Here is a 72,089-nt window from a genome sequence, read left to right as displayed (position 1 = left end):
GTATCAGGGTGATGTTGGCCTTATAAAATGTGTTTGGGAGTGTTCCTTCCTCTGCAATTTTTCAAAAGAGTTTGAGAACGATGGGTGTTAGCTATTCTTTAAATGTTTGATAGAATTCACCTGTGAAGCCATCTCCTCTGGAACTTTTGTTTGTTGGAACATTTTTAATCACAGTTTCAATTTCATTACATGTGATTGTTCTGTTCATATTTTCTATTTCTTCCTGGTTCACTGTTGGAGGGTTATACCTTTCTAAGAATTTGTCCATTTCTTCCAGGTTGTCAATTTTATTGGCATAGAGTTGCCTGTAGTAGTCACTTAGGTTGCTTTGTATTTCTGTGATGTCTGTTGTAACTTCTCCTTTTTCATTTCTAATTTTATTGATTTGAGTCCTCTCCCTCTTTTTCTTGATGAGTCTTGCTAATGGTTATTAAATTTTGTTTATTTTCTGAAAGAACCAGCTTTTAGTTTTATTTGTCTTTGCTATTGTTTTATTTGTTTCTATTTCATTTATTTCTGCTCTGATCTTTATGATCTCTTTCCTTCTGCTAACTTTAGATTTTGTTTGTTCTTCTTTCTCCAGTTCCTTTAAGTGTAAGGTTAGATTGTTTATTTGAGACTTTTCTTGTTTCTTGAGGTAGGCTTGTATAGCTATAAACTTCCCTCTTAGAACTACTTTTGCTGCATCCCATAGGTTTTGGATCATCATGTTTTCATTGTCATTTGCCTCTAGGTAATTTTTTGATTTCCTGTTTGATTTCTTCAGTGATTTCTTGGTTATTTAGTAACATATTGTTTAGCCTCCATGTGTTTGTGCTTTTTACATTTTTTCCCTGTAATTCATTTCTAATCTCATAGTGTTGTGGTCAGAAATGATGCTTGATATGATTTCCATTTTCTTAAATTTACTGTGGCTTGATTTGTGACCCAAGATGTGATCTATCCTGGAGAATGTTACATGCACACTTGAGAAGAAAGTGTACTCTGCTGGTTTTGGATGGAATGTCCTATAAATATCAATTACATCTATCTGGTCTATTGTGTCATTTAAAGCTTCTGTTTCCTTATTTATTTTCATTTTGCATGATCTCTCCATTGGTGTAAGTGAGGCATTAACGTCCACCACTATTATTGTGTTACTCTCAATTTCCTCTTTTATAGCTGTTAGGAGTTGACTTATGTATTGAGGTGCTCCTATGTTGGGTGCATATATATTTATAATTGTTATATCTTCTTCATGGATTGATCCCTTGATCATTATGTAGTGTTCTTCCTTGTCCCTTGTAATATTCTTTATTTTAATGTCTATTTTATTTGATATGAGTATTGCTACTCCAGCTTTCTTTTGATTTCCATTTGCATGGAATATCTGTTTTCATCCCCTCACTCTCAGTCTGTATGTGTCCCTAGGTTGGAATGGGTATCTTGTAGACAGCATACAGATGGGTCTTGTTTTGGGATCCATTCAGCAAGCCTGTGTCTTTTGGTTGGAGCATTTAATCCATTCATGTTTAAGGTAATTATTGATATGTATGTTCCTATGACCATTTTCTTAATTATTTTGGGTTTGTTTTTGTAGGTCCTTTTCTTCTCTTGTGTTTCCCACTTAGAGATGTTCCTTTAGCATTTGTTGTAGAGCTGGTTTGGTGGTGGTGAATTCTCTTAGCTTTTGCTTGTCTGTAAAGCTTTTGATTTCTCCATCGAATCTGAATGAGATCCTTGCCGGATAGAATAATCTTGGTTGTAGGTTCTTCCCTTTCATCACTTTAAGTATATCATGCCACTCCCTTCTGGCTTGTAGAGTTTCAGCTGAGAAATCTGCTGTTAACCTTATGGGAGTTGTCTTGTAAGTTATTTGTTTTTACCTTGCTGCATTCAATAATTTTCCTTTGTCTTTAATTTGTGCTTACTATGTGTCTCAGTGTGTTTCTCTTTGGGTTTATCCTGTATGGGACTCTCTGCTCTTCCTGGACTTGGGTGGCATTTCCTTTACCATGTTAGGGCAGTTTTTGACTATAATCTCTTCAAATAGTTTCTTGGGTCTTTTCTCTCTTTCTTCTTCTTCTGGGACCCCTATAATGCGAGTGTTGCTGTGTTTAATGTTGTCCCAGAGGTCTTTTAGGCTGTCTTAATTTCTTTTCATTCTTTTTACTTTATTCTGTTCCTCAGCAGTGAATTCCACCATTCTGTCTTCCAGGTCACTTATCCGTTCTTCTGCCTCATTTATTCTGCTATTGATTCCTTCTAGTGTAGTTTCCCTTTCAATTATTGTACTGTTCATCTCTGTTTGTTTGTTCTTTAGTTCTTCTAAGTCTTTGTTAAACATTTCTTGCATCTTCTCAATCTTTGCCTACCTTCTTTTTCTGAGGTCCTGGATCATCTTCATTATCATTATTCTGAATTCTTTTTATGGAAGGTTGCCTATCTCCACTTCATTTAGTTGTTTTTCTTGGGTTCTATCTTGTTCCTTCATCTGGTACATAATCCTCTGCCTTTACATCTTTCTGTGAATGTGTGAAAGGCTTTACATCTTTCTGTGTTACAGGCTGAAGGCTTGTAGTTCTTCTTGTTTCTGCTCTCTGCCCTCTGGTGGATAAGGCTATCTATGAGGCCTGTGCAAGTTTCCTAATGGGAGGGACTGGTGGCGTGTAGAGCTGACTGTATTACCTTTTTCTGATTTGTTTTGGCTTTGTTATTGTAGTTCTTTCCTTGTCTTGTGTTTCCTGCCTAGAGAAGTTCCTTTAGCACTTGTTTTAAAGCTGGCTTGGTGTGCTAAATTCTCTTAGCTCTTGCTTGTCTGTAAATGTTATATTTTCTCTGTCAAATCTGAATGAGATCCTTGCTGGGTTGAGTAATCCTTGTTGTAGGTTTTTCCCTTTCATCACTTTAAATATATCCTGCCACTCCCTTCTGGCTTGCAGAGTTTCTGCTTAACAATCAGCTGTTAACCTTATGGGGATTGCCTTGTATGTTATTTGTTGCTTTTTCCCTTGCTGTTTTTAATATTTTTTCTTTGTATTTAAATTTTGATAGTTTCATTAATATGTGTCTTTGTCTGTTTCTCCTTAAATTTATCCTGTATGGGACTCTCTGTGCTACCTAGACTTGACTGACTATTTCCTTTCTCATGTTAGGGAAGTTTTCAACTATAATCCCTTCAAATATATTCTCAGTCCCTTTCTTTCTCTTTTCTTCTTCTGGGACCCCTAAAATTAGAATGTTAGTGCATTTAATGTTGTCCCAAAAGTGTCTGAGACTGTCTTCAATTCTTTTCACTCTTTTTCTTTATTCTGCTCTGCAGTAGTTATTTCCACTATTTTACATTCCAGGTCACTTATCCATTCTTCTGTCTCAGTTATTCTGCTATTGATTCCTTCCAAAGAAATTTTAAGTTCATTTATTGTGTTGTTCATCATTGTTTGTTTGCTCTTTAGTTTCTTCTAGGTACTTGTTAAACGTTTCTTGTATTTTCTCCATTCTATTTCCAAGATTTTATATCATCTTTAGTATCATTACTCTCAATTCTTTTTCAGGAAGACTGACTCTTTCCTCTTCATTTTTTTGGTCCAGTGGGTTTTTACCTTGCTCTTTCATCTGCTGTGCTTTCTATGTCTTCCCATTTTGCTTAACTTACTGTTTTTGGGTCTCCTTTTCACAAGTTGTAGGTTTGTAGTTCCCATTGTTTTTGGTGTCCTCCGCCATTGGCTAAGGTTGGTTCAGTGGGTTGTGGAGGCTTCCTGGTGGAGGGGACCAGTGCCTGTGTGCTCTTGGATGAGGTTGATCTTGTCTTTCTGGTGGTCAGGATGGCGTCCTTTGGTGTGTTATGGGGTGTCTGTGAAGTTAGTATGATTTTAGGCAGCCTCTCTCCTAATTGGTGGGGTTGTATTCCTGACCTGCTAATTTTTTGGCATGGGGTGTCCAGCTCTGGAGCTTGCTGGTCGTTGAGTGGAGCTTGGTCTTAGCATTGAGACCAAGATCTCTGGATGTGCTCTCACTGATTGATATTATGAGGGGCCAGGAGGTTTCTGGTGGACCAATATCCTGAACTCAGCTCTCCTACCTCAGAGCTCAGGCCTGACACCTGGCTGGAACACCATGACCCTGTCAGGCACACGACTCTCTGCCCCATTTCAGGCACTTCCCATCACACTGCCAGGTCCCTCCCAATCACGTGGTGGGGTCCGCAAAGACAGCCCAACTGCCAGACAGACACACAGACCCAACAAGAAGGGAGGATGGGTGAACTCTGATAAATTAAAACATATGGACAGTGAGGGCATTGTCCAAACTCTAGGTATATTATATGTTTTAAAATATTTATATTAATAATATTTCAAATAATATTACCAATACACATTTGATGTAGGGGAGGCTAAGCATTTTTAAAGTTTGACAATACTGCCTAAGTAAGTCTATAATAATATTAAATAAGCCTAATTATTTTTAGTAGCTCTCTTTTTACAAAGTGAAAGAACGATTTTTTTGTGATTTTTCCAGAGGCCATCTGGGAAATACTAAAGTTAGTTTCATGTGCAAAAGATATCATTCAAGATTAGTTGTTGGGAAGGCAAAATATCATAAGTTGCCTGGAGGTTTGAACACTTGGTTAAATAGGATCACTGAGAAAAAAATACTTGGTTACCCATTTAATTACAGAGACAATAAAATGTTTTAAATGTAAATATATGAGGTAATCTGATTGTAAAAAAGCAAACAAAAACTTTTTTTTAATTGAGAAGACTTGTTTTTCTTAAATAATTAGGGACATAAAATCAACCTAAACATTGAAAATTATTCTGGTCAGACACACAATCTTTGCCTTCTAGGCAGGTTACTCAGAAGGTAAAGAAAATCTTTTACAACTTCTTAGAGCAGACCAATATCCAAAAATATGTTGTCATATTAACAGAGGGAAAGGCAAACTCTAGTTTTGCTTCAGTATACTCTTTGATAGGAAAGCCATGTTTTTTTAATCTTAAAAATGAACACATTCCATTTTGGGGGGCCACGACTAATAATTTTTTTGTGAAAATATTATAACAGTTCATAACATTCAGGTTTTTCTCATAGTCATGTATTTCCCCTTTTTTTCTGGAACAATCAGTTATTTTACTTTAGGATGATATTGGTCTTTTTTCTTAACAAACAAACAAAACACACACACACACACACACACATCCTATATAACTTGCATGCTTAATTTAACCTATGTTTAATGTTTTTAAGTAAACAAAAAGATCTTGGAATCTGTCCTTAAACTGATATAAAAAGTGCTGGTGTAAGCTTAGGAAGAACATATCCAAGTAGAATATCATTGTTTTATACTTAACATTGATAACTCAGAACACATAGCTCTTTTTATTAAACCAACAGTATTAAACCAGAGTTGTTTGCCAAAGTTTATGTAAATGCAAATTTTAATTTTTTAAAAAAATTTGGGTTTTTTTAATAATTCTTTTTTCACATTGGAAATATTAGAAATTCAATGTTTTTAAATTTAATTTCTAGGAGTTTAAGCCCTATTTAATTTAGATAAGCATTTAACTCTAGCTGATTAGAATAGAGCTACTTTAAAGGATTTTATAAGTTAATTTGGTAATATTATCTGAAAGTAAGAAAATATCACATTACATGACACAAATATATACAAACACATAGACATACAGATATGAATAAAAAGCTTACCACATTTATTCTAAAATTTTAGCCAGAAGTCAGACATAACCATAGAAAAACAGGTCTCATTTGTTTAATACAGAGTTGACTCTTCTTTGCCTCACTTTTGTATTTTTACCATGATTGAGGTTTTGGCAGGTAAAATAAGCTGCAGTGATTTGCTCAACATGAGGGCTAAAGCATACCCACCAGTATTTGTGGAGAAGATTTTAAAACTTTCTTTGCTCTAATGTTTGATCTTGTGGAGGGATGGACCAAATTTGGGTTGAGGGGTGGAGGAGGCACCATGTAGCCATCTGGATATTTCCAAAGTCATCTGTGTGATGACTGTTTCCAATTAGCTTTTTCAGCTTTGGGTGTCACTTTTGGGGTCTCTGGGCCCCTCAAGAGTCACCAGTGGGTCAGGAGACCTCAAATTCTAGTGATTGTAGTGTGTTGAGGAGCTGGAATGGGAATGGAAAGGTCTGGCAGGAGTAGAGGGTGTAGAAGTGGGGTGGAAGAAAAAAGGGTGGAAGAGCTAGGGATATTGAAGGGGGACAGGCCCAAGGATTCAAGGGAGATGAAAGTCAAAGGTGATAAAAAGGTGGAAGGAAGACAAGGGGTAATGGAAGGGAAATGTCTCACATAACCTAGTTTGGGAAGATTTCAAATTTCTCAAAGAGATCATTAGAGTTCCAAATTATCCGGTGTGAAATTTTCCCATTTTAAAAGATATTGGATGGAATTGGTGCCATAGAGGAAGAGCGTATAGTCAGTAAGGGAAGGTAGACTGCAAGTAGATTGAGAGTTACCCCTCAGAGGAGAAGGATAAAGCAGAAAAAGGAGCAAGGGAGGAAAAATTCTTGCTAGAAAGTCTCATGCACAATCCTTGTCTGGAAGAAAAAGGGGTTTCTCACACAATCCTTGTTGAGGAATTGAAGAACCGAGTCCACAAAAGGAGTCAGGAAATCAAAGAGACTTCATAAAAGAGCCAGGAATTTCCTGACCAGAGTCTGGTATAAGTCTTCATTAAGAAAAATTCAAGAAGACTTCCATCCAGGAAGATTATTGTTCAAATAGAAAAGAACCAGGAACAACCTACAGTTTCCAGGTATTATGGACAGAAGCAGAATGCAGGAGACAAGTAGGTATGGTTTTAAAAGGAAGAAAGTTTTTAGGGCTGGAAATATTCAGTATCTTGACTATGGTGGTGGATACAGAACCTACACAGGTGATAAAATTGTGTAAAAATACATACAAATAAGTACAAATAAAATTTGGGAGGGCTTCCCTGGTGGCGCAGTGGTTGAGAGTCCGCCTGCCAATGCAGGGGACACGGGTTCGTGCCCCGATCCCGGAAGATCCCACATGCCGCGGAGCGGCTGGGCCCGCGAGCCATGGCCGCGGAGCCTGTGTGTCCGGAGCCTGTGCTCCGCAACGGGAGAGGCCACAGCAGTGAGAGGCCCGCGTACAGCAAAAAAAAAAAAAAAAAAAAAAAAAAAAAAATTTGGGAAATCTGAATAAGGCTCCTAGATTGTATCAATGTCAATATCAGTTTGTGTTATTACACTATCAATTTGGAAAATATTACCATTGAGAGAAACTGGACAAAATGCACAAGGGATCTACCCATGTTACTTCTTACACTTGCAGGTGAATCTGCAATTATCTCAATAAAAATTTCAATTCATAAGGAAGGAAAAGCATGGTGAGTTTTGAGGAACCAGTATTATAAGAATGATGGAGATGGAGTCTAGGATGCCAGGAGTTTGAGATTATGAAAAGAGGTAAAGAGTTATGGTTTAGAGCTTTCTAATAATTATGGCTGTTGAGTTACTGGCAGTTTGAAGGGAAAACTCAGCTCAACATTTCTTAAAAAAGAGACTTGAATGTGTGTATATAGACCATGTAGTAGAAGACAACAAAGAGAGAGAGAAAGAAGGAAGAGAAAGAAGCACTGATGAAATAGATAACTCAAAGTGGAGATTTTAGTTTTGGAAAACAATAGGACCAGAATTTTTATAAGGGGCAGCAACATAATTTGAGAGGGATGCTTGCAACCATCTTTGAATAGTATTTTATGAAAGCCTGAAGGGACACAATTGTTTACAAGTCTACAAGGACTTCACTCCTCTGCTCCTCAACACTGGCACTGTTACAACTTGTAAATGAATCGAACTTTTTTCCTGAGGCAGAGACAAGAAAATTAGCTACGAAGAAATTATCTTGTCATTTAGGTGAGGAGAATAATATTCAAGAGCCTCAAATTTCATTGCCTCTGTTTTAATGCCAAGTGGAAGATAAAGCCATGGATTAAGAAATGAGGTGATTGGAATTCCTTGGTGGTACAGTGGTTAGGACTCTGCACTTCCACTGCAGTGGACACGGGTTCCATCCCTGGTTTGGGAACTAAGATCCTGAGTGCTGTGTGGCGTGGCCAAAAAAAAAGAAAAAAAGAAAAATAAATGGGGTGATTATGCTCAGCACCTCTAACAGTATTGTTGATTGCCTAAATTTGGTCTATACAGACAGAATACAATTACATGGAGAAAAATTAAAGATTGGAAGGAAGACATAGGGGAATATGAGTATGTTTGGCATAAAAAGTAGGAAAGATAAGAATATTGAATTGATTAATTCAAGAGTTTGAGATATCAAGTATGACATAATTCTGGGTGATAGCAGTGCCTACAGGGTACATATTTTAATGCATGACTGAAATAAAGAAGAAATAAAATACATTGATTTAAAGCTATTAACTGAACAGGAGAAAGAACTATGAATTTACAATATTGGAGTATTACAAATCTTAGGTTTAATTTCTCAAATACCATGTCAGTTAACCTCACGAAATATCCTTTATATATCTTTCACAATGTGTGAGTTTTAACACCCATTACAATAATATGAGCAAAGGAAAAAGAATAGTCTGCTAATGTTAGTGTGGAGAGGGAAAAAGTGGCATTGGTTAATTCATTTCTGGTAGTGTAGGCACAGCCTCACTCTGAAGGAATGGAATAACTTACTCAGGTTCTGGCTGACTGCCCCTGGCTCTTGACTGCCATGCTCTCAGGCACTTGATAGCAAGATCTTTTCTTTACAGATTCAGCCATGCCCATTATCTCCTTTTAGGAGACTCTTTCAAGACATGACCATAACATTTTCAAACTCTCTAGGGTCATTAGCACACTATCTCTCTTTCACCTCTCTCTTATCATTTCCCAGGCTTCAGAAATTCATTTCACTTTTCTGTAAGTTGTTAAAACTCAGAATGCAGTTCTCAGTATTTACCACACTAAGAATGTTTGTATAGCATGAAATAAATCTATCCATTACTTTCTAAATTTCCTCACACAATGAAGGCGTTCAACAGAATATTCATGATTCAGACATGAGGAATAAAAGGTTTATTATGTAACTATTCTGAGGAGGCATTTAGCCCATGACTAACCACAGCTGCATGGTTGTTTTACCTATTAAAACTTACAACATTCTAAAAATTGCACCTTTTTCTTTCATATAAAGTCCAAGCTAAAATTAGATAACTTTACTTTTCATACAGAATGTTTTAGTTATTTAACAAATGAGAAAATCATGATGGCTTGATTGTGATTGAGTTTTTTGAAAAACATCTTAACAATTTAAGAGATTAGTTTAGCATGAACAGGAAACAAATCTAAAACAGCAAATATTGTTCCTCCTCCTGCCATCATAGATGTCTACTTTTTTCCAACTATAATTTTCATAAAGTACATGTCCTCAAGGCAGAGAAATTTGCATGATAATTTTTAGCAGTTTCCTCCTTTTTTCCATAGGAGTAAAGTGTTACCTATGTGTAAAACTCAATCTAATGGAAAGAGAACCTAATCTATTGTTAATATTGTCATTTCTTAATAATCACTATCAGACTTTAATATGTAAAATATTCTCAGTGCTATGAATATTAAAATACAAAATTTTATAAGACTACATTTTATAAGATAAAAAGTCTACATAATGCTCTGGTCAATAGCTATTTAGAGCATTGTATTATCCATTAAAAAATTAGAAAAGAATCAAGAACAAAAAAAACTAAGTTAAATCTAGCTATAATTATTTTTGAGCTATATTTCTATGTCATTCCAGCCTAGAATCTTTAACTGTATCAGTTAGATTCCTATCAACAAATGGCCTTCCCAAACTGTGTAATTTGTGGAATCTTTAATAAATTGACTACCACATAAATGTGGTCAGGGTTTAAGGAAACCAGTAAGAAATTGAAGTACCCTGAAGCTAGGAATATGAAGGGGGCCACTCCCAAACCAAGGCCTGAGGATACAAAAGATCAGTTTCCAAAATATAAAGATGGTAAAGTGGAAAGATTCTGTAAATAGAACTATGACTTTTATAGAGGGAGACAGTCAACCCACTGCAAATCAGCAAGGAAAGCTGAGAAAATAAATATCCTGACCTCACTTACTTCCCTACTTTGATCTTTTACTGATAAAACACTGGATATTTTACTGGATATTTTGCAATTTCATTTACATATTTTGAATACACTGATATTTTGATAGATCTATGAAATGTAATCAGTCAATAAACAAAAACGTTATATTTTTCAGTTGTGATTTTGAATGTTTTGATAAAATTTGTTCTGGATTCTTCACCTTGCTGACATAGGTGTTTTGTTTTTTTAACTAATGTTGATATATTAAAGATTGTAACACTATGTTGTTAATTAGCTCTGTTAATATCAACTATTATACTCTATCAATATTCTGTTAGAAACCTGTATGTGTATATTTTTTAGAGACATAAAAATAGATAAGTGGGAAAAAGAAAAGCTAGAAGATCCTTTCAGGCTTACTTCAGTTTTTGTGAATAAATTGTTATTCTCTTTTTCATATAAAAAACTTTCCAAAATTTTTTTTTCTTTTTCCTTTAGTTTTGATTTTTCAATAGGAATGCCATTTAGAATCCACAGTAAATATCTGTTACTGAAATTAAAGACTAAGCCACCTGGTGGGACTTCAACACAACACACAGAACAACAAGAATGCTAAATAGGAAAAGGACAGAGTTTGTAGAATTTCATCTGTTTTCTTCCCTCTCTAATTGTGTTGTAAAGGAAATAAATCTTCAGAGTATGCACCTTGTATTAAAATTAATTTAACTTGGGACTTCCTTGGTGGCAAAGTGGTTAAGAATCTGCCTGCCAACGGAGGGGACACAGGTTCAAACCCTGCTCCCGGGAGATCCCACACACTGTGGAGCAACTAAGCCCATGTGCCACAACTACTGAGCCTGTGCTCTAGAGCCAGCAAGCCACAATTACTGAAGCCCTCACACCTAGAGCCTGTGCTCCACAACAGGAGAAGCCACCATGATGAGAAGTCCATGCACTGCAACAAAGAGTAGCCCTCACTCGCTGCAACTAGAAAAACCTGCATGTAGCAACGAAGACCCAATGCAGCCAAAACCAAAAAAATAAATAAAATTTAAAAACTTACTATAACTTAGTCAGGAATATTATATAAATACACACAGTTGAGTGAAATAAATCCAATGTAGCTTCAACAAATATTTGATAATAGTGATTATAGTGATGATAGATAATACAGCTACAATGCTTCCTATAATATTCAGCTGACTACTGACTAAGACCATTAAACACAAAAGAATATTTTGAGTCCTACCATATTAGGAGTCTCATGAAGAGATGGAAATTAAATAATGAATGATGAAATATTAACCCAAATATGTTAAGCCCTTTACTCTCCTTGAATACAGTTTATCCTAAAAAGAATGATTTTTGGCAAATAATAAAACCTTTCATGATGCTTATTTTGAAGACTGGATATATCCCCAATTTAAAAGTTACTTTGTAGACGTTATTGGTGCCTCACTCAAAGCCTCTTTACTGGGGATTTTTTTTAAGGCATAGAAAATATGAGACTCCTTGGGTAAGGCCAGCAGAAGTGAAGAGGATACATGTACTTTAAACTGAACTTTTAAATATACTGTTCCTAACAGTTATCAAGCTATTTTGAGGACATGAGTAAACCGAAAATCCTTTCAATATAGTATGCATTCCTCTGTGAATACAGATTTTATTAATACATCTCAATATATTTGCATGCTTATCTATTGTGCCTGGTTTTATCAACCAGTTTTCACTTAAAAGAAATACTACTTAGCAGATAGCTTTGTTTAAAAAAACTCATTTTGGTAATGCCAAACAGATAAAAATGATTATACCTTGTTATTAAGCTTACTAGATTTCTTCTAAATCTCTTCCCACTTTACCTAATCATAAAGTTGACTATGTATTATTCTTTATTAGAAATCTTAGTCTATCTGTGCCCAAACCTGTGCTTAAGTATGAGGATAATTATACCAGGTAGAAATCATTCTATAGAATATTAAAGTGAAATTGCTAATCAAAAGTTTGTACTCTGTGCAATTCTGTTCCAACAAGTTGCCGTCAATTCAGTCCCACAAATTAAACCAGAACATGAATTTCCCATATACCATGAGGGCACTAAATATTATCAATCTTTTAAATCTAAATATTTATCAATCTGATAGATGAAAATAGTTATCACATTGTTATTTTAACTGATATTTTTCCATACAACATTTCTGCTGTAATTTTTTTTTCTTTAATCCATACTGTCTAGTTCTTGGTGAATGATTTCAATCTATAGATGTGTATAGATACTGTTATTACTAAATGTTTCTATCTCCCTGTTTACTTATTTATTTTTGAACTTCTGTTATCATCAAATAAGGTCTCCAAAGGTTGTTTTTCCTTTTCTTTTAAATTTTCTTTCCTCTCTGTTCATATCATTGCTTTTTTTTTTTTAAGATCCTGTATTACTTATTTGTGAATACTATTTTTTCTTTAGACATTCCAGGCTAATAATGCATTACTCAACATGCTTATCTGCATTAATTAGAGGTAATAATTCAGAATTCATTTTTTTGAAATATTTCCTTGTAATTGACTCTTTTAATTTCTTTATATACTGGAGTGATCTTCCTTTTACAAGTCTTCTATTTCACCAGGAGTTGACTGTCCTAAGTATTCTGCTCAGTCTTTCTTATTCTCTTTGCTAAGTTCCTTTTTTGTTGAATTTGTCCTTTAATTATTAATTTTATTTATTTATTTTTTTGCGGTACGCGGGCCTCTCACTGTTGTGGCCTCTCCCGTTGTGGAGCACAGGCTCCAGACGCGCAGGCTCAGTGGCCATGGCTCATGGGCCCAGCTGCTCCGCGGCACGTGGGATCCTCCCGGACCGGGGCAGGAACCCGTGTCCCCTGCATCGACAGGCGGACTCCCAACCACTGCGCCACCAGGGAAGCCCGCTGTCCTTCAATTATTATGTACAGAACTTCTTTATGTCATAAATTCTGTCTGGTATTTTTGTTTGTTTGTTTGTTTTTATTTTTGGCAGTGCCGTGCAGCTTGTGGGGTCTTAGTTTCTCAACCAGGGATCAAACCCCAGCCTCCTGCAGTGGAAACACTAAGTCCTAACCACTGGACTGACAGGGAATTCCCTCTGTCTGGTTATTAATACTACAACAGCAGCTCTCTTTGTTTAATATTTGTTATATTCTTTACATCTCTTTATTTCTACCTTTCTTTCATATAAGTATGTTCGTGTATATTTGTTTGTGATTTTCTTGAAGAAACAATATATTTTTCATATTTTTTTCAAGTCACTGAAACGAACAATGGAAAATGTGGACACCTTGAAAGTCATCAATTTCCGGAATTCCATGGCTTAATTCTTATCAAAAGTCAACACTGATGTCTGCCTTTTACAGCTTCTCCTAGCAATGCTGAACAATTTTCACATTACTAATCGATTTTCACTTGGTCCAAAATGTCATCACTTATACTTCTTGAGAAGTGAAAACAGGTGTCATGTTTCTTCTCACTTACTCATATATTTTATAAATTTCTGCCACATCACAGGTTTTCATTTTTGATATCTGGTCTTACAAGAATTGTGGCCAGGAATTAATATGGGAACATATATCAGGTGTGGAGCATGGCATATAAAAATACATAGTGATTGAGAAGGAGAGAAGACAGATCCACTTCAGGAGTATGTGATGATCATGGAAGTGAAATAGGAAGAGTTATTATCCTTAGTCTGTGCTTGGTGTAATTCTGCCACACAACAGTAATATAACAATGAAAAAAATATTATCCACTGGAAGTTCCAATTTTCTAGTCTATACAATGGGAATAATTTCGTCTGGTAAAGGTGTTTATGTATACACTTACATTGGTACTTCAAGATTTAGGTTTTAGTGTTTAATTTCTATATATACAATTTTGGAGCTCTCATTATTCATTGAATGTACAGAAATTAATAAAAAACTAAAATACCATTGTTCTATAAAATAGTATATTTTACCACCTTGATTACACAAATATTGATAGTCAACTTAAAATACAGTAAGTGGAGACTTTAAGAATTAAAGTTGAGGGAGACCTTCAAGATGACGGAGGAGTGAGATGTGGAGATCACCTTCCTCCCAACAAATACATCAGAAATACATCTACTTGTGAAACAACGCCTACAGAACACCTACTGAACACTGACAGAAGACCTCAGACTTCCCAAAAGGCAAGAAACTCCCTACATACCTGGGGAGGGCAAAAGAAAAAGAAAAAACAGAGACAAAAGAATAGGGATGGAACATGAAACTCTGAGAGGGAGCTGTGAAGGAGGAAAAGTTTCCACACACTAGGGAGCCCCTTCACTTGTGGAGATGGGAGGTGGCGGGGATGAAGCTTTGGAGTCACAGAGGAGAGTGCAGCAACAGGGGTGTAGAGGGCAAATCAGAGAGATTTCCACACAGAGGATCCATGTGGACCAGCACTCACCAGCCCGAAAGGCTTGTCTGCTCACCCACCTGGGTGGGTGGGGGCTGGGTGTTGATGCTCCGCCTTCAGAGGTCAGAACCCAGGACTGGAGGTGGCTGCATGAACACAGTCTGAAGGGGGCTAATGTGCCACAGCTAGCAGTGAGGGAGTCCAGGAAATAGTCTGGACCTGCCTATGAGGCAAGAGACCATTATTTCAGAGTGTGAGAGGAGAGGGGATTTAGAGCACTGCCTAAATGAGCTCCAGAGATGGGCGAGCCACGGCTATCAGAGCGGACACCAGAGAAGGGCATGAAACACTAAGGTTGCTGCTGCAGACTCCAAGAAACCTGTGTGCAAGCACAGGTCATTATCCACGCCTCCCCTCCAAGGAGCCTGTGCAGCCTGCCACTGCCAGGGTCCCGGGATCCAGGGACAACTTCCCCAGGAGAACACACGGCATGCCTCAGGCTCTTGCAATGTCACAATGGCCTCTGCCCCCACAGGCTTGCCCCTCATTCTGTACCCCTCCTTCTTCCTGGCCTGAGTGAGCCAGAGCCCTCTAATCAGCTGCTCCTTTAACCTCTCCTGTGTGAGCACGAACAGACGCCCTCAGGTGACCTACATACTTCTAGCAGCAGCCTAAGGAGCAGCAGATTAAATCTCCACAAACAACTTGATGTACCCTGCATCTCTGGAATACCTAAATAGACAATGAATTGAGGTGGTGGACTTTGTGCGATTTTGTCTGTATAGCTTTGATTTTACCATTTGTCCTAGGGTCCTATCTGTATGTTTTTATTTGTTTGTTTAATTATTTATTTATTTAATCTATTTTAGTATAGTTTTAGCACTTGTTAACACTGGTGGATTTGGTGTTTGGTTTGGTTGCTATCTTCTTTCTTTCTTTCTTTCTTTCTTTTATTTTCTATTACTTAATTTTTTTTATAATTTAAAAATTTTTTATTTAATAACTTTATTTTCTTTTCTTTCTTTCTTTCTCTTTCTTTCTTTCTTTCTTTCTCTCTCTCTCTCTCTTCTTTCTTTCTTTCTTTCTTTCTCTCTCTTTCTTTCTTTCTTTCTTTCCTTTCTTTCTCCCTTATCTTCTGAGCCGTGTGGCTGACAGGGTCTTGGTGGTCCAGCCGGGTGTCAGTCCTGTGCCTCTGAAGTGGCAGAGCTGAGTTCAAGATGTTGGTCCACCAGAGACCTCCCAACTCCATGTAATATCAAACAGCAAAAGCTTTCCAAGAAATCTTGATCTCAACGCTAAGACCCATCTTCACTCAACTATCAGCAAGCTACAGTGCTGAACACCCTATGCCAAACAACTAGCAAAATAGGAACACAACCCCACCCATTAGAAGAGAGGCTGCCTAAAATCATAATAAGGTCACAGACACCCAAAAACACACCACCGGCCACAGTTCTGCCCAACAGAAAGACAAGATCCAGCCTCATCCACCAAAACACAGGCACCAGTCCCCTCCATCAGGAACCCTACACAACCTTCTGAACCAAACTGAGCCACTGGGGGCAGACACCAAAAACAATGAAAACTACGCACTTGCAGTCTGCAAAAAGGAGACACCAAACTGGGTAACTTAGGCAAAATGAGAAGACAGAGAAACAGAGCAGATGAAGGAGCAAGGCAAAAGACCACCAGACAAAACAAATGGAGAGGAAAGAGGAAGTCTATCTGAAAAAGAATTCAGAATAATGGTAATAAAGATGATCCAAAATCTTGGAAATAGAATGGAGAAAATGCAAGAAATAATTAACAAGTACCTAGAAGAACTAAAGATCAAACAAACAATGATGATCAACACAATAAATGAAATTAAAAGTTATCTAGAAGGAATCAATAGCAGAATAACTGAGGCAGAAGAATGGAGAAGTGACCTGGAAGATAAAATAGTGGAAATAAATACTGCAGAGCAGAATAAAGAAAAAAAAAATGAATGAAAAAAATTGTGGACAGTCTCAGAGACCTCTGGGACAACATTAAATGCACCAACATTTGAATTATATGGGTACCAGAAGAAGAAGAGAAAAAGAAACGAACTGAGAAAATATTTGAAGAGATTATAGTTGAAAACTTCCCTAATATGGAAAAGGAAATAATCAAGTCCAGGAAGCACAGAGAGTCCCATATAGGATAAATCCAAGGAGAAACACCCCAAGACACAAATTATCAAACTATCAAAAATTAAATACAAAGAAAAAATATTAAAAGCAGCAAGGGAAAAAGCAACAAATAAAATAGAAGGGAATCCCCATAAGGTTAAAAGCTGATCATTCAGCAAAAACTCTGCAATCCAGAAGGGAGTGGCAGGACATATTTAAAGTGATGAAAGGGAAAAACCTACAACCAAGATTACTCTACCTAGCAAGGATCTCATTCAGATTTGACAGAGAAATTAAAACCTTTACTGAGAAGCAAAACTAAGAAAATTCAGCACCACCAAACCAGTTTTGCAACAAATGCTAAGGGATAATCTCTAGGCAGGAAACACAAGAGGAGGAAAAGACTTACAATAACAAACCCAAAACAATTAAGAAAGTGGTAATAGGAACATACATATCAATAATTATCTTAAATGTAAATGGATTAAATGCTCCAACCAAAAGACATAGACTGGCTGAATGGATACAAAACAAGACCTGTATATATGCTGTCTAGAAGAGACCCAATTCAGACCTAGGAAGTAGGGACACATACAGACTGAAAGTGAAGTACATTACATAATGATCAAGGGATCAATCCAAAAAGAAAATATAACAATTGTGAATATCTATGCACCCAACATAGGATCACCTCAATACATAAGGCAAGTGCTAACAGCCATAAAAGGGGAAATCAGCAGTAACACAATTATAGTAGGGGACTTTAACCCCCTACTTTCACCAATGGACAGATCATCCAAAATGAAAATAAGTAAGGAAACACAAGCTTTAAATGAAACACTAAACAAGGTAGACTTAATTGATGTTGAAAGGACATTCCATCCAAAGACAACAGAATGCACTTTCTTCTAAAGTTCTCGTGGAACATCTTCCAAGATAGATCATACCTTGGGTCACAAATCAAGGCTCAGTAAATTTAAGAAAATTGAAATCGTATCAAGTACCTCTTCTGATCAAAATGCTATCAATTACAGGAGAAAATCTCTAAAAAATACAAACATGTGGAGGCTAAACAATACACTACTAAGTAACCAAGAGATCACTGAAGAAATCAAAAACTACATAGATGGCTTCCCTGGTGGCGCAGCGGTTGGGAGTCCACCTGCCAATGCAGGGGACACGAGTTCGTGCCCTGGTCCGGGAAGATACCGCATGCCGTGGAGCACCTGGGCCTGTGAGCCATGGCCACTGAGCCTGTGCATCGGGAGCCTGTGCTCCGCAACAGGAGAGGCCACAACAGTGAGAGGCCAGCGTACCACAAAACAAACAAACAAACAAACAAAAAACTATCTACAAAAAAATTAAAATGAAAACATGATGACCCAAAACTGATGGGATGCAGCAAAAGCAGTTCTAAGAAGAACTGCTTAAACAACCTAACCTTAAACCTAAAGCAATTAGAGAAGGAAGAACAACAAAAATCCCAAAGTTAGCAGAAGGAAATAAATCATAAAGATCAAATCAGAAATCAATGAAAAAGAAATGAAGGAAACAATAGCAAACATCAATAAAAATTAAGCTGGTTCTTTGAGAAGATAAACAACATTGAAAATCCATTAGCCAGGGCTTCCCTGGTGGCGCAGTGGTTGAGAGTCCGCCTGCCGATGCAGGGGACATGGGTTCGTGCCCCCATCCCGGAAGATCCCACATGCCGCGGAGCGGCTGGGCCCGCGAGCCATGGCCGCGGAGCCTGTGTGTCCGGAGCCTGTGCTCCGCAATGGGAGAGGCCACAGCAGTGAGAGGCCCACGTACAGCAAAAAAAAAAAAAAAAAAAAAAAAAAAGAAAATCCATTAGCCAGATACATAAGGAAAACAAGTAAGAAGACTCAAATCAAAAGAATTAGAAATGAAAAAGGAGAAGTAACAACTGACACTGCAGAAATACAAAAGATCATGAGAGATTACTACAAGCAACTATATGCCAATAAAATGGACAACCTGGAAGAAATGGACACATTCTAAGAGAAGCACAACCTTCTGAGACTGAACCAGGAAGAAATAGAAATATAAACACACCAATAACAAGCACTGAAATTGAGACTGTGATTAAAAATATTCCCACAAACAAAAGCCCTGGACCAGATGGCTTCACAGGCAATTCTATCAAACATTTAGAGAAGAGCTAACACCTATCCTTCTCATAAGCTTCCAAAATACTGCAGAGGGAGGAACACTCCCAAACTCATTCTAGGAGACCACCATCACCCTGATACCAAAACCAGACAGAGGTGGCACAAAGAAAGAAAACTACAGGCCAATATCCTGATGAACATGGATGCAAAAATCCTCAACAAAATACTAGCAAGGGGTTTCCCTGGTGGCACAGTGGTTAGGAATCCCCCTGACAATTCAGGGGACACGGGATCGAGTCCTGGTCTGGGAAGATCCCACATGCCGCGGAGCAACAAAGCCCATGCGGCACAACTACTGTGCCTGTGCCCTAGAGCCTGAGAGCCACGGCTACTGAGCCTGTGTGCCACAACTACTGAAGCCCGTGCACCTAGAGCCTGTGCTCCACAACAAGAGAAGCCACCGCAATGAGAAGCTCATGCACCACAATGAAGAGTAGCCCTGACTTGCTGCAACGAAGACCGAATGCAGCCAAAAATAAATTAAAAAAAAGAAATACTAGCAAACAGAATCCAACAACATATTACAATGATCATACACCATGATCAAGTGGGGTTTATCCCAGGAATGCTAGGATTCTTCAAAATCCACAAATCAATCAATGTAATAAGCCACATTAACAAATTGAAGGAGAAAAACCATATAATCATCTCAATAGATGCAGAAATAGCTTTCAACAAAATTCAACACTGATTTATGATAAAAACCCTCCAGAAACTAAGCAGAGAGGGAAGTTACCTCAACAAAATAAAGGCCATATATGACAAACCCATAGCCAACATCATTCTCAATGTTGAAATACTGAAAGCATTTCCCCTAATATCAGGAACAAGCCAAGGTTGTCCACTATCACCACTATTTTTCAACATAGTTTTGGAAGTTTTAGCCACAGCAACCAGAGAAGAAAAAGAAATAAAAGGAATCCAAATTGGAAAAGAAGAAGTAAAGCTGTCACTGTTTGCAGATGACATGATACTATACATAGAGAATCCTAAAGATGCTACCAGAAAACTACTAGAGCTAATCAATGAATTTGGTAAAGTAGCAAGATACAAAATTAATGCACAGAAATCTCTTGCATTCCTATACATTAATATTGAAAAATCTGAAAGAGAAATTAAGGGAACACCCCATTTACCATTTTAACAATAAGAATAAAATACCTAGGAATAAACCTACCTAAGGAGACAAAAGACCTGTGTGCAGAAAACTATAAGACACGGATGAAAAAAATTAAAGATGATACAAACAGATGGAGAGACATACCATGTCTTGGTCTGGAAGAATCAATATTGTGAAAATGACTCTACTACCCAAAGCAAACTACACATTCTTTGCAGTCCCTATCAAGCTACCAATGGCACTTTTCACAGAACTAGAACAAAAAATTTCACAATTTGTATGGAAACACAAAAGAGTCCGAAAAGCCACAGCAATCTCGAGAAAGAAAAACGGAGCTGGAGCAATCAGGCTCCCTGGATTCAGACTATACTACAAATCAACAGTAATCAAGTCAGTGTGGTACTGGCACAAAAACAGAATTATAGATCAACAGAACAGATTGAAAGCCCAGAGATAAACCCATGTACATATGGTCACCTTATCTTTGATAAAGGAGGCCAGAATATACAATGGAGAAGAGACAGCCTCTTCAATAAGTGGTGCTAGGAAACTGGACAGTGGCATGTAAAAGAATATAATTAGAACAATCCCGAGCAACATAAAACAAACATAAACTCAAAATGGATTAAAGATCTAAATGTAAGGCCAGACATTATAAAAGTCTTAGAGGAAAACCAGGCAGGACATTCTATGACATAAATCTCACAAAGATCCTTTTTGACCCACCTCCTAGAGAAATGGAAATAAGAACAAAAATAAACAAATGGGACCTAATGAAGCTTAAAAGCTTTCGCACATCAAAGGAAACCATAAAGAAGACGAAAAGACAATCTCAGAATGGGCGAAAATACTTGCCAATGAAGCAACTGACAAAGGATTAATCTACAAAATTTTCAAGCAGCTCATGCAGCTCAGTATGAAAAAAACAAACAACCCAATCCAAAAATGGGCAGAAAACCTAAATAGACATTTCTCCAAAGAAGATATACAGATTGCCAACAAACACATGAAAGGATGCTCAACATCACTAATCATTAGAGAAATGCAAATCAAGAGTACAATGAGGTGTCACCCTACACTGGTCAGAATGGCCATCATCAAAAAGTCTACAAACAATAAATGCTGGAGAGGGTGTGGAGAAAAGGGAACCCTCTTGCACTGTTGAAGGGAATGTAAATTGATACAGCCACTGTGGAAAACAGGATGGAGGTTCCTTAAAAAACTAAAAATAGAACAACCATAAGACCCAGCAATCCTACTACTGGGCATATACCCTGAGAAAACCATATTTCAAAAAGAGTAATGTACCACATTATTCATTGCAGCTCTATTTACAATAGCCAGGACTTGAAAGCAACCTAAGTGTCCATCGACAGATGAATGGATAAAGAATATGTAGCACATATATACAATGGAATATTACTCAGCCATAAAGCGAAATGAAAGTGAGTTATTTGTATGAGGTTGATGGACATAGAGTCTGTCATACAGAGTGAAGTAAGTCAGAAAGAGAAAAACAAATACCATATGCCAACACATATATATGGAATCTAAAAAACAAACAAACATGGTTTTGGAGAACCAAGGGGCAGGACATGAATAAAGACAGACATAGAGAATGGACTTGAGGACACGGGGAGGGAGAAGGGTAAGCTGGGACCAAGTGAGAGAGTGGGATGGACATATATACACTACCAAATGTAAAATAGATAGCTAATGGGAAGTGGCCACATAGCACAGCGAGATCAGCTAAGGTGGTTTTTGACCACCTAGAGGGGTGGGATAGGGAGGGTGGGAGGGAGATGCAAGAGGGAAGAGATATGGGGATATATGTATATGTATAGCTGATTCACTTTGTTATAAAGCAGAAACTAACACACCATTGTAAAGCAATTATACTCTAATAAAGATGTTAAAATAAAAAGAATTAAAGTTGATAGTGAAAATTAAATCCCATTTAAATTTATTTTTCTCTTTAACAACTTTAAATTAGTTAAAGTGTCTGTCTAGTAAATATCCTATATTTAAGAATTCTATAGAACTTATCATTTTCCAGGGAATCTTTGAGAAAGAGAGAGAGAAACTTATTTCCAAATTAATTCCATGAGTTCAGTGCTGTTTTCATCCGTATTTTATAGATGAGGTATCTGAGGCATAAAAATAGCAATGAATTTTCTAGGGTCATTTAATCAGTAAGTATGTAGCCTCATTGTATTTTTTTTACATGTAGAATTTTAAGTATTAAAGCCATATTTTGATTTTCTGAATTTCAAAGTTAATATTTAGTCATAGTTTTTCACTTTTCTATTTCAAAGGAAGTTTTTATCTTGTCCTAAATTTGTTTCAGTATCTGGAATATAGCACTGGAGAAAGTGATTTTTAATAGTTCTTTAGAATAAAATTGAATGGATGAATACTATTACCAAAACAAATCTTTTTAAAATGCAAATGATGTAGTCTTTTATTTAGAGAAAAAATTAGGATTTATTAATCTATATTTATTAATATATTCAGTTATAGTTTACTTCAAAATAAAAATCAGCATTTATAATATTGGGACTCATCCTTTTCTATAGAGGAAAAAACATGAAATTGTTATAATACAAGTAGTATATCATGTCCTTGTTTTCAACATGTTCTTCTCAAAGTAGAATCTCAGTCTATAGGTTCTTGAATAAAAGAAGAATGTTTGAAGATGTAGGACAGAAAAAACTTCTATATAATTTTTTTAAGTTTTTTTAAATTGAATTTGTTACAATATTGCTTCTGTTTTATGTTTTAGATCTTTGGCCCGGAGGCACGTGGGATCTTAGCCTCCTTACCAGGTATCGAACCTGCACCCCCCACATTGGAAGGTAAAGTCTTAACTGCTGGACTGCCTTGGAAGTCCCTAGAAGAACCTCTCTGGTTTTTTTTAACAATTAAAAAATTATTTATTTCATTTATTTTTGGCTTCATTCGGTCTTTGTTGCTGTACGCTGGCTTTCTCTAGTTGGGGCTACGCTTCATTGTGGTGCAAGGGCTCCTCATTGTGGTGGCTTCCTTGTTGTGGAGCACTGGCTCTAGGCGTGCAGGCTTCAGTAGCTGTGGCTCACGGGCTCTAGAGCACAGGCTCAGTAGTTGTGGTGCACAGGCTTAGTTGCTCCACGGCATGTGGGATCTTCCCAGACCAGGGCTCGAACCTGTGTCTCCTGCATTGGCAGGCAGATTCTTAACCACTGTGCCACCAGGGAAGTCCCAAGAGCCTTTTTTTAACTTTGTATTTGAATTGAGTTGGTTTAATATGAAAACATAATAGACTACAGCCCTCATTAAATAATCCAGATTTCTAATTTTATAAATGCCACCAGGGAAGTCCCTAAGGAGCAGTTTTATTACATGATTCCACCATTTAAAGGGTAATAATTATGTGACTCAAAATGGCTTAAGTCCTATCTGAATACTTGGCTTTGTTAAATTCTCTCTCACGCACATAATTTGGTATAGAAAGAATATGAAAATAAGACAAATGGAAATCTTTTCACTACAGAACCTCAAATAGCATGCTAAAATAACCCCTAACTTTTACATATTAGTTCTTTGTTTAGAATATAGATATGTTCAATCATTTCTGTCATTTAGAATCCAGTGATATCTCTCTCCTCTCCCTTCTCTTCTACCTGATCCTGCCCTTTTTATTGTTGTCTACTCCATATCCACATTTATTACTAAACTTCAGTGTAACTTCTCTTCTCACGACTCCAGTGCAATTGCTTTGCCAAAACCGCCAAAAACCTTCCAATTTATCTAATACAATGATCTGTTATTTTGTCTTAATCTTTCTAGATATTTCATGTGCATTTGCCCCATGGCTTGCTTCTGGAAACTCTCTCTGCCGCTTTGGTTTCTAAGGCACAGTGCTACTAGTTCTCTTCTTTTCCTGACCATTAACCACCAGGATGATTGGTGATCCTGTCTAAGCTGTCTTCTGACCTTAACCTATGAATGCTTTTGACTGACTTCATTTTCCCCCGACTCTAGTAACTAAATACAATAATTCTCCAGCCCTGAGATTTTCTTGACATTCACAACTGTGTACTACTTATTGCCCGATGGGTATCTAAAACTGATGAGGGCTGATTGAGATTCCCTATCTTTTCCCTCAAGCTTTCACTTTATCCATGTCATCTCCTTAGTTTCTGTCATCTTCCTAGTCTTCCAAGATTAAAACATGAGAGTCGGTCTATCTGCTCCTCTCTTTGCCTCATATTCAGCTGATCACAAAACTGTGTCATTGGAACTTCATTATCAATCTTCATATATTCAGTCTTCTACTATCTATGCTACCTTGATCTATAACAATAAAACTTCTTGTTTCCGTCACTGTTTTTCTTCAATTCTTTTAATTTTCATTGATTATCATTCTAAAATGTCATTATGGGGTTTCCCTGGTGGCGCAGTGGTTGAGAGTCTGCCTGCCGATGCAGGGGACACGGATTCGTGTCCCGGTCCGGGAAGATCCCACATGCCGTGGAGCGGCTGGGCCCATGAGCCATGGCCACTGAGCCTGCACGTCCGGAGCCTGTGCTCTGCAGTGGGAGTGGCCACAACAGTGAGAGGCCCGCGTACCACACACACACACAAAAAATTCATTATGATCATATCACTCCACTTCCAAAGATTATTTTAGTTTTATTTCCTTATATTTTCATCTTGTGCTTTATTCTTCTCAAATAACACATAAAAACTAAAGGTATTACTTTTTACTCCTTAATTTTTCTTTGACAAGTGTCAGGTATTCATTTAAAGGCACCACTTCATACAGTTGCCCCAAACCTGGTTACAGTTTAGGCTTATCTTTCTCTTTAAACAACTGAGCAAATAGCAGTATCCACAATTTTTTTGTAAATCTATACCCTAATCCCCATTACATTAGTCCAGACCCCCATCCTCTCTTTTCTGAATGACTACAATAGTCCCCAGTTTTCGTTCCTATCCTTATTAATAGCATCTATCCACACTACAGGAAAATGCCTTTTCCAGCACACAGATACGTGGACAACAATCTTCCTAACTCATGGCTTCTCATATCCCTCTGAATGAAGCCCAGACTCTTTATCAAAATGTAAAAGGATTTTCCAGGATCTACTTTCATTATGTTCCAGCTTCATCTGGCCCTCTTCACATTTTTTTTTTCTAGCCATACTATATAACTTAGAGTTTCTTGAAAGTTCCACACTTTCTTTGCTTTTCTTACTTTACACAAAACATTCCTGACTTTTGGAATGTCTCTTTTCTTCAGCTCACCCTGTATCTTTGCTGACTAACCTGGTTTATACAATTAAATAAAACATTTCATCTGCACGAAACTTTTCCTCATACCTAAAGACTCATTTAATTATCACTCTAATTGCACTTTCCTGAGTACTTGTCTGTTCAATATGAGGAAAGAGAAAATATATTGTTCATTGTATATCAAACAGCGATTGTAGAATCTGACATATAGTAACTGATCAATAAATATTCTATAATCAATGAATTTTCTTAAATAGCTGGGCACTTCATGATATCTCTCTTTCACCTAATTTCAACTTCTCAGAGTTGCTATGCTGTTACACATAGTTATATCTTTAAAGATATTTTTTGGGGTTGCAGTGCTTACCTTCAGCATGTTTCTACAAGTTGATTAATTTTAAATTCATTCTATATACATTGGTGGTGCTCTCTCCTTTACAAAACTGCATATTATTAACTCAAAATGGTTAAATATCTTTTCTAAAATTCTCATGTGACCACGTTTAATTGGCCCTTATTGAACTCTGTTGTCTTGGATTGTCATAGATGACTGCATACATTCCCCAACTGACTTTGAGCTTTTGAGGATATCCTGAATTTGTAATACATGAGTGTTTCCCAATTTCAGACAACAAATAGGTACTCAATAAATATTTTATAAATGAATAATATAAGCTATGCACTATCAGAACTGTATATATTTGGTGTTGTTGCCTTTCTATAGAATATGCATGTTCTACATCAATATCTGGTGAATTCTCACACATTCTCAAGAGTTTAGCACAACTGTCCTTCCCAGTTAAACATCACCTTAGACATCCTTTTCTGTCACAATCAACAAGGGCCCACTGAGCTTTCCCACCGGTGGTGCACTCAACATGCTTGATGTGTATTGTATATCCCTGTATTATAGTTTGACTCTAAGGTTCTTGGGGACTGGATCTTGGCTCTATTCATCTTCATATCCTCAGCACATAACAGATTGCCTTGCACATGCTTTGCCTATGATACTTTTTTATTAAATTGAAATAAATCATTCTTTTTCTTATAAGGCATAATACAACAAATTTTAGGGAGGTAGCCCCTTCTTTTAGACATTAAGGGAATTTAGACATGAGATTGATGAAACCAGAATAACAGACTATATTTGTTATGAGTAAGAGACAGAATATCTTTACTTCTATTTGCAGGTAATTTTAATATGACTCTAGATCACATCATCACTGATAGAAGAAAGAAGGTACTATGGATTACTCGATATTAATTTTCAGTATGAATACAGACTATGAGAATTAGACCTCATGATTTTAATGTTCTGGATGATCTTTTCTATTGGAAAGGGAGATTTCCATTTGTAAGTCAACTATATTGACTCTGAAATTAAGCAATCTCTTATTAATTATAATACAATAAATCAAAGCTCTGAATCTATTAAAATTTAGATAAACTAAACCCAAAGGTTTTAAACCCTGTAATAATGATGAAGCATTGGAAAGATTTGCAGAAACAGCTAAATTTTTGAATATTTTCTTGGTTGTTAAATTTTCCACTTTTCTTTACAATAGTTTATCACTAGGGTATTCACATACAAAATGAAATATAAAGCAAATCATTATTTGTCTCCTGAAATTCTTTCTTGTACTTATCCCAAAGAGCATCCCATTTAAAGGTGTTAGTACAAGGAGTCGGTAAGGTGAGGTGGCCTTTTACCTGACAGGATTTCAGTCCAAGTAGAAGACAAGAAGATAATTTACCCTTAGAGAATAGTTTCAGAGTTAACTTTTCTACAACTGCTCCCTAGAGGTTAAGTTAAGAAATAAACTGAACACAAACACATCTCTGCAGAAAATTGCTTGGGTTGGCTCATTCTCCACTGAAACTATATTTGATTAATTTCCATTTTTATGGGAAGATGTCTTTAAATGAGTTATGCTTTAATGGAGATATTTTAGAGATTGAGAAGAAAGTACAGAAAGTACTACTACTACTGGATATAATTGCCTCCAAATCTAGGTTATTTTAAGGAAATGTTTAACTATCAGGGCAGTTGCTCTTCCTTACATAATGTTTTCCTGGAATTTATCATTGTTGAGTCAGCTAACACAAGTATAAATCAGCAACTCTATTATAGATATTTAGTAACAGAATATAAAACACCACATGAAGCAAGCAACTAATATTAGAAAACATATCTTCATTTTTATAAGCTTGCAGTATTCTGTGTTCCTGGAATGTGTTTTTGCATAAAGATTACCAAATTTAAGTTTTTCCTGGATAAAATAACTCATTCCAATGTTTTGTGGTAATTGCCGCATCTATACATTATTAAATAACTGGTATGACACGCAAAAACTAAATAGAATTCTCTTGGGTAATTGTGTTTTCAAAATGTTTTTTTCCCTGCAATTATCTCTACTACCATTCTAATATATGGGATCATGATTAATTTTGCCATTGCTTTTGGGATAATGATTCTCAGAAAATGTTATTTACCATGAATTTCCAAATATAACAAAAATCTAACTAATGTATAATTTTAAGTACACATGGCATAGGCAGGATTACAAACTGGGAATGCTCTGGTTTTATACCATTAGGAAAGAAGGTAGAGCAAAAATTAACAAAAAGTGTATAAAATGATATAGGTAGAAAATTTCGATAGAGTAAAAGTCAATTAATTGAATTTTATAACCAAAATAATTGTATGAAATATCATATGAATACAATGAAATGCCATGTATTTATGATAACTTGTGATCATTATGCATATGAATTATTATAATATTTACCATATACATAACTTTGCATTTTACTTTATTCCATATTTTTAATCTTATACATTATTCCACTGGTCTGTACAACAATTGTATTTTTAAAGGAGTTACTTAAAAATGAATGAGTTGGCTCCCTTTTATAGTATCTGAAAACCATGAAATCATTTGTACAAATACTGATTTACTACTTTATTTTGACAGTACTTCAATTTGCAAATGAATTTTATCAACATTTGGGTGCAATAACATCTGTCCCTTAAGGAAGACCTATCATTTATCATTTGTTATGGGAAATATACATTTACATATTTATTGTATATACATTTATTTCATGAACGTCTATTTATTATATCAAATGTAACAAAATGAAAGTTTTCTGAAATTATATAAAACTGAATTAAAAGAAAAAACTGCACCATATCAAAGAAAAAATACACAGAAAAAAAATGTGAGAGGGAGGGAGAGAGGAAAGGAGAAGTGTGTGACACAGGAAGGAAGGGAGTGAGGAAAGAAGGAAGAAAGGAAGAGAGGGAGGAAGGGAGGGAGGGAAGAAGGGAGAGAAAACCTGATTTTGCCCCTCCTAATCCATTTTGAACAGAGCGGAAAAAAAAATGTGGTCCCTTTTATGTGACCTTAATCATAATGTTCACTACCTCAAAGACTGACAAAGTTTCTCAAATTCTGGTCTTATAGTATAATCTATTGGATAATCAAGCCTCTTTCTTACTTTATATATTTTATTCTTTATTACTACTTCTAGCAATTTATTCTACAGGGTTTTCTTTTGCATGGATGCATATATAATAAACTATCTAAATTTCCATCAAAAGGGGATTGATTTAGTAAAGTATGATGCATCTATAAATGAACCACAATGAAATGAGTTAGAGATATACATTCTGTTTTTTATTAAATGTCAAATATAACTTCTTAACTGGAAAAAAGAAATAAGAGAACATTAGAGTCCTATTTTGTATAAAGAGATTGAAATTTTATACTATATAAAAAGTTATGAAAATTAAATATTTTAGGAAAGGTACAAAAAGAGTATAGAAAGTGTGCTCTGTAACATCATTTACAAAATTTATTGAGTTCAGATCATATCTTTTAATTGTAAGCAAAAATCTGTTTTGGTTAAACATTTATACAAATAAGAAATAAAAACTAATTCTACACAATTGCACAACACATAATTTTCTTCCAAATATATTTTGATTCTGCATATACATAGGGACTGGATTATCATTTGAGGATTTTTATTTCCAGATTATAGAATAATACCATTTTGGGAAAAAAGTTTAAAAAGTATTAAAATATATTTGATTCTAATAATATATATGCATGTTTTATACATATATTTGTCTTGATTTTGCATTTTCATATATTATGGATTTTGCATATCATCTATAGTATCATATTAAAGTTTTAAAAATCCTTTCATCATATGAATATCATAATTGGTTTTTCATCATGTTACAAATCTCTGAGTATCCAATAAAGCAGAATTTTAAAACTCTTTTACTTTTAACTATCTTTGATAATTTGATGAAGAAAATTAGTTTGTAATAATCTTTCTAAAAAATAAAATTAATCATGTTAATTTTTCACATTTCTCATTAAAAATTAACCATGCATATTAATTCTGTTATTTTATTAAACTATAATTTTATCATATTCTACATAGTTTTAAACATTTTATTCGATTTTATATTCAAATTTACTATATATATCTGCTCTTATGTCAATGTTTATCGAGTGTCATACTATGTCAGTCTTGCTTTCCTATTTCTGAATGACCTCTTTTTGGCTAAAGTACTAGGTTTAACAAAAATATTTGAGTAGTAAAATTTTGTATGTTTTTGTTTGCTTGGTTTTAATTTTCTGCCTGGCATTTTTGAAAATATCTTCCCTTTTACTTCACAAATAAGTTGAGAAAGTGGCAGTGAGGAAAATTCTTGAATTACAAAATTAATGGAATGCTAATTGTCAAAAATAAGGGAATCTAAAAGTGCAATACTTTTTTTTACATCTACTCCTAAATTCTATATCTGAGGATGAATTGAATTACTGACCAAAGAGTCAATCAAACAACAACAAAAAAATCAGACACAAGGACCATCAAATGTGGACTGGCCTGAAAGGACAGATGGCAAAACTACTTTGATCCACTTGTTCTAACTTTCACTGAATTCCAGAGATTGCTCTTCCAGGCCAGACTGCATATTGGGAAACTCATTTGTATTAGCTTTTTTCTCTAAATTTCAATTAATATAATGCAAATTTTCTCTCCAAGGAAGTTGAATCAAAGGAATACAGTGTTTCAGAATTTGAAGATTAAAAACTTACTGATAGCTTTTATTTTCAGTATCCAAACCATATCCCATTCTTTTTAGTTTTTCATTTTGCCCATATTTAAATCCTCTCAATTACCTCCAACTCCAAATACTTTATTAGGCCCTTTCAAGGCACCTTAAAGTATTGTTGAGATAAAAAAATTCTTATGAGTGCACAATAAGACACACATTTTTCAACACATGGAGGAAGGTAAGAAAGAACTTGAAGAAAGGTAAGAGGTAAACATAGAATGGAAATTATAATAAGAATAACTTATTTGGTTTTATTATACAAATGTAGGAATATATTTTCTGAACTTAAGTCACTAATGATCTAAACCAGCAATAATTGGAGTAGTTTAAGACAATGTCAGGAAGAAAGTGTTTTATTTGGCTTACCAATTCAGATAGTGTTTCTAAAGACTGCAGAAGATTATCAAAAAGGAGAAGAGGTTGACATTAACTAAAAAAGTACAAACTGTAATGAATATTTATATAAAAGTTAACATTTAGTTTGTAAAGATTACAAGGGTCATTTACCACGGAGAACAGTAAGATATAAGATTAATGTACATTAAATATTCTGGAGACGCGGAGATCACCTTCCTCCCCACGGATACACCAGAAATACAGCTACACGTGGAACAACTCCTACAGAACACCTACTGAACGCTGGCAGAAGACCCCAGACGTCCCAAAAGGCAAGAAACTCCCCACATACCTGGGTAGGGCAAAGCGGAGAGATTCCCGCACAGAGGATCGGTGCCGAGCGGCACTCACCAGCCCGAGGGGCTTGTCTGCTCGCCCGCCGGAGTGGGCGGGGCTGGAAGCTGAGGCTCAGGCTTCGGTCGGAGCGCAGGGAGAGGACTGGGGCTGGCGGTGAGAACTCAGCCTGAAGGGGGCTAATGTGCCACAGCTAGCCGGGAGGGAGCCCGGGAAAACTCTGGAGCTGCCGAAGAGGCAGGAGACTTTTTCTTCCCTCTTGGTTTCCTGGTGCGCGAGGAGAGGGGATTACGAGCGCTGCTTAAAGGGGCTCCACAGATGGGCGCGAGTCGCGACTGAAAGCACGGAGGCCAGTGACGGGCATGGGATGCTGGGGTTGCTGCTGCTGCCGCCAAGAAGCCTGTGTGCGAGCACAGGTCACTGTCCACACCACCCTTACGGGAGCCTGTGCAGCCCGCCACTGCCGGGGTCCCAGGATCCAGGGATGGCTTCCCTGGGAGAACGCACGGCGCGTCTCGGGCTGGTGCAACTTCACTCTGACCTCTGCCGCTGCAGGCTCACCCCGCACTCCGTGCCCCTCCCTCCCGCCCGGCCTGAGTGAGCCAGAGTCCCGGAAGAGGCTGCTCCTTTAACCCTGTCCTGTCTGAGCGAAGAACAGACGCCCTGCAGCGACCTACATGCACAGGCGGGGCCAAATCCAAAGCTGAGACCCAGGAGCTGTGAGAACAAAGAAGAGAAAGGGAAACCTCTCCCAGCAGCCTCAGAAGCAGCAGATTAAAGCTCCACAATCAACTTGATGTACCCTGCATCTGTGGAATACATGAATAGACAACACATCATGCCAAACTGAGGAGCCAGGAGTCAGTGCTGTGCCTCTGAGGTGGGAGAGCCAACTTCAGGACACTGGTCCACAAGAGACCTCCCAGCTCCACATAATATCAAATGGCGAAAATCTTCCAGAGATCTCCATCTCAACACCAGCACCCAGCTTCACTCAACGAACAGCAAGCTACAGTGCTGGACACCCTATGCCAAACAACTAGCAAGACAGGAACACAATGCCACCCATTAGCAGAGAGGTGGCCTAAAATCATAAAAAGTCCACAGACACCCCAAAACAAACCACCAGACGTGGACCTGCCCACCAGAAAGACAAGATCCAGACTCACCCACCAGAACACAGGCACTAGTCCCTCCACCAGGAAGCCTACACAACCCACTAAACCAACCTTAGCCACTGGGGACAGACACCAAAAACAACGGGAACTACGAACCTGCAGCCTGCAAAAAGGAGACCCCAAACACAGTAACATAAGCAAAATGAGAAGACAGAAAAACACACAGCAGGAGAAGGAGCAAGATAAAAACCCACCAGACCTAACAAATGAAGAGGTAATAGGCAGTCTACCTGAAAAAGAATTCAGAATAATGATGGTAAAGATGATCCAAGATTCTATTTCCCAGATCCAAAATCTTGGAAATAGAATAGACAAAATGCAAGAAACAGTTAACAAGGACCTAGAAGAACTAAAGATGAAACAAGCATCGATTAAAAACACAATAAATAAAATAAAAAATACTCTAGATGGGATCAATAGCAGAATAACTGAGGCAGAAGAACGGATAAGTGAGGTGGAAGATAAAATAGTGGAAATAACTGATGCAGAGCAAAATAAACAAAAAAGAATGAAAAGAACAGAGGACAGTCTCAGAGACCTCTGGGACAACATTAAACGCACCAACATTCGAATTATAGGGGTTCCAGAAGAAGAGAAAAAGAAAGGGACTGAGAAAATATTTGAAGAGATTATAGTTGAAAACTTCCCTAATATGGGAAAGGAAATAGTTAATCAAGTCCAGGAGGCACAGAGAGTCCCATACAGAATAAATCCAAGGAGAAATACGCCAAGACACATATTAATCAAACTGTCAAAAATTAAACACAAAGAAATCATATTAAAAGCAGCAAGGCAAAAACAACAAATAACACACAAGGGAATCCCCATCAGGATAACAGCTGAACTCTCGGCAGAAACTCTACAAGCCAGAGGGAGTGGCAAGACATAATTAAAGTGATGAAGGAGAAAAACCTGCAACCAAGATTACTCTACCCAGCAAGGATCTCATTCAGATTTGATGGAGAAATTAAAAGGTTTACAGACAAGCAAAAGCTGAGAGAGTTCAGCACCACCAAACCAGCTTTACAACAAATGCTAAAGGAACTTCTCTAGGCAAGAAACACAACAGAAGGAAAAGACCTACAATAACGAACCCAAAACAATTAAGAAAATGGGAATAGGAACATACATATCGATAATTACCTTAAACGTAAATGGACTAAATGCTCCCACCAAAAGACACAGATTGGCTGAATGGATACAAAAACAAGAACCATATATATGCTGTCTACAAGAGACCCACTTCAGACCTAGAGAAACATACACACTGAAAGTAAGGGGATGGAAAAAGATATTCCATGCAAATGGAAACCAAAAGAAAGCTGGAGTAGCAATTCTCATATCAGACAAAATAGACCTTAAAATAAAGACTATTAGAAGAGACAAAGAAGGACACTACGTAATGATCAAGGGATCGATCCAAGAAGAAGATATAACAATTGTAAATATTTATGCACCCAACATAGGAGCACCTCAATACATAAGGCAAATACTAACAGCCATAAAAGGAGAAATCGACAGTAACACAATCATAGTAGGGGACTTTAACACCCCACTTTCACCAACGGAAAGATCATCCAAAATGAAAATAAATAAGGAAACACAAGCTTTAAATGGTACATTAAACAAGATGGACTTAATTGATATTTATAGGACATTCCATCAAAAACAACAGAATACACATTTTTCTCAAGTGCTCATGGAACATTCTCCAGGATAGATCATATCTTGGGTCACAAATCAAGCCTTGGTAAATTTAAGAAAATTGAAATTGTATCAAGTATCTTTTCCGACCACAATGCTATGAGGCTAGATATCAATTACAGGAAAACATCTGTAAAAAATACAAACACATGGAGGCTAAACAATACACTACTTAATAACGAAGTGATCACTGAAGAAATCAAAGAGGAAATTAAAAAATACCTAGAAACAAATGACAGTGGAGACACGACGACCCAAAACCTATGGGATGCAGCAAAAGCAGTTCTAAGAGGGAAGTTTATAGCAATACAATCCCACCTTAAGAAACAGGAAACATCTCGAATAAACAACCTAACCTTGCACCTAAAGCAATTAGAGAAAGAAGAACAAAAAGCCCCCAAAGTTAGCAGAAGGAAAGAAATCATAAAAATCGAATCAGAAATAAATGAAAAAGAAATGAAGGAAACGATAGCAAAGATCAATAAAACTAAAAGCTGGTTCTTTGAGAAGATAAACAAAATTGATAAACCATTAGCCAGACTCATCAAGAAAAGAAGGGAGAAGACTCAAATCAATAGAATTAGAAATGAAAAAGAAGAAGTAACAACTGACACTGCAGAAATACAAAAGATCATGAGAGATTACTATAAGCAACTCTATGCCAATAAAGTGGACAACCTGGAAGAAATGGACAAATTCTTAGAAATGCACAACCTGCCAAGACTGAATCAGGAAGAAATAGAAAATATGAATAGACCAATCACAAGCACTGAAATTGAAACTGTGATAAAAAATCTTCCAACAAACAAAAGCCCAGGACCAGGTGGCTTCACAGGTGAATTCTATCAAGCATTTAGAGAAGAGCTAACACCTATCCTTCTCAAACTCTTCCAAAATATAGCAGAGAGAGGAACACTCCCAAACTCATTCTACGAGGCCACCATCACCTTGATACCAAAACCAGATAAGGATGTCACAAAGAAAGAAAACTACATGCCAATATCACTGAAGAACATAGATGCAAAAATCCTCAACAAAATACTAGCAAACAGAATCCAACAGCACATTAAAAGGATCATACACCATGATCAAGTGGGGTTTATTCCAGGAATGCAAGGATTCTTCAATATACGCAAATCAATCAACGTGATAGACCATATTAACAAATTGAAGGAGAAAAACCATATGATCATCTCAATAGATGCAGAGAAAGCTTTCGACAAAATTCAACACCCATTTATGATAAAAACCCTGCAGAAAGTAGGCATAGAGGGAACTTTCCTCAACATAATAAAGGCCATATATGACAAACCCACAGCCAGCATCGCCCTCAATGGTGAAAAACTGAAACCATTTCCACTAAGATCAGGAACAAGACAAGGTTGCCCACTCTCACCACTCTTATTCATCCTAGTTTTGGAAGTTTTAGCCACAGCAATCAGAGAAGAAAAGGAAATAAAAGGAATCCAAATCGGAAAAGAAGAAGTAAAGCTGTCACTGTTTGCAGATGACATGATACTATACATAGAGAATCCTAAAGATGCTACCAGAAAACTACTAGAGCTAATCAATGAATTTGGTAAAGTTGCAGGATACAAAATTAATGCACAGAAATCTCTGGCATTCCTATATACTAATGATGAAAAATCTGAAAGTGAAATCAAGGAAACACTCCCATTTACCATTGCAACCAAAAGAATAAAATATCTAGGAATAAACCTACCTAAGGAGACAAAAGACCTGTATGCAGAAAATTATAAGACACTGATGAAAGAAATTAAAGATGATACAAATAGATGGAGAGATGTACCATGTTCTTGGATTGGAAGAATCAACATTGTGAAAATGACTCTACTGCCCAAAGCAATCTACAGATTCAATGCAATCCTTATCAAACTACCACTGGCATTTTTCACAGAACTAGAACAAAAAATTTCACAATTTGTATGGAAACACAAAAGACCCCGAATAGCCAAAGCAATCTTGAGAACGAAAAATGGAGCTGGAGGAATCAGGCTCCCTGACTTCAGACTATACTACAAAGCTACAATAATCAAGACAGTATGGTACTGGCACAAAAACAGAAAGATAGATCAATGGAATAGGATAGAAAGCCCAGAGATAAACCCACGCACATATGGTCACCTTATCTTTGATAAAGGAGGCAGGAATGTACAGTGGAGAAAGGGCAGTCTCTTCAATAAGTGGTGCTGGGAAAACTGGATAGGGACATGTAAAAGTATGAGATTAGATCACTCCCTAACACCATACACAAAAATAAGCTCAAAATGGATTAAAGACCTAAATGTAAGTCCAGACACTATCAAACTCTTAGAGGAAAACATAGGCAGAACACTCTATGACATAAATCACAGCAAGATCCTTTTAGACCCACCTCCTAGAGAAATGGAAATAAAGACAAAAATAAACACATGGGACCTAATGAAACTTAAAAGCTTTTGCACAGCAAAGGAAACCATAAAGAAGACCAAAAGACACCCCTCAGAATGGGAGAAAATATTTGCAAATGAAGCAACTGACAAAGGATTAATCTCCAAAATTTATAAGCAGCTCATGCAGCTCAATAACAAAAAAACAAACAACCCAATCCAAAAATGGGCAGAAGACCTAAATAGACATTTCTCCACAGAAGATATACAGACTGCCAACGAACACATGAAAGGATGCTCAACATCTTTACTCATTAGAGAAATGCAAATCAAAACTACCATGAGATATCATCTCACACCAGTCAGAATGGCCATCATCAAAAAATCTAGAAACAATAAATGCTGGAGAGGGTGTGGGAAAAAGGGAACACTCTTGCACTGCTGGTGGGAATGTGAATTGGTACAGCCACTATGGAGAACGGTATGGAGGTTCCTTAAAAAACTACAAATAGAACTACCATATGACCCAGCAATCCCAGTACTAGGCATATACCCTGAGAAAACCATAATTCAAAAAGAGACATGTACCAAAATGTTCATTGCAGCCCTATTTACAATAGCCCGGAGATGGAAACAACCTAAGTGTCCATCATCGGATGAATGGGTAAAGAAGATATGGCACATATATACAATGGAATATTACTCGGCCATAAAAAGAAACGAAATTGAGCTATTTGTAATGAGGTGGATGGACCTAGAGTCTGTCATACAGAGTGAAGTAAGTCAGAAAGCGAAAGACAAATACTGTATGCTGACCCATATATATGGAAGTTAAGAAAAAAAATGTCATGAAGAACATAGGGGTAAGACAGGAATAAAGACACAGACCTACTAGAGAATGGACTGGAGGATATGGGGTGGGGGAAGGGTAAGCTGTGACAAAGTGAAAGAGCGGCATGGACATATATACACTACCAAACGTAAGGTAGATAGCTAGTGGGAAGCAGCCGCATAGCACAGGGAGATCAGCTCGGTGCTTTTTGATTGCCTGGAGGGGTGGGATAGGGAGGGTGGGAGGGAGACGCAAAAGGGAGGGGATATGGGAACATATGTATATGTATAACTGATTAAATTTGTTATAAAGCAAAAAAAAATATTCTGAAAAATATTTCCACGTTTCAATCAATATGATGAGTGATAAGTTTTGTTTAGCATAACTGTATCTCCCTCAAATAGAATGTATCTATTTTATGAAATACCGTCCCCACTCTGTTATGTGAGGGTGTCACCTTACTTAAAATAAGCTACACATGAAATCCCAGCATATCTCCTATGGACATGTGTTGTTAACATGGTAAATTGCTAATAACGATTTATATCCGTTTTAAAATCGCTGCAGTGGTGATATTCTTTCAACCACAGTTTCTTCTGCTTGCTTCCACAGATAACTTTTTTCAATACTGTCACCAAGTCCTTCCTAACTGATTTCTGAGAGTTCTCATATCTTCACTCTGGCTCACCTTGTAGGTATTCATCCATTTCAAGCAACCATAAAGTTCTCACTTTTTTTAGTGATACTCTCGCTGGGCACTTTTGAAGCACCCCAAGCACTTTCACCTTTTCTAGTCGCTGTTTACCAGAATAAAAATTAAATGCAGAAAGAGAAACAATGAGTGAGGACACAGATGGGCAAATAGCCCTCAAACTAAAGAAAGTATGTTACAGCAAGGTGACACTGTCATTTATTGGTCGAGAGTATGAAGTAGTAATCATCTAACCATACTATTGGGTGTTATAATAAATATATTTTGGTACCTGCTATGTGTGTGTGTGAATGTATATATATATATATATATATATATATATATATATATATATATATATATATATATATATATATGTAGTTAATGAACATTTACAGATCTTAACTTAGGTATGTTTATATAACATGTACCAAGAATATACTTCAGTCAACATTTATTAAATGCCTGAATTGCTTGCGTACATTTTATTTTTACATATTTTACTAAATTCTTATAGGTAATCATATGTTTTTACCCTGTTTCTCTATGTTAACTAATTATTTATTTAACTTATTTCTAAACTCTGTTTATAGCCTGTGAAATTTGTTGTATGATATGTATCTCCTGAACTAAATCATATAAGACTCATTAGGGACAATGGCTTATTTTCTTTCCATGTGAAAAAATATTTGTTTTATAGGAATATATTTAAATAATTTGACAATTTAACAAATTAAACGTTAATATAAATTGCTAGTGGAAATAATATAAGAAAAGTCAAGATTCTTAATTTTCTTTGAGTATTTCATGATTTTTCAATATTATATTATTTGTATTTTGCCAATCTCAGGTTATTAATAAAGCAAAACAATGATAAAAGTCTAAGATATGCTTTTCTCATTATTTTAACCATATTTCAGTTATAATGGAATACATAGAAGTTAAAAGGAAGGTTTTTGAATGAATAAAAATTACAGTAAAAATCTATGATAACAAATATGGTTATAAGGTAAATGATGATTATTTTGCATCTTCTATACATCCCCCATGCTGAGACAAGAAGGACAAAAGTTCTTACTTATCTTGACAGTTATTAGGGATGACTATTTCTTGATCTCATTGTCCAAAACTATATTGTACAGTTAGTTATCTATTGTAGAAGGTCTGTTATTTTTTTGAGTTTTTTGTGATAGTATAAAACAAAAAATATTTTTAATTAAAGTCACATAAATTTGATCCCTTGTTTTAGGCTATTGACTTTTTGGACCCCAAGTACAGAATAATGTCAAAATCTACTGTTATATATGAGTGGTAGTATATATGTTTTGCGTAAAACTGAAAGGCTTCTTCAAAATAGGTTCTCTATTGTCTATTAAGTAGAAATTCAAGTAAATAGAGACATTAATTCAAAGACTTCTATGTTTGTATCAAATTTGGGTAAAATAAATGAATTAGAAATGAAGAAATATATGGGATGAAAACTGAACTAATATTTACTTAATTGAGACAAAAGCCCAATGATTAGATATCTTCTATTTATCTCATCTTATGCATTCTCCATCTTTCTCCACTTTGCTCTATGGCTTGGAGGCTAAATGTTATGGTCAGCATCAAAGGACTCCTTACCCTCTGGATTCAAGTTGGGTTTGTCTCATTGGAACCTGCAGGAGATCAGAGGTTAGAAGTACAAGGAAAGGGAGGTATATATGCCCAGGGATCTCTACCAACCACATTGCCTCAGGTTGACCATGGACCAGTCCTGTCGGCAGTGTTCTCAATTCAGGCAAACTTCTCTGATTCTGGTAGTATAATGTTTTCTTTGTCCTTTCCAGACCAGAATAATCAGCTGAGATCCTGTTGCATTGCACTCTCCCTTAGACTTTGTCCAAATAGTTAAAAACAGCCCTTTATTAAATTGTTGACCGTTTGAATGTATGTGTTTTTCTGGTTGGAAAGCTGAAAAACACAGCACAACTCTTCAAGTATGCCCATTTTTTTTTCCTTTTTGTTATACTTTACTGAAAATATGACTGTCTCTACTTGTAAACAGAAGTGTCATGAAATATTTCTTCAAAACTAAGTATTCGTGTGAGTTTTTATGTATAAATCTCTGGGTGCCTGAATAGAATAGACTCAACTATTAGACAATGACATTCAAACACAAGAAATGCCATGCAGGAAAAATCTAAGATTATTTGAATATATGTATTAAAATTGGAAAGAATTATAAGTGTAAAAGAACATAAGAATTAAAATTTAATATTTTAAGCACAAAATTGTGATGTCCCAAACAATAAGAAAAAAAAGTTAAAAATACACCATATTTCTTCCAGAAGTAATTTATTTTTAAGAGTTAAAATATCCCACCATAATAGACATTTTTAATACATAGGCCTGTTTAGTATAAAGTAAATTACATAAATTTTACAAGATGTCTATGCTTTAATGATGTAAGAAGTGAGTTAAGGAAAGCTTGAAATTTTATGATTAACCATGAAAGCGTTAACGATGATCATAAAACTGATCTGAAATAAAATTTAAATGATTGTAGTTTGTGAAATATAGCATTACTTCAAACTAAAGTAAGCCAACTGATATGATTCCATGAATATAATTCACACTATCTAGGATATAATTTATTATGCACAAATTATCAAATGAAACTAGAAAGAGCTAATAGGAATTCATTGAGGCATGCCTCCCAACCCTTATCTGTCTATATATTTCTCTTTAAAAAGAAGATTCTCTTACTGCACCCCTTTGAGGAAGAGATATTTAGAAGACATTAAATATAAGACACATTATATATGAGATGTGAGGAACTTTAAGGCTTTCTGAAATAGGCTTTCTAAATGGAAGAATCACTTTTTCCAGATGTTTCTGCACACTATTTTCTTTTTAAAACATTTAATTTATCTTTTTATAATTTAAATTAAATGAAAAACATAGATCTTAAGCTTTCATTGTGATGCTTTTTGAAAAACGTATAAACCCACATAACCCATACTGAAGTCAAGATTAGAACATCTCCATCACATCAGAACATTTCCTTGTGCCCCTTCTGAAAGTTTTACACATGAGAGGCATCCTCAGTTGTGATTTTGAGAAGTATACATTAGTTTTGTTTATTCATGAACTTCATGAAAAAATAACCATATGATATAGGTTCTTTTGTACCAAACTCAAAATAGCATCTCAAATGGTAGATCAAAATAACATCTGAAAAATTAATCCATTCTGTTATATTCATTATTTTATAATTGCTGAGTAGTACTCTATTGTATGGATATAACACAATTCCTATATCTACTGTCAGGTGGATGGATATTTGGGTTGTTTCTATTTTTGATTTTTATGAATAATGCTACCTAAAATGTTTTATACAAGATATTTTATGAATACATATTTTCATTTCTCTTGAGTAAACCGAAGAGTGGAATGGCTGTCTCATAGATTGCTTTTAACATCAGAAGAGACTGCCAAACTGTTTTCTAAAGTTTGGGTTTTATTTTTTTATTCCAACTTTATTCAAAATATAAAAAAAGATGTGATAACACTGGATATGTGATCCTGAGAAGCCTGAAAAAAATATCAAATTTTGTAGGCATTTAAAAAAGTGTCCTTTATATATTTTATTTATTTATTTTTATTGAGGCAAAATTCACATAACCTAAAATTAACCATTTGAAAGCACACAACTCAATAGCATTTTGTACCATCACAATGTTCTGCAACCTCCATCTCTATCAAGTTTCACAACATTTTTATCACCTCAAAACAAAATCCTGTGGTCATTAAGCAGCGACTACCTATTTCCAGTTCACCCCAGTTATTGGAAACCACCAATCTGCTTTCTATTTCTATGGATTTCTCTACTCTGGGCATTTCATATAAATAGAATCATACAATATGTGATCTTCTGTGTCTGACTTCTTTTACTTAGCATAACGTTTTCACAGTTTATCTATGTTGTAGCATGTATATACTTCATTCTTTTATGGCTGAGTAGTATTCCATTTTGTAAATAATACCACTCTTCATTTGTCTGCTTATTTTTGGATATTTTCACTCACCTTTTGGCTATTGTGCATAGTCCAGCTATAAATATTTCTGTATAATATTTGAGTACTGGTTTTTAATGCTCTGGGGTATACATTAAAGAGAAGAATTGCTGGGTCATATGATATGGAGGCACTCTACATTGTTCACCAGCATTTATCTTTTATTTGCTTCCTTCCAGCTGAATTTCATTTTTAATTAGACAGTCAACCTTTGCCTGTGCAATTTACGCAAATAAAAAGAATCTGATGATTTGTCCAGTCCTAATTAGCTTTGGCCAATTAAGATAATCAGACTTCTCTTGCAGGTGATTTGTTCAGAAAACTCAGCTTAAACTCATCAACAAATGAAATCCCCCCTGGGGATTATTTTGGCCAGTAAATAGCCATATGGATTAAAGTGCACCAAGCCAGAGAAGGGATAAACATTTATCCAAACCTTGTTGAGAGGACTCTCTCTCTTCTTTTAGATATGAAAGGAGGTAAATTTTGGCATGAAGGAGGCCACAGTGCCAACACAGAGATGAGCGGTGAAAACTGGTAGACATTGGACAGAGTCTGGATAACACTACAGTGATAACACTACAAACACTACAAATGACCCACTAGATGGACTTTCAGTTATGTGAAACATATTGCACTAGTTAGATTGCTTGAGTCAGGATTTTATAACTTGAAGTGGGAAGCATCTATTTAACAACTCTCTTCCCACGTCAAAGAGATTCATTTGCATTTATCATTCTGGACCCATTTATATTTCCTGTGTGGCTCTTGAAGGCATTTGAGTTTATAAACTCTGATCTAGAGAATTTGAAAGACATTATTTTTCAACTAATCCTCCCAAGTGATGCTGTATGTGTGTGAGGGAGTAGATAATCATTTTGATTACATACACTCTAATATACATACCTAAAAAGAAGACATTTGATGGTATGAATTAAGGAAATAAAGACATACACCTGTAATGATTTTGTAGCTTAATGTGTGTACATCACTGATTAAAAATTATCCTCCTCCCTATATACCTTACAACACTATGGATTTCCTCAAAAATAAATTTGAAAACTGTGAAATATGAACAAAATTATTTCAGACCAAGTATTAATTTGGCCTATTATAATTTTTTAAATTGTATTACAACATAATAAAATTTTGCTCTGAACTATCTATAGAAAGTTACTTTTTAAGCATTTAAGATCACATGTCCAGGAAGTTTCTTCTGGGTAAGGGAAAAGATTGACATTTTATTGTGACACTGTGAAGTCTTTGAATAATAATCATCAGGGAGTTGAAAAATTATCAATAAAGTCCTCATAGTTCTTGAAACAGCACAAAGGAAAATGTTTATATTGCTATTTTCTCTATGACAAGAGACAAAGGTAAATGCAGCTATTTCATTCAAATATTCAATCAAGACATTAATTAAAAGTTTAAAAGAATGGAGACTAGAACACATCCACTTTTTTAACCTAGCTAGAAATTTTCTGATTATCTAAAGACTTTTCCTTGGCTCTCTTTAGTATTAAAGTGTAATGCTGTATTAATATATCCCAAAGTTACAGCATGTTGACATTTGTGTGTCCGAGCATATTAGAGCATGAGGAACTATTTCAATTACTCTTGTCTCCATAATTTTTCTGATGAAAGGTCCTTGAAAAATTATTACATATGTAGAAAATATATTTTTTTCTTTTCTTTCATGCTTACTAATTGAATAACAATAGCATAACAACACAAAAATTATTAAATGGCACAAAAATTAAATTACCTTCTCAAATGAAATCACCTTTCTCAAGAAAAATAGAAAGTTACTTATGAGCAAGTACAGTTTTCCATCATGAACAACCAAAGAAGTTCTATTCTAGACACTCCATGTTGCAGAACAATATTAACCCAGAAAAAAATTAGGAAAATTGCTTTGTTTCTAGAATATGAATGATTTCAATATTTTAAGGAATTACTTCCATATATTATAAGAAGACAGAATTGCCAGAAATGTTTTATGTTAGTTTGTCTTACTTTCCAGATCACTTTGACACATATATGTGTACCATTTCACCTTGGTCTGACCAAAAGGTCTCTGTGTCAACTCCACTTGGAGTATAAAGGGTGTTGTCTCTGAATCTATCCTTTTAGTGCCTTAGTCTGTCATTTGAGGTCCTGTCTTTGATGCTTTATTGGAAACACTAAGCAAGCAGAAATATAAAAAGAGGTAAAGAGACATGAAATAAGAAAATATAAAATGTTATAGAGTCATCTCTATGACTTCCATCATTTAATTTTTTTCTCTTTATTCTTTTAAATGAAGCATTAAAGCAATTTTCATCCCTCAGGAAAAAATAAATAATTAAGAATATAAATGAGAAAAAAACGAAAATGAGTTAAATATAATAGTGAGTATAGGAGATATAAACTCTAGATATATTTTGAGGAAGAAGAAAATGGAGGGATTTAGGTATTTTGCTTTGGACACAAATGGAAGATCGTTTTTAAGAAGTTTAAAAAATGTTAAACGTTTAGGAGAGAGGAAATGGTTAATAAGTAGTTAAAATACTTATAATGTTTCTACTTTTTATAGTATTCTTTAAAATGTTTTTTATAATATGGACCTTCATGTAGATTGCAAGCTTTATTTTGGATTAGTCTAGTTTCCTGGTTCACAAACTATGTGAGTAAAAATTGTTCCACACCTAGTCATGCAAATAGTTTTATTAAAACAAAATATTTCTCTGTCCATGTGTAGTGTGTGTGTGTGTGTGTGTGTGTGTGTGTGTATAAAATCTATGACTACTATCATGCTAAAATGGCATACTTGGGTAGTTCCCTCAGAATCCAAAGGACACAGAAATGTTAAAATATTACTATCTGGGACTTTACATAAAAAGTTTGACAACTCTTGCTGATCTAAATAATTCACTTCTGAATGCCCCTATGCCAGTCCTTTTTAAACTACTTTATATCACAAAATGTTAGAAATGTGTATTGTTTGAGTTGATGAGACTAGTTGAAATTGTAATAGTTGATGTTCTATCATCTGAAAATCATAAAAAAATATTTTCAAATGATATTTGAAAATTTATGAGTTATATTTGTTGATTTTCAAACAAAGGTATAATTTAAGCCCCAAAAGAAATATCAAGTTTTTGAATATCTGTGATTTTTTTTACAGACTGATTACAGATTCAAAATGCTTTGTCTTAGAATAATATTCATGGATGCTTTAAAAGCAAAGACAAGAAATATGCCATCAAATGTATTTCTGAATAAATTCTAGCATTACATCAGCAAGCTCTACATAGTATACAAAATTATTAAAAATATAAGTAAAATTTATTAACATTAAATGTCAGTATAATTATTTAAAGGATAGATATTTTCAAATAATTTCCTTTTGAAACCCATTTTAAATATTATATTTAATGTTAATAACATATTAAAATATTTTAGATATGGACATATCAAAAATGCATTTCAATTGTAAACTGCCAATTCAAATCCTTTGAATGTTTCTCTTTTCATATGAAAGATGTTGGCTTAATGTCCCTAAAATAGTTTCATATGTAATATATTTATTTTTTTAAAAGATGCTGTAGGAAATCTGTCTTTGTTTTCATGTTATTTGTATTTAGAAAAACTCTTTCTATTAAACTAAAATATAAATTAAAATTTTAGTAAGCCCAATGATATTGTATTTTACTACCACTAGTGACTTAGATATAACACATATTTTAGGATCACCTTAAATTCAGCTTAAATTGAGAAAATAAAGTTTATTTAATCATAATGGTGAGTCAGTTTACTCTAATTCAAAAGTAAACATATTGGTTCACATAAAGTGACAAAATTGTAAGACATTTAAAGTGAATAGTGTGATGATTTGATATATGTATATATTGTGAAATTAAAAAAAAGAAAAAAGTTTAACCCATAGAAACAGAGAGTAGAAAACTGGTTGTCAGGGTGCAAGAAATAGGGAGCAGTTGGTAAAGAGTACAAACTATCAGTTACATGAGTTATTTTTTAAATATAATAATTATAAAATGGCATCTGAAAAGCATATTAGTTAAGGTAACTTTTTTTTTTTTTTTTTTTTTTTTTTGCGGTAAGCAGGCCTCTCACTGCTGTGGCCTCTCCCGTTGAGGAGCACAGGCTCCGGACGCACAGGTGCAGCGGCCATGACTCACAGGCCCAGCCACGCCACGGCATGTGGGATCTTCCCGGACCGGGGCACGAACCCGTGTCCCCTGCATCAGCAGGCGGACTCTCAACCACTGCGCCACCAGGGAAGCCCCTTAAGGTAACTTTTTAATACTACTTTTTGTGCTGTTCCTGGAGGAATTATTACATAAAGGAAAGGTGATAAATTATAAGGTAATCAGATATTGATATAAAAATAAACAATTAAGTCATTGAATGGCAATGGGAAATTAACAGCATAACAACAATGTACAGGAAGTATTACTTTTTATTCTGAAAAATATTAATAAGTTAAAGTCATCACACACACCAACAGCTCTTAAGAACAAGCAAATCTCAGTTGTTTGAATTATCAAAAAACTTAAGGTGAAAAGAATAAAAATGAAGGTAGGGAAAAGTCATAATGGCGTACTTTGCACTTTAAAGATAAATTTTCTTTTAAAAATATAATATCTTGGTTACTGCCAAATATACTCTTATAATAATAAAAATTATCCTTAAAAAGAATAGTTTTATGCTTCTGCTTTTCCAAACAGTACACTGGATAGAGAGCTAACAAACAAAATTTAACTTTCTTTTGTACATAAACACAACTTTAGGTCTAAAACATGATAGTCAGTCTTAGTATCTTTGTCAGAAATAATGGGTAACTGAAAAATAATGTTCTCTACATGAAACAGTATAGATAATATTATTATCTTATCACATATTTGTTCCTTAGGAGTAGACCTATTCTAAATGGAGAAACAACTTCAAATCTATTGTGTAATGATATCTTTCATTGGAATATTTCTTGCCATCTCAAAAGTGTAGCTATATTATCAGTTTCCACTAAATGAGCATCGATGATAAAATATTGCAATCATTATGTCACAAGTTTCTAATTAGCACAACTCTTGCCTATGACACCCAATCACTAACCAAGTTTTTCATGTAAATTGATGTCATCTAGTACTAAATAGTTGTAATTTTCCCAAAAAAACTTCCAAGCTATCTACCAAATACACCCATTTGTTAGTTTCTCTAAGTTGAACTCTGAAATTAATAGTTTATTTTGCAGAGGAATAACCAATTTTGTCCAATTATTTATGACACTGTTTTTCTGAGGTTTTTTCCTATATTACACTGCTTAATGATCCTAAGAGATTGAACATGCTTTGAGAATAAAATCTAACAATTTCTTATTTCTAAAATGTCAAAAATACCCATAACCAACAACATCTAAGAACCTACAATTGCCATCTTTTTCTTATTAGTGATTCAAAGTAATACAATGGGGGAAAATATCTGTTACTTTTTAAGTTTTAATTCAAATTTGATGTGGCTAAATAAAGCTTAGAGTCACAAGTTAAGCAAAAAGATCTTTATGGAAAATATAAGAATTTTGAAATTATCATAGAAATATAGAACAATAATGGGAAAACAGATTATGTCATATTAGAGAATATTATATGAAAGAAATCAACAGTTAGATATGAATATCTCAAAATATAATTGAATCAGAATACGGTCTGCAGAATCTGTTATACAAAAATGCCTCACTGAGCAGTTTAATGGCATTATCTCAGATTTATCTAAATTGTTTTTATAACCCTAGAGTACAGACCCTAACTAATATAAGATTTAGAGAAGTATAGGACTGTCATGTAAAAATAAGAACTGAGGGAAATATTTTCATAAAATTCACTTTAGCATCCAGATAACATATTTATTTATAGGTTATAATTTAATAGTTATGCATAGCACTATTTCATCACCAACACTGTTAAAGAATGAAGGAAAAGGAATAGAAAAATGAAAATGATATTTTGAACAACTGTTAAGGCCCTGGTAAAAGGGGCAAAGACAGAAATCCAGAGTATAACTTAAAGAGTAATATTGTATTCTAAGTATAAAACAATGCATATATAGATCTGCAATTTTATTTAAAATGAACTACTGCTTAATGCAACGTTTATATATATGTTTCAATAACTGGCCAACTGTGTGCACAAAAAAATAAGAAAGACATATCAATTACTTTTTTTTTCTTTCTTTTTATGACACATGAACATTATCAATTTTTGGTATAATATTTTCCTCTTCATTGAGATAGATATTTCCTTCCCACCCCTCCAAAATTCACTTTAATATATTTAATAAATTCCCTTAAATGTGTTTCCTTGACAAATATATGGGCTATTATCATTTAAAAGTCACACTCATCTTTTTATATTCTAACACTATTCATTTCTTGCATTTTTAGAAACAACACCAAATTTAAAAATTTCTTTGGCTCCTAATTAGCATGATGATTTTAAACAGTCAAATCTGAATCATTTAAGAGCATTTAATTTAATTCCACCTGAAACCTTATTAAAACATGAGTAGAGAGTAAAAAGTAATGAACAATGTGTGAAGTAAAGGAGAAGAGATAAAGCTGAAACTTGGTGAATGATTTACCAGAACAGAGAACACTAAAACATAAGCATGGAGATAATCTAAAGGGAAAGAGGATTCATACTGCACAGACCTACAAAGTCCTAAAGACTGGCAACATCAGCATTCCCTGAGATTGGGTATGGACTAGGGCTGAATAGAGAAAGGCCGTTTAAACACATGTAACAAGCACTTAGACCCCAGATTACTTCCTACTCTAGAGTGGAAGACAAATATCTCTGGACTTAGAATGAACAACTGAAAGATGGAATGAAAGATCAAGGACAGCTTCAAGTGAAAAATATAGAAATCACCCATTAGACATACAATCAGAATGTTAGCAGTCTACCTTATACATGCCTAGAAGGATATTAAAATATTTCTGTCTATGTCCAAATAAAAGACATGCTTTTGAGGATTCCCAACCATATTTGTGGTCCTCACCAATTACCATTCAGTGGACCAGCACTTCAGAATCCTTATCTTAAAATGAACATGCAGCTGAGGATCACTAGGTATTTGTGAAAATACCCTCCATTAACAAAAAATGTGCAAAGCTCATATGAGAAAAACTTTGACATATTAACAAATACACTAAAATAGTCTCTAAAAAGGAGAAGATATAGCATTTGTAGAAAAACAAATTTCTCTATTAAATATGTCAAGCCTCTCTAAGTTAGTTTACAAAATAATGTGATTCGAGTGACTACACCAATGTTAACATATTTTCTTAAAACTAGATAAGTTAATTCTATATATTATAAGGAAAATAATTTAAAAACCATTATTAAAGAAAAGCAATGCAGAAGAAGAGAAATAAGTGAGAGGTGGTCAAATCAGATATTAAAATACATTAGAAATTCTTATTAATTGATGGAATACCCTACTGAATGTGAAATAGACAGCTAAATGAAAAAACAAAAAGCTCACAGAAAGATGTAAATATATGTGGGAATTTTGTGTATGATAACGTAACACCACAATTCAGTGCGGCAAAAGGAAATGCTTCTAGGTTTCCATTCAGTTCTCTTCTTTCTTTTCAATGTGGAAGTCCAAACACTGTTAGACTGTTTGATATTGTCTAACAATTCTGATACTATGGGTTTTTCTGTGTTTTTTTTCACATTTTTCCCTCTCTCTATACTTCAATTTGGATAATTTCTATTGATATGTCATTACTTTCATGAATTCTTATCTCAGGTCTTTGTTAAGTTTATCAAAAATATTATTCATTCCTAATATTTTTTTTTAATTTCTAGCATTTGTTTTTCTCACTTTTTCATAGTTTTCTTATCTCCACTAAAATTTGCCATCTGTCCATGAACATTTCAGTAGTTCTCTTCTTATCTGCTTATACAGCAGCAAGCTCTTTCTACTACACTCTGACAATAGGAAAACATTTTATGAGTCTTGTCTTTTTTTGGAGGGGCACATCACACTTTCAAATTTAGTTCACCTGATTGCCCTGAGAACTCAGCATGAAAATGGGCTCAGAAGCACTACATTTTATAGATTTTTATGGATTTTTTCATGGTTTGGGTTGGTGTGATGTTCTTTGTTTTTTTCTATTTAACTCCAAAGTGAAAGAACAAGAGTTGAACTTTTAAAAACAAATCATTAAAAACAGTAGAATAAAATATAAGCAAATTGTCTTATGAAGTGATAAAGCATGTCTTCCAAAATATGAAAATAATTGATATCTAGATGCCTAAAATGTGTTATACAAATAATTATTTGTTGACCAATGAGTAGCAAGCATACAGAGCAATGATAGATAAATATATAAATAAATAAGAAAAGGACATTTCAAGACTAAAACACATCTTATTACCTAAAAAGGAACAACATTCAAAGCTGTAAGTAAAACTTGTGGGTCTGTTGAGCTCCAGGTGCTAATAAAGATAGTAGTAGGGTGGCATAAAATACTCAAAAAATACTCAGATCATCAGCCTGAACTGCTTAATGTGAGAGGAGAGCCTGGAGACAGTTCCAGAGTTTAAAACCAGCAGCTGATGTGAGGTTCCTCTATCTTAAAAGCCTGCTAAAAAATAAAAGCTGCTCACCCTAGGCCTGATATGACAGCTTTAGAGTAAGATGCAAGCCTCTGAACAGTGGAAGACAAGAAGTTTTGCAAGCAGAAGCTGATCCAGTTCTCCCACTGGGCCCATGGATGACTTTCTAGCCCAAATACCACTACAAAGCAGGAGCAACAGCCTGTGATTACAACACCTGGCTCAGGACAGAGGCTTAGGACCAGGTAGAGCCAACAAAAAAACAGTGAAAATGTGAAAAAGAAATAAATATAGGAGAACAACATAATAACAAAAACAAAAAAATCTTTTCCACTTTCTCAAAAAGTGGCTGCAAAACCAAATTCCCAACATATAAGAAACCTAATATCTATAATACTAACAAAGATAAGCTTCCCTGCAAAAGATCAGAACATGACATTAGTAGAAATTAAATAATTTTTTCAATGTTTAAATTGAAAATATTCATGTACTCAATGCAGAAAGGATGGCCATACATATTCTAATCACTTAGATTACCTAGATTCAACAATTATTAATGTTTGTTATCTTTGTTTATGTGGTATATATATGTGCATATATAATATGCACATATACATACATATAATACATATACACACATATATATATACATACAGACCCATACCCATACATGTGATTTAGCATGTATTTGTATGCGTGTTGTTTGTGTGTGCATGCAGATATATTTGCAGAAAATATTTACAGGCAAAATGACCCTTTACTCTTAAATACTTTAGCATGCATATCATACCAAGGAATTTCTCTTACATGAATAAAGTAGTTTTATTAAACCTAAATAAATGCCCACTACTTAACCATATTCAAATTCCTCAAATTGTTGTCAAAATGTATCTTATTTATTTTAAATCAAACATCCAATCAAGCTTCCCATTTTGCTTTAGATATTTGTCTTTGTAATTCCTTTTAATCTGGACGCATGGCTCCCTCCCCAATTTTTAATGTGACATTAATTTTTTTATGAAACCAGACATAATCTCTTGTAAAAGGTTCCATCTTCTAAATTTTCCAGACTGAAATTTATGTTTAAAGACTTATTTAAATTTAAGTAAAATATTTTTTCAGTAATATTGTGATGCTATGTATTTTATATTGAACCCCATTAGAAGGCATATAAGTATGGTTTACTCACAATTATCGATGCTAAGTTTGATCTTATATGCAATTTGCAACTCAACTATAAGATGATAAAGTGACATTATGGGAATAGCCTATTTCCCACCATATTATACATGATTTTCAGCACCCATTCGTTTTTCTTGTAAGTTTATATCCCTATAGAATATTACAAAGAAACTTAATTTTATATCCCTTTCTACAATCATTATTTGGGATTCCCCTACAAAATAGAGCTTTTCCTCATCAACTGGGAGGATAAAAACGTTTTCATAAAATGAAAGAGTGTATGCTTAATGCTTTTTCTCTTATAATTATCTTCAAAATTTTTTTATGCAAGGCCATGTATTGTCTTCATTTATCATTTTTCAAATAACTGTACATTTACGTTTTTGAAAGCATTACTTGCATTTTCTAGTACAAAAAAAGTGTTTCTATAATGTAAGGAAATATACAACTTTAATAGTGAAAAAGAACACCATATTTACTATAGTAATTTCTGCTTTTCCCATGTTTCTTAAGTAACTGTCTTGTCTGATAGCACACAAAGAGCAAGTATGAAAACTATAAGTTTACATAATTCTAAAGACATTGAGAATTTTCTGTTGGCATTGGATAACAAATTGTAGACACAGCTACAATTTGTAGCAGCTACAATTTGTAGCTGTAGCAGAATATACATATGCCTGTTGTTTTATAACATTGTGCATATTTGGAGTTTTACTTCTATATTACTGAGTGGTATTATAATCATTCTGGAAAGTCCCCAGTGGACCAGAAAATTGGACCCATTTTCAGATGAAAAAGTTATTATACCATCATCTAAAACAGGAACATAAAAATTGTGAACTCTTACTTGATTAGCACAATGGACTCATAGATATTTATTTATTCAGTCTTTAAAATCAATGAAAATCATTGTTTCCATGTTCATGTCTTGAATTTGGTGACTGGGAGCCTATCTCCATTTGTTTCACTTCCATTCATTTTTGAATACTTCTTTTTTTTTTTTTGGCACAAGATGCTCCAAACTGACCTTATTCTTCCACTGCCTCAGATTTAGAATCAGATATTTTTCTTAGGAGCCTTGGATTTTTTTAATTGGAGAATGATATTTTAAAAATCAAGATGTAGGAGTGTCCATTTCAACTAGAGTATCATTGCTTGTAGGCTCCTATTAGTGAATACAGTTGGTGATATATTTTACAAAAGCAAAGATTAATATTGACCTTTTGTGTTTACAGTTGAAAAACTTGTCTTCTGAAGTTATATGACTATACTTGCATTTCTTTTCTCTTAAATATTTTTTTTTATTTTCTAGCATTAATATACTTACTCTCTTAATGTTACTATAAATTAATGAACATTAAAATGGAACAGAACAGAAGAATAGTCAAACCATGATTATAAATGAGAATTTCCCCATATTAATCTATATCAATATCTGTCAATTTATGGGAATGGAAATACACATAAATGCATATACAATGTTTGTCTCTCCATTGTATGCAATATCAGAAAATTCAAAACAACAATTCAAATCTCAAGAAGTAGGAAAATAGATACATCATTTGTGGTATATTCATAGAATGTAATATGGTACAGTAGTTACAATAATGATGTAGCATGTTTTGTTCTTTATGAATAACTACTCAAAAATAATGTTGAGTAAAAAAAGCAAGTGGTAGAATAACAGGGTATAATTACATTAGAATAAAATGGAAACAGACTAGCAAAATGCCATATATAATGTGTAAATATAATATTTATGTCTCTATTAAGAGTATAAAAACATGCTAGCAATAGTGGTTACACTTAAGTTAGAAGGGGAAGGGATATATTGGTCATGAGAATATATATATATATATATATATATATATATATATATATATATATGCATATACATATAGTTAATTCATTAATCAGTTTGGAAAAATCAAAATAATCTATCATTTACCCATATAAAGAAGAAGTAAAGGTTACTAAATATGCAAACTTAGAATTGAGAAAAAAAAAATTTTAAGTGTTTTTCCAGGCAATTCCTGTCTCACATGACACTTCCTTGATAAGAGTTATATGCTCAAATAGATTTGCAATAGTCTATTATACTATTTTGTGAAAATTCACAATGTGTATTGTTATATTAAAAGCTTGATCATGATTGGTAATGAAGTAAATAACATTGTATCTTCATAATGTTTGTAAATTCAATTGTTAAATAATACACAGCTATTTATCCTTCTGTAGGAGCTCAACTGTACTACTTCAGCTCATCAGCAAATCAGCACTGCAACTACAAAGTGTTATCTCTATCAAAGGAACATGTAAAAAGATTGCTATCTCAGTATTAGTTGTGGTTGCAGGGAATTTTTCAGTGCCAAAGAGTGGAGAAAGTTAAACTATAGCCGCTTTTTTAGCAATGATACCTATGAATTTAAGATATTCATCAAAAGCATTAACAGAAGTTGTCCACAGTGAGGAATAAAAAAAAGGAATCGGAAAAAAAATAGGAATAAATAAATGGATAAGTTAATACATCAAAAAAAAGGAAAAAACAGAGGAATTAATGAGACTGATGATAATAACAAACTATGAGCAGTGAGGTAGAATTAACTTGCACCTCTACATCTGAGGGCCAGGAGAAAGGAGGAGAAGCAGAAGGAGACAAGAGAGAAGGAGGAGCAGGAAGAGGAAGGAGGAGGGGGAAGGAGGGGAGGAGGGAGAAGGAGGGGAGGAGGGAGAAGGAGGGGAGGAGGGAGAAGAAGGGGAGGAGTCAGAGAATTGGGAGGGGGAGGGAGAAAAGGAGGGGAGGAGGGAGGAGGGGAGGAGGGAGAAGGAGGGGAGGAGGCAGAGAATTGGGAGGGGGAGGGAGAGGATCAGAGGAGGAGAAGGAGGAGGAGGAGGAGGAGGAGGGAAAGCAAAGAAGAGAACATTGTGTTACAAGTGGGGAAGAGAAATAATGACAATGAAATATTGTATGTGTATCCTATACATTATGTCTGCATAGGTAATGAGAGGAAAATTCAGATAACAAATGTAAATTTTTTTAAAAGGCAAAATTGGTTAGTGAATTAAAAAGTCTGAAAAGAATTTAAAAAACCCAAAATAATCCAGAGATAAATGATGAATATATATATTAAAATTATTTATAAATTAAGATAAATAATATCAAAAGCTAGCTCTTTATAAACAAACATTAAATATACATTCTAAGAGCTAACTGAATTAGAAAAGGGAGAACATAAGTTATAATACACAAATTTTTAAGTATAAAAGAGATAAAAGCATGTATAATAAGTGTAAATTTGGACCTTTTAATGAAATGCATACTTTATTAAAACATTGATCCCAAGAAAGCTGGGAAACTCATACTATTCAATTACTAGGAGAGCAAAAAGAAAAACTATCAAAATGTTACCTCTTCCAAAAATCAGCAGGCCAGAAAATTTCATGTATGCATCCTGTCAAACATAAGAGGCCATCTCTGACAGAGCTGTTTAAACTGTTGCAGCACATACACTCCTCAAGCATTTATATAAAGACAGAATAACATAGATACCAACATCTGATAAAGTACACAAAGGCAAATGACACAAAAATCTCATTTTGAATATTGAAGCAAAAATCTTCAATACATTCTAACAAAATGTAGTAGGATATTAAAGGATTAATACATTTTGACCAATTATATTTTATTTCAGGAATTAAATACTATTTTAATATTAAAAATTCTATTCATATAATTCATTCTATTAATACCTTGAAAGATTAAAACTAGTCTTTCTAACGTTGAAGAGGCTTTCAAGGCTTTCTAATATTTACTCTTCCTAAGGAAAAAAGTCATTGTGAAACACTGAAAAAACTTCCCTGAGAAAAGCATTATAATACAAATAAAGTATGCATTTGCACATAAACATATATACAAATAAGCACAAATATTGCTCTAAAAGTGTGATGCAATAGTTGCTGCAACATAGTGAAAATTATTAAATGAAACAGACCTTACAAAATAATGAAATTATAGAAGTTTATGTGTATAAATGTCTAGAAGGATACACATTAACTCTGCACAGCAGCTGCCTCTAGCTAGAGGGTGAGAAACAGATCATTAGGCACTATATGTTAAGTTTTTACTTCAAATAGCTTTAAATACTGCTTGTTTGCTTACTTTTTTGATTATTGTTTTTGACCTTGCAAATAAATCACTTTTATATTTAAAAAGTAAAACATAATAGAAATGATATGACTTACAATAAAAGGAAATATGTGCATGAATGAACCTGGAGGACATTATTCTAAGTGAAATATGCCAGTTGCAGAAGGACAAATATTTTATGATTCCATAAAGGTATCAAAGAAGTCAAACTTATAGAAGCAGAGAGTAGAATGGTAACAACAGGCTGCGGGGAGGGGAAAATAGGGAGTTCAAAAGGTATAAAGTTTCAGTTATGCAATTTGAATAAGTTCTGCTGTACAACATAGTACCTATAGTTAACAATAATATATTGTCCATTAAAAATTTGTTAAGAGGGTAGATCTCATGTTAAGTGTTCTTAACACACAAAAAATACATAGATTTGTCCTTATATATACATATAATAAAATTTCTTACACAATCTCTGGAATCTCCTATAGTCCTCCAAGCATTTTGCCATCTTACTTATATCTTTTAAGTGGGGTTGTTTTAAAATATTTATATTGATAAGAGAATTGTTATTGGATGTTAGTGTATTTGATATGGTTGATCAGATATATATGATTAACATATTCTGCTATTATTGATCAAACTCTAATTATAATGCTTATCCACATTATTTTAATAATTACTGAGTTATCTAAATAGACATATATAAAAAATTTCTTCACTATTGGCATTTTTGTCTCCTAAGTTTAATTAAAACATAGCCCTGTGTACAATTTTAATACTAATAGTAAAAAAGTCTATATTAGGTTTTACTACATTTAGAAGACTAAAAAGAGAGATTTTTAAGGTCAACAGAAAGGCTTAAGGAAACTAATTGTACCTCAGGCTTCAAAATCACACTACAAAGAATTTTGGATTTTTACTGAAATGTTGACACCTAATATGATGCCCAGCAGCATGATAGTATTGTACTGTCAGTGAGTCTTCAATATAAACTGTCAAAGATGAGAAGCTTCTTACACCTCCAGCCAGTGAGCCTTCACTTGCAGAGGAAAGACTGACACACAAGTGTCTTTCTATAATACCTTACAATACGTTCTTTCTTTTGTTGTACATTTATCATAACTATATGGTAGCCCTCCTAGTCTCAACTCTTGAGTTGCAGTTTATCTGAAATATGTTTACATTAGAAAAATAATCAAGGATTTAATAAGGATTCTTTCATACTTAATTGATAAAAGTATATAAAGGAAAGTTATTTAAAAATGAGGGACATAAAAATAAATATCAAACAGATCTTTTTATAAAATTATTTTATTTTTTAGAGCAGTTTAATATTCACAGCAAAATTGAGGAGAAGGTATAGAGATTTCCCTTATACCCCCTACACCCACACATGCATAGCTTCTCCTATTATTAACATATCCCCAGCAGGGTGGTACATTTGTTACAACTGATGACTTATATTGACACATCATAATCACCCAAAGTCCATAGTTTACATTATGGTTCACTCTTGGTGTTGTGCGTTATTTTGTTATGTACAAGTGTATGATGACTAGTAGTTATCATTATAGTATCATACAGATTATTTTTACTGCTCTAAAAATCTCCTGTGCTCCATCTACTCATCCCTCACCTTGGAAACCTTGTAGAACACTGCTTTTTTTATTGTTTCCATAGTTTAGCCTTTTCCATATAGTTGGAATCATACAGTTTATATGATTCCAGTATTGCTTTTCAGATTGGCTTATTTCAGTTAGTAATATACATTTCAGGCTCCACCATGTCTTTTCATGGCTTGAAAGATCATTTATTTTTTAGCATTGAACAATATTCCATTGTCTATATCTACTACAGTTTATTTATCCAGTCACCTACTGAAGGACATATTTGTTGCTTCAAACAGGTCTTTTTAGTAGAGGTTCTTGGATGAATTTTGGATAAGTCCTTGAATTCTCAAATTTTACATGCATAATTTGGGACATATATTTATTGTTCCAAGGAGTAATTTTATGAACTTTCTTCAGATTCTAAGCTCTACATAATATCCAATAGTTTAAGTGTATATATATATATATATATATATATATATATATATATATATATAATTAAATAAATGACTTTAACATACCATTTGCATTGTGTAATTTGAAGAATTTATAATTAGATAGATATTGCTATTGTTACTTTGAAAGTTTTAACTACGAAATATGTGTAGTGCATTAGGTGTGTATCTCAAAACTACTGTGTGGTGAGGGTATGGAGAATATTGACTATAAATGCTATTTATTAAATTTAAATTGTATATGAAGATACAACAGGCCAAGAAAAAAGACACCCTTGAAGAACATGAACAAGGTGGGAATATTTACTATATTGTATATGAAGACCTCCTTTAAAGCTACAGAAATTAGAACAGTGTAATCTTGAGGTAAGAATGGGAGAATACAACCCCCCCAAAAAAGAAAACAATGACAGCATATAAATGGACACTTGATCTAGGACAAAGTTGCAGAGCACTGGAGAAAAGAGACTCTTTTCAATAAAGAATGCTGGGTCATTCTGATGTACACACACACACATTTATATATAATATATAGGTATAATATCATATACTATATATAGTATTACATATATATATACATATATACAATTATGTATACACATATTAAAAAAAAGAAATGGTGTCTAAACACAAATTTGCCTCCTACATGTAAAATTTAATTCCAGATGAATTGTATATTTCAATATCAAAGGTAAAACAATAAAGTTTCTGCAAGGTAACATATGAGAATATATTTTTGCCCTTTGAATAAGTAAGATTTCTTAAACAGGGCATAAGAAGTATTAACCATCAAATAAATATAAAAAACAAAAGAAAACTCCATTGACCTCATGATCAGTTTTCTGATCAGCCATAAAATGTTCACAAAAGTTTTGTTTATACTTGTTATTTTATTTTTCTCACCTCTCAGTCTCATTCTAGCCTATTCCAATTGGTTGTTGGTCCACACAACTCCTCTGAATTGATTTTAATCAAAATCCCTATTGACTTTTATCTTGACAAACTGATAGTTATTCCCTATCCTCACCTTACATTAAGCAGCATTTGAGACATTTTGTCACTTGCCTGAAGTTATTCTCTGGAGTTCCATGACTATGCTCTTTGATATTCCTATTATCTCACTGCCAGCTTTTTCTCTATGGTCTTTGTTGGCTCATTCCACTGTTCACTTTCAGACATTAGCATCTATTATAACCATAACCAGGCCTTCTTCCTGTATACTTTAACTGAATGTCCTCACTAAATCTCATGATATTAAAAAGCATCTATGTGCTGATTATCCCCAAACATGTATCTTCAGTCTTGGACCACTCCCTGATCATCAGACTTACATATCTAATTGCCTGGATATCTCAGTTTATACATCTAATAAACTTCTCAAACTTAATATGCTTCATTCACTTTATGTGCCCTATGCAAAATATGGTCCCACCCCAGTCATTCCACTTAGAGTACATTAGTTTTTTCTAGAAAATGGGGAGTATTCCTTGATATTTTATTCTCCTTAATTCTTATATTTAATCCACCTTTGAGTCCTGTCTGTACTGCTTCCTAAATTTAATCCAACATTAACCTTTCTCATTCTCCACTGAACTATTTCTAGTCCAACCCACAAACATCTCTACCTGAATTACTGAAACAGCTTCCACATATTGTCAGTATTTAAACACCTGACCCATTTAATTCATTCTCTATAGAGTGGTCAACATGATTTTCTCAAGGCTTACATTATATCAAATAAACTCCTCTTCACAAGGTTTCCACTTGGTGCTGGAATTATATCCAAATCCCTTATATCATGCCCTCTAAGTAGAAACTTGTGTTTTTATCTGTCAGCTTTCTTCTATCTCAAAATTTTTCTCTCTCTTTCTCTCTTTTAAGGTGGGCAAGAGAAGAATGCTATTTATTGACTATGCTCCTCAGCACTTGGTGAGCTGGCTTGACATTTTGACAAATAGAATTAAAAGTAGAATGAAGTAACAAAGACTATTGAGACTTTTTTTGTGGCTAGGCTATATGGTTTTCAGCTCAGGCCTTGATAAGCTTTGGTTACAGAGACCTAGCAAAGCCAGCCATGGGAAATTTACAGTGCAGGCTGTGGACACAGCTGAACATTATATTTCATGTTAGAGTGAGGAAATGGTTAAACCTGAGAGAACCATTTAGTTCCAGTGAAGCCTCATCTAGAAATTATAACAGTGTTTTGTGCTTTTACTATATATCTCCATCAAGTCTGCAGATTGAAGCTTTAAACTCCTAAGTGTATACATTCTATACGGATCATAGGACTTGGATTTCAATCAGAGCCAAGAGAGATAATTATTTTAGGGGTTGTATGTTGTATTCATGTGGCTGGGCCATTTTTAAACAAAAGTTACCACCATACAGTCACAAATTGTCTTTGAATTTCATTACAGAAGCACTAATCAATGCTTTCAAACCAGGAAGCAAAAACATTAAGGAAACATAGTATGTGTTCTGTTTATGAGATAAAGACTATTCACAGATATTTGGTGATCAAAGGAAAACACATTGAGGCTGTTAACTGTATATCCAAATCTGTTCTCCTCTTCTCCTGGACTCATGGCTGCATCACATTTGTTAGTCTCTCTCCCATATCCAGGTATGGCCATAAGTTTATCCATCAGGAAATGAGCATATGGGATATGTGAACTTTCCAAGTCAGGCCTGGCCTTTAGACCCTTCCTTGTGTGTTCCTCATGCTTTTCCAGTTCCACTGGGCAGGGATTTTCCTTGCAAGCCAGTAGCTGAAGCTGGCTCAGCCATTTCAGTCCAATCCCATAGCCTAGCCACAACCAACCTAGAACATTATCATGTAACCTTCATGAATGGAAAGTAAATGTCTATACTCCTTAAGTCTCTGAATTATTGTTGAGTCACTTGGTTTACTCCAAATAGAGGGTACAAAATCTATTTACTGCTTTTCATATTTCCATGTAAAGGAAAAAAAAAAAACAAAAACAAACCTTGGAATGGTATAAAGTTTCTGATCTCTCTTTAGTCTCCCTCTTCCCATTACTTCCCAAACAAGGGATAGTGATTTATCTTAATGGTGAGTTTGGGAGAGAAAACCAGACATGTTCATCTCAATTCTTCCTCTCATCCTTCTCTGTGCCTGCCTCAGAGAAAACAAACACTGGTGTGAACTCTTTGTCACCTTAGCAGGACAGACTATGCTCCATAATGGATTTCTACAAATATAGTACAGTATTAATTCAGTATTAATGTACTAAGTCCTTGTGGCTGCATATCCAAGTTGTAATCATTTGTATTGATAACAAAGATGGCATTCTAATCTCCATTTATGTGAGCCTTTCAGCTACCTTTCAAATAACATTGAACTTGGGTAGATAGATATAGTGTTATTTCTTGACACCTCCAAGGACAGTTTGAGATTAAAACAAAACAAAAACAAATTTCAAGAAGTTCTATGTATGTTTCCTGAAGTAAAAATATAGCTCTCCCAAATAGTTTTTCTTTGCTTCTCTTCCAACTTAATCTGTCACTTTACCACCCGTGGTCTTTAAGTTGCACTTAGCTGACTAGCGATAAAAGCATGGTATCAATAGAATCCATAGGTCAGTTCTATTTTTGAAGTACACTGGGACATGGACATAGCTGTCTCTCTTTCACTAAATCAAAATGAAACTGCAACTAGATTATCCCCAGGTGTTTCTGATTCTCATTTGCTTGTCAATGTGAAAAGATATTTGATAAGATGATTCTATTTAACTTTGCAATAGCGTGGACAGATTGACACAGTAGTTTATGACATAAACACCATTAAGGAAACACTAAAAGTATAGTGGAATTTATGGCAGTCTGAGAGAGCAAGAAAAAATATTTTTAAGTAACATAAGATTCCCATTGCTCTTCATACAATGTAATCAGCTCTATATTCCCCAAATATAATGTCAGAGATATACTAAGTTTTCTGCTTGTGGGTATATCTAAAAATACATATTCTTTGACATACCTAAAAATATTATGAGTGTACCCTCTTTGATCCTATTTGCTCTATTTTAATTTGATGTTAAGACTGGTGCAGGTTTTATGGACCCGGTGAATTTTACCTAAATAGATCCAACACAGCAAGCAAAAAGTCAAGGAGAATCAATAAAAATGTTTTGCATGGACTAATGACTGCCCAACGCTTCCCTGCAAAACTTCTATGTGACAAATTTTCATAGAGAATATAGAAGTCATATTTAAAAGCCATAGAAAATTGAAGTCATATTTTAAACATATCAAGTGTTTTAGATATGGTCTTTAATTTAAAACTCACAGGAAAATACTGTATCTGCCTAGAGGAAAATAGGTGTGGGGGGAGAGAGAGAAAGTAAGAGAGAGAGAGAGCAAGAGAGATAGCAAACCAACCTATTCTCACTCTTTGGAGACTTGATTCTAAGGTCCATAATGTAATTCTTATGCTATGGGTAACTCTGTGATTAAAAGTAACTAAGACCTTTCTTACTATTTACATGTAAGGCATGTGACGTAAGGTGCAGGGATGGAATCAAACAAGTGTCTGGGTTTGGACACACAGTCTTCACTTATTTTTTTTGTCATTCTGGGCAAGATAAATAATCAAGCTAAAACTCTCCTCTGTAAAATGGTGACAAAAACAGACCATGCATTAAATAAGGGTTATGCAACTTATATTTGCTTAGTTGTTCTAAAGCTTAAGCTTGTGTCAGAATTACTCTGAGTTTCCAGTGAGATTTTTCATTTCTAACAGGTTTTCAGTCAGATGCTGCTGATCAAGAAACAACACATTGTGAACCACTATATAAACTAATGCATGTAAAGCACTAGCAAATTGTTTGATATAACAAGTGTTTGATATGTTTTAGCTATTAATTTTCTTGGTGGCTTGCTTTTCATCTTTATAGTTATAAAAAGATATAAACATATAGTGTGTAAATATTTTTATTGAAGATAAATCTTGCTTTGTTAGCATATACTCTCCTGGAAAAAATATATATATTGATGATTTATAAATTGAAAGGTGTTTTTGTGATAACACTAATAGAATCATTCGATAAAAGAAAAACCCTTTATGGAGTGAATTATTCTGTGTTGTTAATCTGGAATCTTATACTTGTATTTTCTTAAGAATAAATTCCTTTAATAGGTTTATATCTTTAAAAGTGATTAAGGAGATTTAATTTAGAAATATAACATGCTCTTAGTGAGTGTTCTTATGACAACAATGCTTCCCTTATTATTGTCCTCAATAATACTTTATTGCCATTATGTACAGGTCTATGATTTTCCTATATAAAATTATCACAAAGACTGCAGATGCCTATCTTCACTATTATGTCCATACCACATGTAAGCAACTATTAAATATGTGACAAATGGTTAATACATCATATTACTTTGTTGAAAATTTTCTATTGACTTAACAATATGCTGTAGTAATGTGTATATAGGATGAGAGAATTGAGTATGTGTGCAAAGAGAAAGAAACATAAGAACAATAAGCCAACTCATCCAAAATCCAAATAGAGCCAAAACAGTTAAGTCAAAAAACTGTTTTTTGATGATGATATGAAATGAATAATTAGTGAAGTGAAAGAAGAGTAACAAAAAATTATATTAAAAACTAAAGATGTTTATTTTGTTTTGTTTTCTTTCTTTGTTGTGCTCAAATCGGCTATGGAGAAGTTAACAATGGCTACAGGAATGTCAGAAAACATATTAGAATTTGAAATGACAACTTAGTCACTACCATTATCAGTCAAGACTTTGCATAATTTAATAAAAATATATCTTGAAAATATTTATCTACCTTGTCATATTTTTCTCTTTGTATTTCCTATCCTTAATGAATTCTACCTCAAACTCTTTTAGCTAATCCCTCCCCCCCAAAATTTGTCTACTACCAAAAGAAAGGAGGACAGAAAAAATGTTTAGCATGCAGATTAAGCAGTGAATAATAATAACAAACTATTGGTGACGTCTACAGTTTTTCACAAGCCAAAACAGAATATTTCAACTTATTTTCACAATTATTTCCCTATAGTAGTGTCACATAAAACGGTGAAAACATTTTCATTAAGTACCTTGTGAAGATTGAACAGACTCTGAGCTGGTAATACATTGTCTTCTTCAGTGAGATTATTTACTTCTTTGACAGTTTCACTTTTGATGACAACATGAGAAATTACTTTTACCTCAGGCTGTATGATATGTTGAATTTTTATCAGATGGTTGTTATTAAACACTGTTTAAATGAAAAGTGACACAGTCTCCTTCAATGGTCTGAATGTTCAAAAGAGTAGCAAACATGGGACTTCCCTGGTGGTGCAGTGGTTAAGAATCTGCCTGCCAATGCAGGGGACACGGGTTTGAGCCCTGGTCTGGGAAGGTCCCACGTGCCATGGAGCAACTAAACCCGTGTGCCACAACTACTGAAGCCCGCATGCCTAGAGACTGTGCCCCGCAACAAGAGAATCCACCACAATGAGAAGCCTGCGTACCTTAATGAAGAGTAGCCCCCACTCGCTGCAACTAGAGAAAGCTCGCACACAGCAATGAAGACCCAATGCAGACAAAAATAAATAAATAAATAAGTAGCAAACAAAAAAGCTTCTAGCACGAACTGAATTTTTATGATTTTCTTCTTGCCACACTGCTATACTATGAAACTTTTAGATTTTTAAGAGCTACCTGGAGTGGTCCTAATTCCCAATTCCCTTAGGAAATTCCAAAATACTAAGTATTGTCTTTGGCTTCTTCTTGGGAGACTTTATTTCTTTCTTTGGTCTTTATTGATCTTAACCATCTCTGAAAACACACAGTTTATACCAACAAATACTTTCAACACAAAGTAAAGAAGAATGAGTGATAAGAGTAAAAGCAATAACTGTATCCTGATGAAAAATCTAGACTGAAGGAAATGCTCTGTTTTTCAAGTAAACAAGAACATATATTCTTTATTTACTCTGGCTATATTTTATTTCTTATATGACCTTGGGAAACACATTCTATTATGAAAACAAGAAGCATTTATTATCATTTTTTTAAACTAAAAGAAACTATATAAGTATATATAAGTAATTGTATATTCCAAAATACTATTACATATAATTTGTAGTCATGTACAGATATTTAATAATGAATATCTATTTTAGATATTTAAATAAATATATTTGCAAAAAATGATCAAGTATAGGATTATGTGGTAGGAATACAAACATATTTGAAATAGTGCTGTTTTAAATATCTTACCCTAAGCCTTTCCAATAACTGGAACAAAATCTTAAGAGAACTAATATTCTCTTCAGAATCTGTCTTATGCAAGTAAGTTTCAACTGCACTGATAAACTGGACCTGGTAGTAATACCAGGTAGTAATACCCTAGATTTAGAGCTTTTTAATGGCAGTTATAGCATTTATTGGTGTATTCTTATTCTCCAGTGAAATAATAGCAATTATACTATTTTCACACAAGTTATCTACATTTCTTCCTCCTAGCCACTTCATTAGTAATAAACTGATGTCATAGATCCAAATTATACTTAGCAATTCTTCTACCTGTCCATTTGACTAGGTTTGAAATAACATATTTTGTCTTTACCAATATCTCTTTACCCTTGTCTTGCATGGCAATATAACTACCAGTTTATTTATGTGTGTTATTCTTTTCTTTTTGATTTGTTAGTTGTGTTTGTATTGTGTAAATTACCTTGCATCTTCTATTCAAGTTTTTCTCTGGTTCTTCCTCAACTAACAATTTTTAAGTTATAATTGCTCAGGATTCTTCCCTGAGTATCTTCTACTTTTACATTCTTTCTATTCTTATCTTCATCCACTTTACACTGAGGATCAATAAATAATAAATCGTGGACAAGGTCATTTGCAAGTTAACACATCTCTGAATTACTCAAACTTCTAAATCTCTAATCATAATCTTCCATCCTGTGATATTTTAATTGATAAATAATTCCCATTCAAACTATTATTATGTTATCAGTGGGACCTCCAGATCATTAACACCTTTTACTTTACCTCCCGACTTTGTAACTGAACAATAGATCCATATAACAAGTTATATAATTGAACTTTTGACTTGAAGTTCCATGAATTTAGTATGTCCAATGTGGATCCCTTTACCTGTTTCCTCCAAAACATTTGCAACTTCTCAAATGTTTCTTTTCCCCTAAGGGACAATATGCAAATTCAAGTCAGAATCCTAAAAGGTCATCCTAACTATCTCCAGGTCCAATACTTATCAAATTCCTATAAATTCTGCATATTATATATTTTAAATTCTATCCACATCCATTCAGGTCTACTCCAAGTACCTTAATCCAAATAATGATATCAATATATCAATCTTCTACAGAGATGAAATGAGTTTTGAATATCTACATTGCATCCCCATCTCCTCATGGTTTTCATATAATCTTCACACAGCAGCTAAAGTCTTAAAATATAAAATAAAATAAATTTTCCAGCTGCACTAGCTCCCTGTGGCTACGAATATAGTCCAGAAAGGCTTGTGTCATGTGGCTTCTATGAACCTCACCAATGATATATCATGCTCCTTACTTTCTTGTTTGAGCTACAATTACACAGCATTTCTACTTCCAAAGCTGCTTTTGTTCCTGCCCATTTTCATGTGTCATTTCCTTATTCCAGGAATTCTATCCCTCTCTTCTTCCAAACACATTAAATTCAATGACATGTTTCAACTTAATGTTCCTTTCTCTGGAATTCTCCTTGACCATGAAGGCTAGAGAGTATCTAATAGCATGTATCTTTCTCACTAAAACTAACACAGCTACTAGATAGAAGCAACATTAGATTTGGATCCCTTGGATCCTAGCTGGATTGATGCACATTCAGCAACAATACTCAATTACCAAATGAACGACTATCTATATGCTGACTACCCCTAAATCTATATCCAACTCCAGGCATAATATTTCCATATAAATGCTCAATGGAAATTTCACACTATGTATTTCTCATTTTCACTCCTAATTGCCCAAACAAGAAATCCTTACTCCACATTCTTCCTCACATGCAAATTTACCATAAAATTCTTAGTCTTCTTCCTAAATGTATCTTAAGTGCATCCACTCCTCAACATGCCTATTATTCTACTCTAATCTAAGACACCATCACTCATCACCTACCTACTGCAAAATCTTTCTAGTTGGGATCCCTGCATCCAGTGTTGCCACTATAGGTCATCCTTTTTGCATCAGAGTTTGTTTTTTAGGCAAATCTTATTTTTCACCTACCTGCTTAAAATTCTTTAATATTTTTTCATTTCCTTTCAAATAAACTCCAAAAAGTTTAAAAGTCCTTATACAATTAAGTAGGCATTGCACACAATTAACAAGTAGAATCAGTTTGTCAATATTGTCTCCTGTTAACAACACAGGAGAAAAATAAAATTTCTTCAGTTCAGTTTCTTTTAAATATAACAATATATAACAAGGGTAGAAAACTTTCTTAGAAAATACAAAATTAAGTTTGTTTCTGATTTAAGCTATAGAGTATTTCTAAGTGGTATCAAATCACTCCTCTTGTCTATAGATTTACCTTCCTTGTAGAACTACATCCTTAATTATGCTGTGCCACACTTAGTACTATGGACCAATTTTGGACACATAAACTTCTCACTGACATAATTTATCCCTGATGGGAAAATGCTAAAATATTCAAAGAAGATTTTAATAAAATCAGAGAAATCACAGCACCAGTATACATACAATACGGTAATCAGATTTTTAACTGAAATTGTTTGCATTCTGATGCTGCTAGCCCTATATTGATATCTTGATGTGCCTACATGATATGGTGCCATATAAGGTCCTATTGAACAAACTTCCACACTGGGAAACCTCAGCTCATCCTAGGTATAAGAAAGCAAGTCTTTGACAAAGGCAAATATTTTTCCCCACCTCCTAAAACCTTTTCTCTTAAGTCTTATTTATTGTCAATACTTTCCTCTTCACTATATGACTGATAGATAGTGTAATATTCATACCTCTCAGGAGAAAGAGATAGAGAAAGAAAAAAAAAACATCAGAAGAGAGGCAGAGTGCATAGTGGTTAAGAGCACTGACCCTGAAGAGCTCTGTAGCTTTGTTACTTACACACTTTGTACCTCAGTTTCCTTACCTGTAAAACGAGGATGATGAAAGTAACTACCTTAAAGGGTTGTTATAAAAACGAAATGAGTTATTTGTAAAACTGCTTAGACCAGTCAGCGTCTGAGACTGAGGAAAATTATATAATTTTTAATTATTATTACCCAAGAAAATTTGTACACATGGAACATACACATAGCATAGAAGTCTTATTGTAGGGGAATTCTTCACATATTAAAAAAATGGGCCCTTTCCAAAACTCTTCACCATTTTTTTTTTTACATTGGACATATCTAGTCCTGTCAGCCACTTATCATAGAAGAGCATTTTAAGTGTCTGAAACAGCCTGCCTATTAATCTATCAACATGTATTTGTGTATATTTCACACTTAAAATGTAGACTCTAAAACTGAAAAGAAAAACCTATAGGGAATGTATCCTTAATGAAGAATAGATTGATAGCCTCACTGCTAATTCATTCATTTGTCCAGTTCTGTATTCATTCAGCAAGTCTGTACTGAGTACTCATTGCAAGCCAATCACTAACCTAGGTGTTATGGATAAAGAATAAATTAGAACCAGCTACCTCCCTTAAACAGTCCATTATCTATAGAGAAACTCTTCAGACAATCCCTGCACTCTTGACAAGGAATAGCCTTTGTCCACTAAGGTGTCTCAAGTTCAGAATTAAAGAAGAAAGTGCCTTATAAAACAGCAACCTCAAAGCTGGAAGGTTTTGAGGTTCAGTGAGGCAAAAGGAAATCTTGAGGTATTTCTGTATAAATTGTTATTAAACCTGGGCTTGGACTCTAAGATTCTAGATGGTAATCACTTATGTGAGATTAAAGGTTTCCATGTAAACATGCTTTGCGCTTGGGCTGGTCGGTTGCCTAGAACAATTTATTTTATTTGAATGTTGCATTTCTTATACTGACCAGAGACAGGGATTGTGCTTGGATCCCTATTGAAATGGCCACAGAAAAGAAAGGAACACATTATTTCAACATGATAGGAAGGTGTTAATCTATTATACTTATGGGGCCAAAATCGAGAGGACAGATTATGTTTAAGAGTTAGAAATACAGACAAGAAATTATTTAAAATGCTCTCCTCTCCTACTGTCATAATTACTTCACACTAATAAATTAGAAAATTATGAAAAGCTATGACAAATATGACTGAAAATCAGCAAAATACCAGAGACAATTTTTTTTCTTCCAGTTTCACTGAGAAGTAATTGATATATAGCACCATAAAAGTTTAAGGTGTAGAGCATAATGACTTGACCTCATTGAAAGTTTAGTGTATATCCATTATCATAAAGTTTAGTGAACATCCATCATCTCATATAGATAGTTCAGAGACCATTTAATTGACTATATATGCCCCATGTTTTACTGTTTGTTAGGGAAGCAATATTTGGATGAATATTAATTTAAACATAATTAATATATTATTATATAATTATTTTAAAAAATTTATTTGTTCTGGTTTTCACAGTAGCAAAATCTCTTTTTTTTTGGTATAATAATGATTACACAAAATTTGTGTCCTATTGATAGTAATAATATTCTAAGAATCAAAAATAATTGTACTCAAAAGTAAACTTGTATATATTTTTCCAAAATTAAAGTAAATTTAAAATTCAAACATTCTATTTCTTTTCAAAAATAGTTCTTTTAAAACAGAAATATTCACTAAAATTAAAAGAAAATCAATACTTTAAATTCAAAAGGATATTAAACATTAAGTTAGTAATTTAAATTTTTGAAAAATGAAATAAATCATTACATTTTTATGAAAGAAAAACTGTTCAAAATGCTGATGGTTAATTTTCATCTTGTTACTGATGTAAAGAAGTGATATCATGCTATACACATATTTCATCTAGGCCTACATATATATACATTTACAATAAGAGAGATTGTTTAATGTTTCAATATGTTCCTCAATCACCATGTGCAACTGTTCTGAATAGTGTGTAATTCTGGAATATCTCTGGAACCACGAATTGAAACAAAAGTGAAGAAAGAATAAAAGGTTGCTCAGCGCTACTGGGAAATGACACTTGGTTATACAGGGATCTGTTGCATTCATGCTGAGAGGAAGGATTTGACAAGTTAATTAATTTGTCTTTTCTCTTACCTAAATGCTTCTGCTGCTCAAATCATCTCCACACTCTGTCACAGTGCATTTTGTAGTGTAGGCAGCAGTACAATCCACAAATGTTCTCAATATTCAGACATCCATTATTTCAAGGACATATGCAAGGGATGCAGTGAAGAATTATTCCAGATCCAGAAAGACATTGCTCACAGAACAGACATTTAGGGTTGTGATCACCCTGTGCCAACCCTGAGCATTGGATCCAAAGTGACAGAGGTACCCAAGTGTACTTTATTAATTTTCTATGTGTTTATGGAACTCTGGGTCTTCTAATGTACTGACCAGTTCTTCTGCCTCAGTTTAAGGGAGATAGATATTGAAGTATATATGTGTATCTTAAAAGCACATAAAAGACTAAATATACATGTGTTTTAGATGGAGAAAAGATTCATAATTGTTTCTTGGAAGTGGTGAAACTTAAGATGAGCTTTAGAAGGTGAGTAGTGAAGTATCTATTGAATGACACAAGAAATTAGGCATGTGGGCATAGGTGAAACTCTGACCACACAATTAAACAGGACCTTACATAACATACTAATAAACCTGGACTTTAATCTTTAGGGTTAATGGCAGTTGTTTTATTATTTTTAGTGTCAAAAGAGCAGTTATTTTTAGAAGGATAATTACCAGCATAGAGGATTGAAGCTAAGAAAAACTGGACTCCTAAGAAAAGCTAAGAAGCCGTTGCAAAAGTTGTGAGGAGAAACGTAGATGTGAACTAAAGCAATGCCAGGGGTGTTGGAGAAGAAGGCAGTACTTGAAGAAATACATATATGCCATAGCTTTCGACTATCACTACAGCTGAGGATCTCATTAGATCTTTTCAGAGCTATATCACACTGTTTACTTAGATATTGATATTACAGTAAACTAAACTTTAAATTTATTATACATGTAAGAGATTTATAGATGCTTTATTTGAGATGTAATATATATATATATATATATATATATATATATATATATATATATATATAACTGTATAGTTACCAAAGTAATTTGCTGAGAGAGTGTTATGCCTTAGAATATAGATACTCAGAATCAGATATTTAAAGATAGAAGGAAAAATAAAACTTTAGTTCACCTTATGCATTTTAAAGACAAGCACACTGAATTGTCAGAGAAGTGAATAGATTCACCCAAGATTCTTCAGATAATTAATACCAGAGTGGTGGCTAAATTCTGGTTCCCAGAGCTCTATTCAATTTACAGTCAAATTTTTCTCTAAATAGCACCAAAGTCTGATAGAACTATTTTTGCAGGCATAAAGTATTTAATATGCTACATGTATTACATATGTAAAATATATACCATATTTACTCATTTTCTAATATGTTAACATGCCATATATAATTTATTGTAGAGTACATTAATCTTGGTTGGATATTACAAGGAAAAATAACATGAGCTAAAAGAATCCATGATAAGCCGAAACAGCCAAAACCAGCCCTATAAGCAGTTCGCATTAGGAAACAATGGCAGTGAATGAAAACCAGAACAAAAATAAAAACTCTGAAGAACCGGAAATATCCTAATACCCAGAGAAGGTGCTGTTATAAGGTTGGCAGAGATATGATTCTTTAAAAAGTGTGCTCTTGAAAACAAATGTTGCATTATAAAGAGGAATATGTACATTTCTCAAGAAAATACAAAGTCATAATTTTAAAACAGCGACAGTTTTCTTTCAGAATTTTCCAGGTCAAAAACATCAAAAATAATGTAAAACAAAAATAGTCTCAAATCCTGCCATTTTTAACACTGTAGTTAAAATAAAGATAAGAAGTTTATCAGCACTATGCAAATTCATATAACAGTCATAAAATGTAGACATTTTTCAAAATAGATGTTATACCTACAATCATTTA

This window comes from Mesoplodon mirus (genome assembly GCF_964341445.2).
Source record: "Mesoplodon mirus genome assembly, chromosome: 6".
Lineage (NCBI taxonomy): Eukaryota > Metazoa > Chordata > Mammalia > Artiodactyla > Ziphiidae > Mesoplodon > Mesoplodon mirus.
This window is presented reverse-complemented; position numbering follows the sequence as displayed.